We start from the raw sequence: 72,089 nt of genomic DNA on the forward strand, positions 1-72,089 counted from the left end.
ATTTAAGCCCAAAATGTTGGAAATGTAACCAACATCAAGGTACCTTCTTTCATGCTTGGTGGCTATGTCCTGAAGCAAAAAAGTACTGGACTAAGATACAAGGTTGGCTACAAGAGATAATAAAATGTCAAATAGAACTAAACCCGGAAACATTTATTCTGGGAATACTTAAAAGAACATTTGATAGAAAGATAAGATATTTGATTCTACACATATTAACAGGGGCAGAATTGCGTTCGCACAATACTGGAAGGAATGCAATACACCATCAAAGGGATTGATCATTCAGAAGATATATGAATGTGCCAAAATGGATAAATTTACCCTAGAACTAAAAGAAAAAGCTGATTCAGAATTTTATGCGGTTTGGGAAAAATGGTACACTTGGATAGATAATAGAAATAAAAATTGGAAATATACATAAGGCTATTGAGGATTAGATATTGAATGTATATAATGTATATATTGTATGGAATGTTGATCCAAAGTATACAAAAATGACACAGTCTGTTGATTATGTACTAGAGTTGTGTAAAGGAAAATTGTAATAAAAATTATTTCAAAAAAAAAATATCAAAATCTTATTTATTTGAATAACTTTTTATCAAAATATATTTTACTCTTATCATGCACAATGAAAGCTGAAATATATTGCTGCTCTTATCACAGATAAATATTAAAATATATCTGCATGTATTTAAGATATGTTAAAAACAATATATATATATACAATATGTGTAAAAGACTTGCACACTTACTGATGGCATATACATATTTTTCTTAGGTACAATATGCAAACCCCAGCTAAAATATTTCCAACAAAATATAAAATATAGTCATTGAGCCTGTTGTCAATACTATGTATCATTTAACCTAATGCCAGAAAAGTTTGTTACAAAAATAGACTGTGGGTACATTAATGTTGCCACATATTGAGTTATTTGTAATAAAATGATACCTATCAATGGCACACATATATACAAAATATATATTTAAAAAAAGGAACAGTTTAAATAATTTCAATCCCAAACACAACAAAAAAGATCCAAAGAGTTCTAAAAAAGTTCATGGACACACATAGTTTCAATTCTCTGGTTGAGAAGAATATTCTGAAGAGGTGTTACGTGAAATCTTCAACAATTCTGAAGTTTCCTCAACCCTTAAAACATAAAATACATAAACAGTTAAATGACTCTTCCAAAATGTAAAAACAGTAGCAATTTTGTATCTACATTAAAATTGGTAAATTTATAGAAATATGATTGAACAGTTGTATTCTATTATGTTAAATGACTTTTTAATTTTCCATATCAATAAATATTTCTCACTAGAAACTTAAAAATTATGAGTTTTTTTAAAAAAAGACTTTCCAACAAAAAATCACTGCTTTTTCAAACCAGATTACTACTTAATTGAAGATTACTTTTTTCAGCAAAGCACTGCTAATAAAAAAAAAGTTTAGCAAATAAATACTTTAAACTTTATTATTAAAGCATCTCCTATGTCTTCCAAAAATAAAAAAAATATGTCTCATTGCTTTAATAATAAAGAACTTTAGTTTGATTTATTGTCTAATACAATTTAAAGAAAATACTACCTCATGGGAGTATGGGAAACACATGTACAGTATACTCATAATTTGATGAGGGAGGAGTTTCAGTTAAAATGGAATGTCCACTAAGTCTGAGTGGTGTGCACAATTGAAATTGAGCATTTCTTTGAGCATTTTTATTTATTTATGCATATGTAAAATAGTAAATAGAAGGTTTTGCCTGCACATAATGAAAGATTCTGTTCACTTCATCTGATTGTCAGCCCCTGGGTCACCAGCCGGTTGCTAGCAAAACTGTTCATTGTGCACATTTATCGCCTGCCAAGGAGGATTGTCTCTGATTGGGGGATACAGTTTACTGCTAGGTTTTGGTAAGAATTCTTGAAAATGGTGGGATCCTCCCAGGGCCTCAGTTCTGCTTTTTACCCCGCCACCAATGGAACATCTGAGAGAGCCAATGCGATGCTGGAACAGTATGTCCGCTGCTATGTGCGGTACCAATAGACTGACTGGCCCAAGTTACTACCATTCGCCAAGGTGGCCTATAACAACACGGTGCATAGCAGCACCGGGTTCACTCCTTTCTGGATAGCGAATGGGATTGACTTTGTCCAGATACCAGAGTGCCCTCGGGAAATCTCTGCTGAAGTGAGCCTGAACGAGTGGATTGCTGGCATGCAATGTGTGTGGGAAAATGTCAGGAGGGGCCTTACGGACAGCCACAGAGGCCTACAAAGTGCAAGTGGATAAAAAGCGTAGTCCACAAACCCAATTTCACATCAAGGAGCAAATGTATCCTCCACAAAGTACCTCAAGCTCAAGGTACCTTGCCGAAAACTAGCACCAAAGTTCTTAGAGCTATTCCCCATTGTGAGGGTCATCAATCCAGTCACAGTGGAACTCAAACTCACTCAACTATTAGGTAAAACGTGGAAAAATAAAGAGAAGTATTAGCTAAAATATTAACTTGTGCGGAAATGGAACATTATCTCACCTGAATGTTCATTTGATGATCATTGCGACGACATTCTTTACTCTTGGGACATCTTCACTTCGATTGGATTTTACTGAGTGCTCATCAAACTTTTTCTCCCTCTGCAGCCTAGTTCCGCCTCCTCCCTCTGCACATGATCAGTTCTTTTCACGATGTCACTTCTTGACTTCTTTTCATGCTTTTCGCAGAATATCAACTGCAGAAGGAGTAATGAAAAACACCCCCCACGACCACCATACCAATACCCTAAGGGTGGGTCAGAATGTTGTCGCAACGATCATAAAATGAACATTCAGGTGAGACAATGTTCCATTTTCATGCATCGTTGCTCCGACATTCTTTACTCTTGGGATATACCCAAGCTTTGTCTATTAGGGTGGGTTTCTAAGTCTTTTTCCTGTTGTCGTGGGGAAATTATTGATTGTAATACTCTTCTCCCAAATGCTGCATCAGCTGACGCAAAGGAGTCTATTTTATAATGTTTTACAAATTATGAAATAGAAGACCCGTGTACCTGCCTTACATATTTCTTCTATTGATGCCTGGGTGGCCCATGCAGCTGATGTCGCTACACTACGTGTTGAATGAGGTAACACTCTACTAGGTACTTTTACCCCTTGTGAAGCATATGCTGCTGATATACATGCCTTAATCCATCTTCCTACTGTATTGGAAGATACTTTTTTTCCCATCGAGGAAGGTAAAAAGGATACAAATAATGCTTCCGTTTTACGGAATGTTGCAGTTCTTTTTATATATCTTATTAAAGACCTACGTACGTCTAGAGTATGCCACATTTTTTCCAATGTATGTTTTGGATCTGGGCAGAAATTTGGTAGAACTATTTCTTGAGCTCTATGGAAATAAGAATTTATTTTCGGTATGAATGTTGTATCTAGTCTTAGTACTACTCTATCTGGGTAAAAAGTGCACAAATCATTCCTAATAGATAAAGCTGCAATTTCTGATACTCTACGTGCCGATGTTATTGCTATTAAGAATGCTAATTTTATTGTTAGCCATCTTATACTTATTGAAGCTACTGGCTTAAATGGCGACTTTGTAAGCGCCTGTAATACTAAATTGATATCCCATGAAGGATATCTGTGAATCTTAAGTGGTCTTAAATTCATTGCACCCCTTAGGAATGATTTAATTCTCTTGTCTTGACTAAGAGATTTTTTATTGCATCCTTCTAAAACTGTAGCTAGTGCTGCTACTTGTCTTTTCAACGTAGAGGGTGCAAGACCTCTCTCTAACCCAGCCTGAAGAAACAACAATACTTCAATTTCATTAGCCGATGTAGGATCAACATGATGTTCTATACACCACTTTACAAACGTATTCCAAGTAGCATTATAAATACGTGTTGTTGATGGTCTCCTGGCTGCTTGAATGGTATAAATTACTTCCTTAGGAAGATTATCTTTTGCTAATTTGATCCTTTCAATCGCCAAACGGTCAATTTTAACCAATTTGGCTTTGGATGTTGAACCTTTCCTTGAATGAGAATCATCTTTGCTGGTGGTATTCTCCATGGATTTTGTATCAATAGTTGTAGTATTTCTGCAAACCATGGCCTGCGTGGCCAATATGGCGCTACCAATATCATCTCTGCTCTTTCTTCCAGAAGTTTCTGAATTACTTTCTGAATAATTGGGATTGGAGGAAATGCATACATAAGCCCTACTGGCCAATGAGATCTTAGAGCATCGTGGCCTTCTGCTCCTGCCACTGGAAACCTCGCAAAGAATCTTGGGAGCTGTGCATTCTGTAGTGTCGCAAACAGATCTACTACTGGTTTTCCAAACCTCTGAACTATCTCCCTGAATACATTGGGATGAAGCATCCACTCTGACTGATCTATTTTTCCACGACTGAGCCAGTCTGCCTGTTGGTTTTTTTCTCCTGATATATGTTCTGCCTTTATTGACATTAAATGTGTCTCTGCCCAAGACATCAGTTGTGCTGTCTCTTCCATGAGATCTTTTGATTTTGTTCCTCCCTGACGGTTCACATGCGCCTTCGTGGCCATGTTGTCGGTTAGAATTAATACATGCTTGTTTACTAGAAGATGATGAAAATGGTTTAATGCCATTCTTACTGCTCTTAATTCCAACCAATTGATTGGTTGTTTCTTCTCTAAGGGAGACCAAATTCCCTGTGCTAATAGACCCTTCAGATGGGCCCCCCATCCGTACAAGCTGGCATCTGTTGTCAATATTACTGGTTCTGATTGAAGAAAAAATGATCCCTGCTGAATTGCAGAAGGTAACCACCATTGAAGAGACATTTTGACTTTTTTTGGTACTAACACTTTGTATAGAGTGTGCGCTGTTTGTCTTTTTTGAAATGGCAGTAGAAACCACTGTAGATTGCGAGAGTGGTATCGAGCCCAGGGTACTATTGCAATTGCTGATATTAGCTTGCCTAGAAGTTGAGACAGTGTTAGTAATGTAGTTTTCTTTTGAGATAGTATTTGAGTAATCAGATCTTTGATACTGTTCTGTCTGTCTTGAGATAGGTATACCATACCCTTTGTTGAGTCTATTATAGCTCCCAAGTGCTGAATTCTTGTTGTTGGGACTAAGTGACTTTTTTCCATATTGATTGTGAACCCATGAGCTTGTAAAGATTTTATTACTAACTGTCTGTCTCGACATGCCTGAGTCTCTGATGTCGACAGTATTAAAATATCGTCTAGGTAACATACTAGACGAATTGGAATTAATCTGAAAGAAGCCGCTACCGCTGCCAGAAGTTTCGTAAATGTTCTCGGTGCGGAGGAAAGGCCAAAAGGCATTGCCTTGTATTGAAAATGCCTGCCCGCATATTCGATTCTGAGATATTGTCTGTACATTGGGTGAATTGGTATGTGTAGGTATGCTTCTTTGAGATCTATTGATTGCATTATGTCGCCTTGTCTGATGCATCCCAGTAATGACTTTAGTGAATGCATTTTGAATCTTCTGTATAATATTTTCTTGTTCAATTGTCTCAGATTCAGAATTCCCCTCCATCCCCCTGAGCTTTTTGGTACCAGAAAGAAACTGGAATAAAAATCTGTTCGAATTTGATGTTTTGGAACCGGTTCGATTGCATTGATCTGGATTAGATGTTGAATTTCTGTATTCATCAGCTCTCTTTGAGATGGATGGTTGTGCCATGTACATTGTAGGAACCTTTGTGGTGGGGGGGAGGTAAATTCCAAAGTGAGACCGCTTGTCACTGTATGTAATATCCATGCGTCTGTCGTAGATAGTTCCCATTGGTGAAAGAAATGTTGAAGTTTGCCCCCAGTGGGAAGGGCATCTTTCGAGTCACTTGCCTCTACGTGATTGTCGTGACATGGTACCTCTAAAAGGTCTCTTGAAAAAATTTTGACGTCCTCCTCTTCCACGAAAGGAGTTCCTATCATTTGAATATCCATATGAATAGAGTTGTGGGTTACTACGCTGTGTGAAGGCATTTGTAGATCCTTGATCATAACGAAAGGATTGACGTTGATAAGGCGAGAATCTGCGGTCCGGTCTTCTATATAATGAAGGTAATACCTTCTTCTTATCTCTTCCTTCTATGAGAATTGGATCTAGTGAAGTTCCAAATAAAGAACGACCTTTATAAGGTGCTGATGTAAGCCTCTACTTAGATTTTGAATCTGCTCTCCAATGTCTCAGCCAAAGGAGTCGGCGTGATGAAATTGATGAAGCAAGAGCCCTAGATGTGAATTTTGCTGCATCTAATGATGCATCAGCAGAATATTCTGCTACTGCTATAAGTTTTGATATGTCTTGTTGAATTCTAGATTCTCCTGGTGGTAATCTTTCCCTCAGTTGACGCAGCCATATAAGAGAGGCACGGTTAAAGAATGAAGAAGAAATTGCTGCTCTAATTGCCCATGCAGCAGCTTGATGAGTCTTACGACATGTCATGTCAGCTCTTTTATCTTCTACTTTAAGGCCTTCCCCAACCTCGCTAACTAAGACAGAAGATGAAGTTAATGTTGCTACAGGTTCATCTATCAACGGTAATTGTAGTAATTCATCCAATTCAGGAGCAACACAATATAATTTTTTATCAAAACTGTTCAGTCCCGATGTAGAACTAGGGTGTTCCCATGGTTTTTGTATAATTTGTGAGAAAAGATCTGGACATGGTACAAAATCTAAATCCGAATTGGGTAAGTTAAATAAAGTATTATTATGGTCAAGTTGGCCACCTGACTCAGATGTTTTTTCTATGTTGACACCCAAATTGGTAGCTAATTTTGCCTTACGCAACAATGACTTAAATAAGGCTGGATTAAAAATACCTTGGAATGCTGGCTTTTCTGAAACCATTTCCTCTTCATCATCTGACATATCAAATTCTTCTAGACAATCAAGTTCATCTCCTTGATTAAAGTAATTAACAGATTGTTGCTGTTGTTGGGGATGTATCTGATGTCGACAGTTAGTGCTGGTGGATGCACCAGACTGACAAGGATAGCCGGTTTGTTGCAGACCAGCTTGAAATATGCGAGAAATTGTCTGCGAAACTAATGTTTGAAAATCCATGGCATTACTACCATTTGGGCCTTCTTCTCCCCTCAGGCTGTTGGCGTGAAAGTAGCCTCAGGTGGACCATGAATCATATGTTCAGCTATATGTAAATGACCTGAGCACATAGGCCCTTGAGGTGCGAGCCTCCTTGACTCATCAATTAAACAATGACTTTGTGGTTCTATAGATATACTATCTTGACCCCACACATTTGAATCTTCCTCATTTAATTGAGGCATTGTATTTTCAGATTGCTGAAGATTAACTGCTTCAGACTGAGATGTAATAGGCACCAATTGCGCTGCGCGCTGGGCCTTTTCAAATTGGCGTTCTAATTGATTATGCCTACGTTTTTCCATCATATTAGAACTTTTAAGACTATTAGTTTGTGTGCCATTATTATCCTGACAAGGAATAGACACATGTTTGGTTTTGCCTCGTTTTTTTCTTAGAGGCTGGGGCAAAGGTACTCTAGGAGGAGTAGTGACTTGTTCTAATTCAGAAGTTAATTCATCCTCTGCCATATTTGTTAATCAGGAGAATTAATGTAAATAGGTAAGCAATTAATTAATTTTTATATATATATATATATATATAAAATTATATATGTATATATATAACAATCAATTTAATTAATAATATATTTTTTTTAAATTATAATGAATTGTAAAAAAACTTCCCTGAGGTGAACTTCCTCTTCAGTCTGCAGTTGATAATTGCGCAGTATATAGAGATAAACGGCCAACGGAATTTCTTGTACTTTAAAATGGCGGCGCTTTCAAATTTCTATTCAGCCAATGTTAAACTGCTGAGTGCTCGAGCTCACTGATTTTTCTCATGCAGATATAAAGAAAATAGCGCTTACAAGCGTCTTATTTTTTTCTCAAATAATTACTTTTGTAATGCGATCTCGCCTTTGATAGCTTTGCCTGACAGGCAGACTTCAATATTTATTCATCATAAATAGCCGGCTATCACAAGCGGCAGTTTGTTTTCTCGCCAATTTTAGTTATTTTCTTTCCTGGAGCCTGACTTTCTGTTGCAGGAACTCCAATGCCGCAAACAGAGGCTGCAATGGTATAGGCGGTTATCCCAGCACGCCAGTTAACCAGCTCTCACACCGCGGCAATTTGCTTTTGAAAGAACAGCGTCCACTTCAAAGCGGATCGCTGCTGAGCAATTAGTGAGGCAAACGGCTTTCTATTTAGAAGTGGCAGCAGACTCAATATCAATAGAAAAAAACTGCCGATATTGTAACAATCGCCTCCAGCAGCCCCCTTAATTTAAATAAAGGTATATTATTTCTTTGAAAATTCCAATTAAATGAATTAATTAATGTTAATCTACCAGACTAATTAGCACTCCAGTCCTACCATATCGACTAAGTGAAAAGAACTGATCATGCGCAGAGGGAGGAGGCGGAACTAGGCTGCAGAGGGAGAAAAAGTTTGATGAGCACTCAGTGAAATCCAATCGAAGTGAAGATGTCCCAAGAGTAAAGAATGTCGGAGCAACGATGCATGAAAATGGACACGTTGACTCTGAAACTTAAAAGATAAGAACGAAACAGGTATTACAAAATTTGGAACAAATTTTATTATTGGCTGGATAGGAGGAGGAATGCTGGGATAAAGGAATATGACGAGTTGAATGTTTAGACGTTTTTAATGTTAGTTTTCTGTGATAAAAAGGAACGAACTTGGTATTGATATAACCTTCATAGATGAAAGAATCTACATGTTTGAAATGTGATAAATAGTGTAAAACTTGTATAGAGATAAGGAATTGTATTGATTGCAAGGTAAAACTTGACAAAAATGTTTAAACCGGAGACATCATACTATGTTCAATGTTTTTAATTTGTATTATTAATAAAAAAAACTTTTTAAAAACCTATTAGGTAAAACCCACCCAGTATTCCATAGCAGCCTACTACACCCAGTGAAAAGAGCAACCATACGGGGGCCCCCAAGCCAGGTGCCCCCACCCATACAAGTGGGAGGGGAGCTCCACTACGAGGTGGAATGGATCCTGGACTCCTGTAGGCACAGGGGCCTACTACAGTATTTAGTGCAATGTCAGAAGCCTCGTGGGTGAAAAGCGACGATATAAGACCATCCTGGTTGGTGAAATGGTTTCATCAACAAAACCCAAGGAAACCAGGAGGAGGTGGAGGGGGGCTAGTATCCAGGAGACGTCTCATGGTGTCCTTTGCCTTCCAGGTGTCATCCCTGTGGTAGGAGGGCCGCATGTCAGCCCCTGGGTCGCCAGCCAGCCTGGGACTGCTATTTGGGCAGGAAAGGAGAGCCGCCAGCTGGGACATGCGTCAAAGCCTGCCGACCACACCCACCAAACACCCGCATACCACCCAACTGAGCCATGCAGGGTGCATAAACAGGCCCCCTGCCGAGCGGCAGAGAGGGCAGGCACATCTACGAGCAGCCTGCCACATCTATGGAGTCCTCAGACAGCCACCTCAGCTGCGGGCTTCACAAACAGCTGATGCATGGAAGAACATATGGGTGGCAGAGCGTGCACAGGTGCAGGGAGCCTGACATGCCAGAAAAGAGCATGGCATGCCAGATAAGAAGCTCAGATACTGCAAAGACATGGGCAAATTGGCAATGCATGAGGGGTGGGAAGTATACGGTGCGGGCCTAGAGGTGGAACCGTGGGGGCAAGGTAGAGAGCATTTAAGGGTGGAGGGTTAAACCACAGTAGAACTGACTTTGTTTTCTTCATTGTTTGTTACTCTGTGTCGGGTTTCCAGCTTGCAAGATAAAAAGTGCCCAATTAACTTTGTTGTCTGCATTTCTTGGCTGCTAAACACTGGAACGTGACACCGATATTGCTTTAATCAAGGTCCATTAAATTGTTTTCTGTATTCTGTATCTACATTTGAAATCTTATTTGCTAAAAAATAATACTGGATCATCTTACTTACATTTTTCTTATTCTTTCCATTTTTTGAATTGTTGTTTCCTACAATTTAAAAGCAAGAGTTTTAACTTTGTACACTTGCATTACCAAAGACAAATAAAATCACAAACTTTCTATAGCTCTGCCAATATATATACGTGTGTGTGTGTGTGTGTGTGTGTGTGTGTGTGTGTGTGTGTCAGTTTTAACTTACCTTTGAAACCTCTGACACAACATCATCATTAACAGCCAGGGCTTTGGGAGATGGATCTGCAGATACAGATGAACTATATCCAGATGACTGATGAGGACTGTCTGGCAATTCTACTTTCTTTTTATCTGTGAAAAACTCAGATTTTAAAGATCAGCTTTACCTTTACACATTTTAATCATATAGTCTGATTTACAAAATATATTCATAAAAGAAACTGATAAGAACTTGTAAAGCAATATTCTCAGGTGAATTCAGAGGTGACTATTATAATGTAAATTATTACAGTATTATAATCAATGCAACATGATAAATTACTTTACTCCCAACAGAATCCTTTTCTACAGAGTTCAAAGAATTACAATTTACAAGATGTGAATCTGTAATTTTTCTGCCTATGTTTTTGAGGTAGCTACAAGTTGTTTTTAAAAATCAACCAACCCCTATATGGAAATGCCAATCTTTTTATATTGAGAAAATAATAGTTAATTCTGTCTAAAGGAAGAAAGCATATGAAATTGTCGGATTGATCTCAGATCTTAGAAACAGCATCTGTATTTTATTATACTTCAAAACTTTTTCAACTGTCATACACTAAAATTAATTTATAGGTTGATACTTCTACAGAAGTACTGTAGCTTAGTACCAAAATATAATGCTTTAGAGAAAATAAAAATTCAATTTTCAATTAAAATACTAAACAATACAGTTGAAACCACAGAGACAGATTAAATTTGTTCCTGATTCAGACTCTTTATCTGAAAGAATACCACAGAACATATTTGTCAGAAATTTTTATTTTTGTTCTCTGAAAATCTTGTTAAAAACATTGAAATAACTAAAATCTAAATAGCTAGTTAAGTTGCTAAATAGCAATAATATTTAAAGTATTTAAAAAATGACTACACTATATGCCATAGTAACTAAAATTCAGTTTGACTAAATTTCCATGCAATATAACATATTCAATTAGATAGCATTTTAGGGAAAAAAAAAAAAAGCAGACTGATAGCAAGAAGTACTTACCAGAAGATGGAGTCATGTTTCTGCTAGAAGAATCTTCTTCACTCACATTATTTAATGCTGTAGATAAATCAGCCTGAAATTGAAAAATATTTTACTGTTAATAACGCATGAATTATTCTGTAAAACAACTAGTTATTTTGAAGTTTTCAGTCCTACTTCTGCAATAACTAAGTTATTTTATAATCATTTTATAACATATTAGTAGCATACTCAATAGTCTTAACTTTCAAAAATTATAATTAATTCAGGAATCAAATTCTTAGATATATAAATCCAATCTTCCTATTTTACTGCAGTTACAGTATCACAATCCGTGAATTGGTATTATGTGATTAACATAACCTTCAAACGCTGAATTGAAACACTATCCAACCTGAGTTAAAGTGATATTTTTGTAGATTATGTTTCAAATTGTAGTTCATTAAATATGGTTAAGAACTGCATAGTTTACTGCTTATATCATCAAAAATTCTAGTACTATACTATTGACATTTGATAGTATAACATTCATGGATTAGATCTACTACTTTTTTTCTATGATACAAAAGAGTTACTGGGATATTTTTAGTATGAATTCAAAACCCTTGCATTAAAAAACAAAGTAATTAAATCCCCAATGTATTTTCAAACACTAAGAGAGCCAGAAGGGTATAATGGTTAAAGTGGTAGGCTATGAGCAGGGAGAAACAGCTTCTAATTCTCCCTCAGGCACAGAACCCAGCTGAGAGTCACTCTCTTTTAATGGTATAAGACTCTGTGACCAGCCAACTGATAAACAAACTATCTCTTGCAAAACCAATCACTCCTGAAACCATGTAGGACAAACACTAAGAAAAGCAACAATGATCCTATCTTGAACACAAAAATAATGCCTCTTTGTTATACATTCTCTGATTCAAATTTACAATTTTAAAATAATGCTTTGAGAAGCAGAAACCTGTATATCATTTTAGCATAGCACTAGAAATGTATTAAAAATAAAATAAATTACTTAAAATAGAGAATTTTCAAATAATACAGAAAAGTGATGAATAGCCAACACAGCAATATTCCACACATTAACAATTATGTTCATTAATATGAAGTAATAGTAAATGTATTACTAAGAGCAGCAATTGGAATAGAGTTACTATTTTCAGTAGTTTCTATAGGCTTTCCATTATAACTGAAAAAAATAATATTTTAGAAGGTTGTCTTTGGAAAAGAACATTCTTTAGTTTTGATAACCTCGTGCAGTATAAAATATGGAGAGTTTATGCTATCTGAATTAATAGTTAAGCCAGATAATCCTTAAAAGTAAAATTAAATATTAGATTACTGTATTTCTAATTTTTAACACAGAGGAAAGTACATAATAAAACATACTGTTTTCGAATGAAGCAACAGTTGTGTTTCAAGGAGGAGGACACGGCTCAAAAGATTATTCCACTCATTCTCTTCTATAACAATTTTCCCTTGCAATTTCTTCTCTAAAGTCTGTAACTTTTCGTCCACACTGCTCAATGAATGAAACTTTTGCTGCAGTTCAGCAAGTTGACTCTTCAAGTCTTCTAATTCATTGTCCTTCTTTACAACCTGAAAATAACATAATTTTCATTCACTATAGTCATAGCACAAGTTTAGATTTTTACTAATTACATGAAACATGTAAAGACCTCCATATGAAGTCAAAAAGCATATCCACAGTGCTGGTTCATTCACTAGAACCCTGTGCACTAGCACTCATACCACACAACCTATAAGTAAAAAAAGACTGGTGAAAGTTCTAATAATTCACATATAACCTGTTGCCAGTTCAGATTTGATTTTAGATCTGCTCTGTAGAAGAAAGGATAGTTAGCAAAACATTCATTACCTGACATGCATTGCCTGAAATACATAAACGATAGAAAATATTGTATTTTCATTGATCCCATGGCTGAGTTCCATTTGAGTGCAGCTGGACTTCCACAGGACAAAAGTGGCGAGGGGGAAAAGGTGATTATTTTTGTCATATTTCATGCTTTCCTGCACCATATGATTGCCTTGTCAAAGCGACAAAACTTATAGAACTCTAGAACCAATTCTTTATATTTATTCATTAGACATAATCAATTTATTCAGTTCAATATAGTAATGCAAAAGCTTTTTATCTAAATAGCTTTAGTCATATTAATGTTTATTCAATTATGATTTGTCTCCTAGTACTACTACAAACATTGGTTTTCAAATGTCGTTTTAACAAGCAGAATTGGCCTAAGAAAATAAGAATGGGCTTACCTGTACATCTATATTATCCAAGACATCAGTGTCATAATCCAAAACTTCAACCTTATTTACAACGTAATCTTTCACTTCCTGCAGCGTTTCACTGATGAAATCTTCAGGGATGATTTCATCAGGCATGTTAGTTACACTTTTATGACGTTCTATTTGAGGTTTCTGTCCATGTAAAAGACCCCACCCAAAGTAATAGTAAAGGATGAATTAAACAAAATTGATTCAATTAAAAAGCATTTTGATTTAATGTATCGGTGGAATATATTTGCACTGATATTTACTACAAATACTTGCTTTCCTTAATATTACACAGACAGGTAATCTCAAGCCTCAAGGGCAAGGTAGGCCCTCTTTTTGAACATCAGTTCCATTTGTATAATTGTGAGAATCAGTTTAAGTGTCAAGTTCATAAATTCATAAATTTCACAGAGTATGTGGTTAGTGATGGATATGATTTCTTAATATGCTTTCTTAAGAAAATTTATTTTTATTTTAAAAAATTCATTCATAATTGAGAAATCCACTATAACCAAATATCTTATCCTGCTCAAATTAGGGATTGAAAAACAGCCAACAAATGATACGCTAATAAAAGAGAGCCCATTTTTAAAATATCCATTGTAATTGTTCCTTTTAATCTCTATCTCTGCTGTATATTAATCAGAGTAAAGTGGAATAGAAATGTCAATTTTCCTAGGCAGCAATCTTTGTATGACTGTCCTCATTCAGTGAAAAATAATCCATTAGCAGACTGTTAATTTAAGATAAGAGATGACAGAATTGCCAGATTCAGCGGTTTAAGGGGGAAAAATAGATCAATAGATCTTCATTCTATCACCTCAATCATTGATTGATATACTGAAGTCTTTACACAGCCTTCTTAAACTGATTAAGATGAAACGTAGAACAGTTGTATCTAAATTATGAACAGCCACTGATAATCCACCACTAATCATAATATATTATTTTGTCTGTTTTTTGAGCCATGGTGGCACAGTGGTTAGAGTGCAGTATTGCAGGCTACTTCTGCTGACTGCCAGCTGCCTGTAATTTGGCAGTTCAAATCTCACCAGGCTCAAGTTTGACTCAGCCTTCCATCCTTCCGAGGTGAGTAAAATGAGGACCCAAATTGTTGGGGCAATATGCTGACTCTGTAAACAGCTTAGAAAGGGCTGTAAAGCACTGTGAAGCAGTACTGTATAGAAATCTAAGTGCTATTGCTATATTTGTTTTTATCATTATTGTTTTTAATGCTTTTATTTGTAATGCTGGCCTGTGACTGTAATAAAAATTGATTGATTGATTATACTATGACCATTTGAAAGTCATTTTACAGTACAAGGATGCAAAGTTAAGAAAAGAAATTATATAATCAGTTCGGTAAGATAGCATAAAGCAGTTAACATCCTCCCTGAACATTATTATTAACAACAAAGCTACTTATGCTGAAAACAGATAAAACATAAAAATAGTATCTGGGAACACCAAAATATCCATTAGGATAAATATTTTAAAATAACATGAAAAATATTTAACTCTTATATTAAAATATATTGAATATTCCTACCTGCTGCAAATCCACAGTACTGATAGCTACAGTAACAGACTGATTAGAAAAACTTGTGTGGGATAGAGATTTAACCAAATGGGTTCTCTTTTCTGTTTGGATTTTTATCTATAAGATATAGAAAGTCAATATCCAGAGTTATGCTAAGAACTGCATTTTATGCAAACCAGAGTATGTTTATTACATCAGTCTCCTGAAATTCAGGATCTTAAAAGTACATGATGGATGATACATAATTCATACCAATCATATCAATACACTAATGGAATAGCACTGGTCAGCAGATAATATGGGAGGAAGGACAACTATCTCTCCAAAAACTGTTCTGAGAAAAATGAGATATTCTGACAATTTATGGATAGGGAAATTTTTGGAAACCTATATATACATGTGGAAACTTTCATACACAAAGCTATTAGTGCAATAAACTTTTCTCATAAATTTGAATAAATTTACAACTAATTTAGTAATTATTAAAACCATTGCAACTTTAACTGCAAGACAGATGTAGGAAAAAAATTTAAATGAAAGAATGAAATAAATAAAATTGTAATGTTCCAAACATCAGAAAGAAAAAAACTCTAAATTATAGTGTGTTTAGTAAGTGGCATATAAATTAAAAGGCAATGATTTAATTAATAAAAACATTAATAAATGAAAATGTGAGTTATTACATTTTTCTGAGTTTAGAAAACTAGCTTTTTCTTTAAAATGCTAAGAATTTTTTATATTAACTAGTTTTTTTCTTTAAAAATTAACAAAATTAATTTTCAATACCTTATTCATGTTACTGAATTCTTTGTGCCTTTTATAAATGTAACTAATAATATCACAAACAATCTGTATTTTTCTTTCTGCAAAGCCATATTGAAGGAACTGCTGTTTTGACAGGACTGGTTTGTACTGAAATTGATCACGAAGAAGCTGCAGAGGATAGATTTAAAAAAGGAATTTATTTTCATAATACCGGTACTTACCGTATTTTCCGGCGTATAAGACGACTGGGCGTATAAGACGACCCCCTACTTTTCCTGTTAAAATATAGGGTTTGGGCTATACTCGCCGTATAAGACTACCCCTCTTCCAACGCACACCAAATAAAAATTAAAAAACATCAGATTTGATTTCAATATGGTAATTTTAATTCAAATGCTTATGCCTTTCCAAGAATCTAGTACACCAGGATACAGTGGCCTTAAATCTGTTGCTGTGATCTGGGTTAGATTTGGCCCACTGAAGTGCAAACAAACGTATTTTATTTCGTGTCACTACATAACCGTTTTGGCGGTGCTCATTCACCATGTCTGCTACATGTTTTTCGAGTTCTGGCCAATGTGGGGTGCCTCTTCTTAATGCACACTTACCCCTTGGCATACTCTTTAACGCTTTTACATTTGCTTTCCAGTCCCGAACCATCTTTTCTGTTACTCCATATTGTCTTGCAGCAGCACAGTTATTATGTTCCATGGCAAAGTTTACAACTTTAAGTTTAAAACTGGCTTCATATTTCTTTCTTCTTGCTGGTGGAGCCATGATGGGGTCTTGACTGTTATATTTGTATACTATACTGTATGTACTGTTGCTGTACTGTATGTATTGTTGCTGTACTGTAGAGAAAGGTAATGGGCTACGCTACGTGTAGTGGCAAGAGGGCTATTTTGTACCAGGTTTTTTTCCTTCACCCATGCAGCCTTGTTGAGATCCGCACACTTCATGAATCTGAGTTGCTGGCACTGACTGATGACACTGACAGAAAGCTGTGCCGATCTAGTCAAGGCTGCATGCTGCTGAATGCTGGAACCAGCTGGCTGCTGAGTGGAGCTTCTCCCAGGCATCTAGGGGGGTATTACCGACACTCCGACTTACCCAGCTGACCCCCACTGATGGCGAGCTCCACCGGTCTGGGGAAGTCAGAGCGTCGGTAATATCTCCCTGGATGCCTGGGGGAAGCTCCGCGCAGCAACCAGCTGGTTCCAGCATTCCAAGGAGGTCCACGGTGAAAGCGGCGCCACGGTCGACCTGGGCCAGCACCTTGCACACCTGGCTCTGCGTCTCCATTATGAGAAGCTCCATGCGACTTCGCATGTCTCCGCCCCAGTTGCGCAGCTCTCGCAATCCGCTCACCGGAGGAGCCATGAAGTGCTCGCACCGCCTTGCCAGATCTTCCTCGTCCTCCTTTCCCCATGGCTTTTCCGCTTGTAATTGCTGCTGCTGCCGAGGCTGCTCCTTCATCTCCGCCCACCGCACCAGACCCAGCCCGGCCAGCACCGCTGTGGCTCCCGCAGTCCAAACGGATCGGCACCCGGGCTCGCAGGCGAAGGGTGGGAGTGCGCAGCGCACTTTCCTGGCTTGGCGCCAATCTGGACGGCTGCAGTAATGGTGAGAGCGGGCAACCTCGGGAGAGCCATTTCGGGACTCCGTTTTGCACGTGTAGCGGATCCCAGTTACCAAGAAACCCGGAGAAGAGGCACAAGGGGGGTTTATCAAAAAGGAGCTTTAAAAGAGGTCTCGATACAGAGGACGTGGCGAGCATGTACACCGTCCACACAAACAGGCACCAAAGTCTCATTGCGGCAACGTTAAGCCGCGACTTTACACGCCTCCTAGTTTTAGGCTGCTTGTTCCAATGCCTTCGCGATAAGCCGGCAGAATCAAAATTCTTTTTTTCTTTCTTTCCCTCTCTCTCTCTCTCTCTCTCTTGGCGGCTTTGAACCCGTGGAATTGGGGGGGGGAGAGAGGGGGAATGTTATCAGCAACAAACAACAACGAAAAGTGTGTGTTTGTGGAGAGGGGAGGTAGTGGTAAAGGCGGCAGACCGTTTTTTTTTTCCCCAAGCCGATCTCTTTCGCGGCGTATCCAGCCCGACCCCATTCAGAAGAAAGGCTGCAGCCGGAAAGAAACAGGGGGGAAAGACATCTGTACCTTTTGTTACATACACACACACGAAACCCACAGTTTTCTGGCCTCTCGCGCAGATCTGTTGTGGGGTGGGGTGGGTGGGAGCCACATAATTCCGGGAGGCGAAAAGGGGCGCAGGAATATTTCCAGAAATGAGCGAAATAATGCAATCCACGCAGCGACGCCCATATTCTCCCGTTCAGATTCTACCTCTGGCTGAGAGAAAACTGCCTTGAAAGTTTCTCTGCCCCCCCCACCCTTTAAACCCAAGGCCCTGCCTCATTTGCAGACTAGAGCACTTCTTTCCCCCGCCCGATTAGCCCAGGTTAAAATCTTAAAAGCTCGGGCGCCCCTCAAGCCGCTTCTCCCGACATCGGGATGAACGAGAAAGCCGTTTTAGCTTCACCTATTCTTCCACACACACCCCTCCACCCCGGAAGGTAACTTAGCGCTGCTCCTCCTTTCCCCATGGCTTTTCTGGTTGTAATTGTTGCTGCTGCTGCCACCGAGGCTGCTCCTTCATCTCCGCCCGCCGCACCAGACCCAGCCCGGCCAGCACCGCTGTGGCTCCCGCAGTCCAAACGGATCGGCACCCAGGCTCGCAGGCGAAGGGTGGGAGTGCACAGCGCACTTTCCTGGCTTGGCGCCGATCCGGACGGCTGCAGAAGGAACTGGGCACCGGCTGTCATGTCTTTTCTGCTGTGCGGGATTCGGCACCTGGGCTCCCAGGGTTTAAGCCTCCGGGCCGGCCCGCGCTGCTCCAGGATGTTCGCTTCGGGCTCCTTGGAATCGCTGCCAGGCGGTTCTTCCCGTTGGGACGATGGTGGGTGGCTGCGAGCCTGGAAGAGGTGGTGAAATGCAGAGCAATACCTCGTGGGGAAGGAGTTCGCCGTGGCTCCCGCAGTCCAAGCGACGCCGATCGCTGCCACCCACCATCGCCCCAACGGGAAGAACTGCCTGGCAGCGATTCCAAGGAGCCCGAAGCGAACATCCTGGAGCAGCGCGGGCCGGCCCGGAGGCTTAAACCCTGGGAGCCCAGGTGCCGAATCCCGCACAGCAGAAAAGACATGACAGCCGGTGCCCAGTTCCTTCTGCAGCCGTCCGGATCGGCGCCAAGCCAGGAAAGTGCGCTGTGCACTCCCACCCTTCGCCTGCGAGCCTGGGTGCCGATCCGTTTGGACTGCGGGAGCCACAGCGGTGCTGGCCGGGCTGGGTCTGGTGCGGCGGGCGGAGATGAAGGAGCAGCCTCGGTGGCAGCAGCAGCAACAATTACAACTGGAAAAGCCATGGGGAAAGGAGGACAAGGAAGATCTGGCAAGGCGGTGCGAGTACTTCATGGCTCCTCCGGTGAGCGGATTGCGAGAGCTGCGCGACTGGGGCGGAGACATGCGAAGTCGCATGGAGCTTCTCATAATGGAGACGCAGAGCCAGGTGTGCAAGGCGCTGGCCCAGGTCGACCGCGGCGCCGCTTTCACCGTGGACTGCTGGGAAAGAAAGGAAGGTGACCCGAATTCTGGGGTAGAGTGGGGACGCGTTCCTTTCTCGTGGGCCGCGCACTGCCTGGTACCTCTTGTAGGTTGGAACTAATTTGGAGTACAGCTTCCCCTCAATGTTGCCGGCGCTCCCAAAGTGTCATCGGTCAGCGCCAGCAACTCAGATTCAGGTACCCGGCGTATAAGACGACCCCCGACTTTTGAGATGATTTTCCTGGGTTAAAAAGTCATCTTATACGCCGGAAAATATGGTATATGTCTGCTCAGCTACAGTAGGTATGGGGAAGCGCCTTTTCATAAAATTCCAGAGGCCTGCTTCTTTCCATGACCCTTTCTCTGGGTACTGAGAAATTGCTCTAATTCTCACTTTCTCTGAACAAAAAAAATGAGCACTTTTCTTTAAGCATAAAGAATAAATAACCAAATATTCTAGGTCACACTTTGGGGAAGAAAGCATCCTCTGCATAGAGATGTTAGCTAGAGGCCAACATATAGATGTTAGCTAGAAGACAGCATTTAGAAATTCAAGTCTTATAACACTATGCCATAATGCAGTAAAATTTAAACTGTTTAAATTTAAGGTATAATGACACTTTTACTTCTTCATTACTATTAATGGTAACATTGCCTCATTAGCATTTTAAGATATATACCTTATACATAGCATCAACAAAACGTGAATCATTCTTTGCTGTAAGTTCCATCCCTGATTCCATTACAAGTTCTGCAATATATGTTGAGAATGATGTGAAACAGTAGCTAATGATTGGTAAAAATACAGATGGATCACCCTTTGCCAACCTGTAATGGAGGGAAAAGAAATAAGAAATTACTGATAATTCGAAACCTTTATATCCCACTTTATCACAATAGTTTTATTTCTATATTTCTGAAACACTATCAGGAGACCATGGCTACATTTATTTAAGACTATTTTATATTCTGTTTTCAGAATCATTAATCTGCATTTTTTGGAATGAGTGCATCATTACTTTTTAACATGTAAAAACAACAAAAATTGAAACGGTAGTTTCTTAAGCCTTTCCCAAAGAGGACTGGGTTTATTTTTTAACTTTAGACAAAACATTCACTGCCTAGGTAAAATATACTGAGTTTTATTAAAGAGATTCAAAAAGTAATTTTTATATGGAGAGAGATGTTGCAACAACAAATCACTATGCACTTGATATGTGCTATTTTAAATACTGTATTCTGAATTTCATTGAAGTTTAGTATCTTATATAAAATGGTAGGAATCTGTTTAAACAACAATAATAATCGCCAGTTTAAAATCATCTAACAGTTAATGTAATCTTAGCTAAATACTTATTGAAAAATAAATGCTATGGCATGGAAACAAATTATTTATTTTATTATGATTCATTTATAAATGAATAGGATGACAAATCTGTTAGAACAATTTTTTTCACTTTACGACAACACAGAGATCAAACAAAAGGACAAAGCCCAACTCTCTTTAGACACTTATCAACTTTACATATAGCTTTTATTTTTCAATTATTGTTTATTTCTTATTTAATTTTCTAATTATAAGCCACCAGAGCAGACAGAAAAATTGCCTAATGGTAAAATTATTTTTGTTAAAAAAAATACAGACTTTCTTCTGTATCGGAATGGAACAACTCGGCACAGCCAACTTGGCATAGCCAGCTTGCCACCAAGTCTCTTCTGCCAACTCATTGGCTCTAAGTCATCGTAGGATAACTCAACACAGCCAATTCACTGTGGGGACAACTCACCAGGGAGAACCAGGTGAGTGAACAAACAGGTGGGCAGAATGCAGAGTAGCAGCAGCTGGGGGCTTCCATTTTTCATACACCACCACCACCACTGCACCAAGCTCCAAGCTGTTCAAAGTTTGGCCTATTCAGGGGCAGCAGGGAGGTGGCAGAAACTGTATCCATCCCATTTTCACATCCCTGCCACCACTGTGGGACATCTGGCAGCGGTAGCAGTGTTTGGGCTGTTTGGGGGGGATGGTAATGGACAGGGCGGGCAATTTTTCTTGCACAAAGTTTCCATTAAATCAGATTCTCTGGAAACCAACTAAAACAAAAAGTAATACAGAAGATATAATAATTTATCATTAACAATGAATGTATCCAAAAACTCATTTTCTTGTCCATAGAATGATACAACAAAACATCTTTCCATCATTTAGTTTTCATCAATGTCACATAAATAATGTTACTTCTTTCATCCAGAAAATTCCAGAGAGGAAACTCTTAAACAAATCATATGTTCCCATTCTAGTTTGTTTTGATCACAAGAGACTGCTTTGCTACATTCAGATAATACTGTACATTATTTAAAAACAAAGAATGGTTGTTTGCTGAGCAGAAAAATTCAATAGGTGAGTCACCAACAAGCCATGTTTATACCAAAAATTGACTACTAATATGCTTCCACTTACCCCATATAATCCACATCACTAGGATAATTTATAACCCGAAGTTTTTGTTCTATCTTATGCAAGTTTCCTTTTAGGTCTCCTGTAGCCATGGTATAATTATTCTTTTAATTATAATACATGCTCACTGTTGCCTAGAAAGCAGAGTAATTCTGTTTTACAACCTTTATTTACTCATTCTTTCATCTATCATCTATCCTGTTCAACTAACTCTAAGTACAAGACATTGATAAAATCAACACAATTAAAATAACAATACAATACAGAATTCTGGAAAACACTGTTCCATGACATGTGGGACATTACAGAAAATAATTCTTTCTGATTCCCATTTCTTTCATTTTACAACTTTACTTCACAAACTTTCGCTTAAGGGTGAATCAAACCAGACAGGATAGTTCTATCTAGAGAAGGTAGTTCTGAAGTTAAGCCATGTAGGGGTTTAAAAATTAAAAGCATCACTTTTAATTGCACCCAGAAGTCTACTGAGAATCACTTCAGTGTCTCCAACACTGGCATTGTACAATTTTAGCTGTTCTCACTTCCAATATGAAGGCTATTTAATAGGGTATTAAATGGGCTTTGAGTTGTCTTCAAAGGCATCTTCTTGTAAAGTGAATACTCCCAGTAATTGACAAGGCAAGCCACTAATAAATAAACAGAGAGCAAACCCCACTCCCTTTTGACACTGATGATGTTACCTAGTTTGGTAATGAAATGTCTGCAAAGTTCAGAGAGCATTAAGGACCCCACAAAATGAAAGTGTTTTAACTAGGGCTTCCACTTGTGCATCTTTCACAATCATGACTCCAAGAGTATTCCAAGTCACAGATCTGGTTCTTCTTCTGCTTATTTTAAAAGGGGGGAAGCTTTGCATTCAGTCGTTGGTAGGAAAAAAAGACCAAAGCTGGATAACCAAATTCCAGATAGTTTGGTTCCCACAAAATTTCATGGAAGAGATCCCACACTAGGCAGAAAGAGGAAAGAAAGAGTGTGAGAAGTTAAGACCAGGGGTCTCCAACCTCTGGACTTCAACTCCCAGAATTCTCAGCCAGCAAAGCAAAGCTGGCTGAGGGAGTTGAAGTCCACCAGTCTTAAAGTTGCCAAGGTTGGAGACCCCTGGTTAAGACTATATCGGTTTCTTTCCATTTATTTGACTGGGGAAAGCAACCTACCGTTAACCACTTTTCATTCTCCCAACACTTGGTGTTCCCTGAATTCGATTGTTTTCTTGCAGACATTTCATTACCCAAACTAGGTAACATCGTCAGCGCTAATAGGGAAAAATCCTACTTCCTACTAACACTGACGATGTAACCTAGTTTGGGTAATGAAACGTCTAAAAGAAAACAGTCAAGCTTAGGATCCTCATTTCAACTCTTTATCGGTACTTACATTTCCACTTAGGATGCGAAGCTGGCGACCTTCTGAAGAACTGGCCAAGGAGGGCGCTTGAAAGGGGCCAGGCAGGGTAACTTCTCCCCGTTGGCGCTCAGTCCGGCCGCTTCGATCTAAAGAAGGCTTTGACCCGCTTTGCCCTGGCGCTGTGCTTTCACCTCCGCGCTGAGCGGCAGTTTAAGCGCTCCCGCGGGCAAACTCGTTTTTGTTTCAGGTCCACAGATTCCTGACTCCTTTATTACACCCCTTTTTTAAAAAAATGCTCGCCCCAGTAGAGGCTCCTCCAGGGGCGTCTCAAAAGGGGGAAAACAATGTCGCTTTCGTGGTTTTGCTTCAATTCCACCGATCGAAAGTGTCGAGGCGGATCTACAGACAACTTCCTCCGCGCATCAAGATACGGTGCGTCATTTCCGGTGAAAACAGATGCGGCGGCCGTTGCTCTAGTAGCCGCCAGGAGATCGAAAGTGAGTCTGCGGGAGCGAGCGTGCGTGGACGAGGTGACGGCTCATGTTTGTGCGCATGGAACCGGAAGCCCGCCGGGAAGCTGGTTTGTTCCAACGGCTGCCAGAAGCTGCGTGACGCCGCGCTCCCTCACTTCGAAGGCTCGCACCCGACTGGAAGCCGAGTCGTCGCGGCGGCGGTTGGGACCTCAGTTCGTACAGGTAATGTGGGTCAATATCCAGGCGAGAAGTGGCCCTGGGGGCTTTTTTGTAACCGCCGACCTCGGCTAGATGGTATTTGAGACCAATCCTCAACTAAAGGTGGCACTGTCTGTTCTTTTTTCTTCACTCCTGTAGGAAATGAAAGAGCATTTGGAAACAGGTGCAGGATGCTGTTAGTGTCTCAGCGCTAGTATGAGTGTGTCAGTACTCGGGCAGGGTACATTTCCTAATCGTGAGATGTTATTGGCTTTTAAAGTAGTTTCCACATTACAGTTTTCACCTGCGATGTATGTCGCTCAACTATGTGGACCATGGCAATTGCAGCTTGGAATGTAAGAGGCATAAAGGATGGGAAGTAAAATGGGTGAAGTGAAAGAAAAACAGATGCATGTTTGGAAAGAATGATTTAAAAGAAAAAAAATTATGAATCAGTGTATGAATATCTTCAAAGCAAGACTGGCTTGCAAGGATAGAAAGGAATGGCAATAGAGACAACGAAGTTGGTATAAGCAATGTTTAGTTAAATTTTCCTTTTATTTCATGCTGCTAATTTGCTTTGCTTTTTTATTTTAGTTATAATGCCATTTTATCAATTATTTCCAGACATTTTATTTTTAAAAAATTGCTTTTGGAGGCCATTTTTTAAAAGCAAAATGCTTCAAAACTATCTGAAGGGGCACTCTAGCACAGGGGTGTCAAACTCAAGGCCCGGGGGGCTGGATCCAGCCCGGGGGGGGGGAGCTGCTTAGATCTAAGTTGCAGAGCCACCCTGAAAACAGCGAAGGACCGGCCCACAGTGCCTTTGCCAGCAAAAACGGAGCTTGGGAGCGCCACACGTGGCCCTCACGAGTTTTGTTTTTGCTGGCAGAGGGTTGTCAGGACGTTGTTGCAGCCAAAAATGGAACTCGGGAGCCCGTTTTCACTGGCAGAGCGCTCAGGCCACCACAGGCACCCTCGACACAAGTGACATTGAGCTGGCCACGCCCTCCCAGGCCACAGCCACCCCAGCACCCTGCGGTCAAACACAACGCTGATGCAGCCTTCAATGAAAACGAGTTTGACACCCCTGCTCTAGCAGAAGTTTTTGAAAGAATTCTAAGAGTGCAAACAAAAGACAATATCCTTTTATTACAAATTGAATTTCTAGTTTTTTAATACTGTGTATCAAGATTATGGGACGTGGTGGCTCAGTGGCTAAGACGCTGAGCTTGTCGATCAAAAAGTCGGCAGTTCAGCTATTCGAATCCCTAGTGCCGTGTAACGGGGTGAGCTCCCATTAATTGTCCCAGCTTCTGCCAACCTAGTAGTTCAAAAGCACGTAAAAAATGCAAGTAGAAAAATAAGGATCACCTTTGGTGGGGAAGGTAACAGCATTCCGTGCACCTTTGGCATTTAGTCATGCCGGTCACATGATCATGGAGACGTCTTCAGACAGCGCTGGCTCTTCAGCTTTGAAATGGAGATGAGCACCACCCCCTAGAGTCGGGAACGACAAGCACATATGTTTGAGGGGAACCTTTACCTTTTATCAAGATTACTTTGAGATTCATACACTTCTGTAATGATGTATTTTTGTGATTCCCATAAATAATTTCATCACCACAAATTTAAGACCACATAGTGATCTTTTTCTGGTGTTACTGATAATTCATAAAATTTGAACAGTTCTTCATTCTTGGAAAATTAAATACTGCAATTTAAAATGCGCACAATATAAAGATTTTTAAAATAACAACTCTGTATGAAAAATATATGAGAAAACTGATGAAAAATTTCTACCAGTATTGTTTTCTCATGGTACCTAGCTGACATAATACACACATAAAATATACTGCTCAAAAAAATAAAGGGAACACAAGCAGAAGACATCCGAGATCTGAATGAATGAAATAGCCTTATTAAATACTTTGTTTGTTACATACAGTAGTTTTGTGTTCCCTTTAGTTGTTTGAGCAGTGTATAAACTACTGTATGTAAAGAACAAAGTATTTAATAAGGCTATTTCATTTATTCAGATCTCGGATGTCTTCTGCTTGTGTTCCCTTTATTTTTTTGAGCAGTGTATTTCTCATGGTTTTTGTGCACTGCATTTATTCTCTGAAATCGTGCATTTAAGAATAAGAGACATATGAACTTAAATAGTTAGAAAAATGTTTGGTTAAGGTATTGGACTGGGTTCATGAAGATCACTTGATGACTTTAGGCCAGACAGGACAGGGTTGTTTTTAGAAACAAGTATTGTGAATCTTTTGATGAGTCTGAATAACAGGCAGGATATAAATTTAATTATTAAATGAAATATAATTCCCTTCTTCTTTCCAATAGGAAGAACTTGCATGTTCTTTAATCATTTTTATGGCTTGATTTAAAAATAGTTTATGTACTCATACAGTTGCAAGAAAAAGTATGTGAACCCCTTGGGATTGTGTGGAGTTTTGCATGAATTCGTCATAAAATGTGCTCTGAACCTCATCTAAGTCATAACAATAGAAAAACACAGTCTGCTTAAAATAATACTACACAAGCATTAGATGTTGCCATGGTTTAATTGAACATAACATGTAAACATTCACAGTGCAGGGAGGAAAAAGTATGTGAACCTTTGGACTTAATAACTGGTTGACCCTCCTTTGGCAGCAATAACCTCAACCAAACGTTTCCTGTAGTTGCAGATCAGACCTGCACAACGATCTGGAGTAATTTTGGACCACTCCTCTTCACAAAACTGTTTCAGTGTAGCAATATTCTTGGGATGGCTGGTGTGAATCGCTCTCTTAAGGTCATGCCACAGCATTTCAATCAGGTTGAGGTCAGGACTCTGACTGGGCCACTCCAGAAGGCGTATTCTGTGCTGTTGAAGCCATTTTTTTGTTGAATTACTTGTATGCTTTGGGTCATTGTCCTGTTGCATCACCCATCCTCTGTGGAGCTTCAGTTGGCGGACAGATGGTCGTACGTTTTCCTGCAAAATGTCTTGATAAACTCTGGAATTCATTTTCCCATCAATGACAACAATCCGTCCAGGCCCTGAGGCAGCAAAGCAGCCCCAAACCATGATGTTCCCTTCGCCATGTTTTACAGTGGGGATGAGGTTTTGATGTTGGTGTGCTGTGCCTTTTTTTCTCCACACATAGTGTTGTGTGTTCTTCCCAAACAACTCAATTTTGGTTTCATCTGTCCACAGTATATTTTGCCAGTAGTGCTGTGGAACATCCAGGTGCTCTTTTGCAAACTTCAAATGTGCTGCAATATTTTTTTGGGATAGCAATGGCTTCCTCCATGGCGTCGTCCCATGTACTCCATTCTTGTTTAATGTTTTCCTTATTGTAGATGTGTCAACAAAAACGTTAGCATGTGCCAGAGATTTCTGTAGGTCTTTAGCTGACACTCTAGGATTCTTGTTTACCTCATGAAGCATTCTGCGCTGTTCTCTTGCAGTCATTTTTACAGGACGACCACGCCTAGGGAGAGTAGCAACAGTGCTAAACTTTCTCCATTTGTAGACAGTCTGTCTTACCGTGGACACATGAACATCAAGGCTTTTGGAGATACTTTTGTAACCCTTTCCAGCTTCATGCAAGTCAACAATTCTTGATCGTAGGTCTTCTGAGAGCTCTTTTCTGCGAGGCATGGTTCACATCAGACAGTGCTCCTTGAAACCAGTAAACCCAAAACAGGTGTGTGTTTTTAAAGGGCAGGACAGCTGTCAGCAACACATCCACTATCATCACACTGATTGGAGTCAAGATTGGCTCACTCCTGGCTCCAATTAGCTCTTGGAGAAGTCATTAGGCTAGGGGCTCACATACTTTTTCCTCCCTGCACTGTGAATGTTTACATGTTATGTTCAATTACACGATGGCAACATCTAATGTTTGTGTAGTATTATTTTAAGCAGACTGTGTTTTTCTATTGTTGTGACTTAGATGAAGTTCAGAGCACATTTTATGACCAATTCATGCAAAACTCCACGTAATCCCAAGGGGTTCCCATACTTTTTTTTCTTGCAACTGTATCTGTAGCTGCTTAGCTTATTATTTCTGGCAATTATCTGATCTCACTTCCATTATTATGGGTGTTCAGAGAAAGTTCAGTTTATGATTAGAACATATGTCATTGGGGCTTCAAGTCTTAAATATAACTGTTAGCAACACCCTCTCAAACCAATGAACTATTTTGCATATGATGATCTTGCAGATAGAATAAAAAAGACAAGGGTATTTTGTGTTGTACTTTCAAACCTGCATAATCTTATATGTACTTTTGGCATCTTCAACTGGAGGAAAGATAAACTATGTTCATTTCAATATTGCTTCCCTTTCAATGTAGACAGTAAACTAATGTACTGATGACTTTAATTTCAATAGTATAGTTCAGGACCAATTTTGCAAGGTGTGGCTGCCACTAGTACTCATGAATGTGTTTATACAAAGTAAAGCTGTATAGTAACTATGCGAGTATTAAATTAATATAAATTAATTTATTAAATTTATTAAAATAAAATGCTGTTGATGCTACTGTGGAATTTGTTTCTTTTTAGATATGTAATATAATCCAGCTACACTTTGCTTGTTAGTTAGCTGTTGAAGTCAGATTCCTCTTGCTGTTTCTCAATTATTTTGGTAATGACTGGACTGCTGATCTTCTGGTACTAGAAGTGCTTGTAAGTAAAGAATATCTTATAAATTATCCTGGATGCTGACATTCATAGTGTTTCAGCTTCGAATTTCCTTTTATCTCCTTTGAGTTGATTACTATCTGTGTAATGGTTACTTTAGCATACCAATTCAAGGTTAAACCTCTTTCTGAATTCAGAGATTGTTTGAAAGATGTTCCTTGCTTTTCCATGTCTGTTTTCATGTTCAATTTCTTCACAGATGTTTTTGTAATACTGTTTCTTGTCTCTTCTAATAGCCTTTAAACCAATTTGCTAAATTCTTTTCTCAGAGTTTTGCCTTTCTTGGTCTTGGCTTGTGTCCTCCTCTGTAGTTTGCTTTCTACTTCTCCTTCTTCTCCTCCTCCTTCTCCTCACCCCTTGCTCCTCCTCCTCCTCTTCATTCTTACTCTTCTTTTCTCTCTTTTCATTTTTGGCAATCTCTTTTCACATTTATCCTCCTTTAAATCCATTCCTTAATTCCATGTTTCTTCTGTCAATAAAGTTTAGGATTTCCGAGGGATTTCTGATGTTTTCTTTGAAACCAGTTGCTATATAGTATGTACAAAATGATATGAAACTGACTTGTTTTCTTTTTCTTCTTGAGCTTAACTTGAAGGTTGCTCACAAGCAGTTTGTGATTGGCTCCACAGTCAGCACCTGGCTATGTTTTTGATACTATAATTGAACTCCTCTACCTCCTTTAGCAAAAATATAGTCAGTTTGATTTTTGTATGCCCCATCTATAAGCAATATAGAGATACCACTTCAGTTGTTTGACCATATTAGAAAAATGAGTCAGAAGAATAGATGAAAGTATGATGAAATGGACTAAAAATTTTGCCTATAATATAATATACTGAGGGACCAATGGGAAAATGTGGAAAAGGATTTAAATTTTTATTATGTTCTAGCTGTCAACATTCTTACTGATGAACTCAACGAAAGGAAGCACGGCTAAGACGGTCCAATCTCTCTATGCAAAACTTTATTGAGTACATCATATCGGCAAAGATGAGGGCAAAACCAAATTAACCATTTCCTGCGCAAACCCATATGATTAAAGTTTAGGTCTTTCGTCCCCTCCTATTAGACTAGGCCACATTGTCCAATGGAGACTTCTGGTATTGTTGTGAGAAAGTTTTTTGACTCTGGTAACACCTGCCGAAATGACCTCCGTTCTCACGGCTGGCATCTTGATGTCTGGAGCTTGATGTCTGCCACGGCTGGCATCTTGATGTCTGGAGCTTAAGTTCTATCTCTGCCTTCCCTCCATTGGCAAGCTGAAAAGTGATAATAGTTGCAATAGCAAAAGTGCCTTGTGAAGCTTGACACTACCACTATAATTGGTATTTGTATCCAGAGAAATTGTCTAGAATGCATAAAGTACTTAGAATCTTTGCTGGAAATGTGAACAACATGCGAACAACTTTTTTATGATTTTGATGGATATGGGAAAAAAGCCAAAACATTTTGAATACAAATACATGCATTAATGCATAAGATTTTAAAGGTAAAAGTACAACTCAAACTACATACTTTTCTTTTGGGATTAATGGACAAGCAACTAGAAAATAAGTCATGGAACTTTATTTTCTATATAATGACTGCAATAAGACTATTAAGAGCCGCAGTGGCGCAGTGGTTAGAGTGCAGTACTGCAGGCTACTGCTGATCACTGACTGCCAGCAGTTTGACAGATCGAATCTCACCAGGCTCAAGGCTGACTCAGCCTTCCATTCTTCTTAGGTCGGTAAAATGAGGACCTAGATTGTTGGGGGCAAGATGTTGACTCTGTAAACGGCTTAGAAAGGGCTGTAAAACACTATGAAGCGGTCTATAAGTCTAAGTGCTCTTGCTATTATATATTCCACAGTGAAATTGTTCGACATTATCCATAGGACTTTAGTTATATCCTCTGATTAGAGAAAAACAATATTTTTATGGTTGAGTGGATACTCAACAAACTTTTTGGATAAAACAGAAAAAATGCACTTATGATTTTTGGTGTTGATGAATAGAAAAAACTGGAGAAAGTGAGATGTTTTTGTACTCAGAATTTTAACAGTAACAGAATTTTGTAATTGTATTTATATTTGCTACAAAAGAAATTAGAAATTTATTTCTACTTTTTTGTTCTTTCTGCGCTTTTTCTTTTTTCTTTACGGCTCTTTTTTGTTCGTTTGCATTAGTTTTTATGTGGTTTGTAAAACTTTTAATAAAATTATTTTTTTTAAAAAAAATCAATTATTGGAGTGCAGAAATTTATAAGTCAGTTTCCTGATCCATTTCAATTTCCTAAGCAATACAGTGCAACTATATTTTAGTCTTTCATGTTTCCAACTTCAACATTTCAGTCTTCAATCACAAGCAGCACTTGCTTGCATGTTCTGTCATTTTCAAATTGGACTAAAACTCGTCAACCTCCTCTTCTTCTGCATCAGTGTTTCCAACATAATCTTTAATGTCTAATCAGTATTATTTGGTTATTGACTATATTGTAGCCAAGTATTGTTCTTGCTATGCCATTATAAATGCAACACTTTTTTTTGTTTTTCATGTCCTGAGTAATAAACAGTATGATATTCTGAATGAAAATGTCCCATCCCAGGCCATCTCAATTCACTGACTGCTATGATAGTAATTTGTAGTCATTTCATTTCATCTTTCATTGTACTGAGCTTTTGTGTGTACATGCTTCTTATGTTCTATGTTCCTTTTGGAATTCTATTTTTGCAGCTTTGGATTTTCCTGATGGCAACATCAGCTATTAGACATCCCAAAGGCTTAAATCTGGCCATGTCATAAACACCGTTAGTACTCAGCTTTTCAGTAGTAAATTGAATGCCATCTGACCTGAAGGACGATCATCTGGCACTATATCATCAATCATTTTGAATTTTTAATCATATGGTTTTCTTTGTAAAAACATAAAGAGTTGTTTAACATTGCATTCTTTCATGCAATATGAATTGATGTCTTTATGATGAAAGTGGTCATCTGCCTCTGACATCTTCCTATATCTCAGCTGCCCACCCTGTATAGGGGTCTGTTTGCTTTAGCTGGGATCTGAGATGACCTTCACACTCTGGATATCCCTGCTAGGAATATATAGTCTTGGCATATACTCTTAAACTATTATATATCCCGTAATATAATATTTTTATAATAAGGAACTGCATATGACTTTTTCTTTTTAAAAAATTAAAAGAAAAAATGACATGAAATTGATAATATTTTACATTTAATATGTTAATGTATTTATTAATGAAATCCAAGTGGCTGCCCACCTTACAGAAAGTGACTATATAGATGCAGATTTATAGATATATAATTGTTTCTGAAATAAGGTTTATAAAGTTATGTCAGGACTAAACAAGATGTATTGAAGGAAAAGGTAAGTAAAATAACTAGAGTAATTTCATTTGTTTGGCCCAATACAAAGACTTTAATAGAAAAATAAAAAAGCAGCAAAAAAGCAATAACATAATTTTATCAAAGATAAAATTCAAGATCAGTGTTCACAACTTTCATCAGGGATGAAGGTTCATTGGAATAAAACTACTTTTAAGAAATTTGAAACATTAGACATGAGATCCACCTGTACTTCTTGGAGGGATACTTTTCTACACTATAAGGGCTATATATGGCTCATACCCTATTTACCTGCCACTTTTAGCCGGTAAATAGGTCTTCAGTAGATGTTCAAACAAAAAAAAAATCTGTCAAGGTTTTGCCTGATATATTTATTGATTGATTGATTGATTGATTGATTGATTGATTGATTGCGATTTATATGCCACCTTTCTCCCTAGGGACTCAAGGCGGCTTACAAAATGACAACTTCAATACAAATCACAATACAATACCAAATTAAAATTAGTAACCAATACCAAATTAAAATCAGTAACCCAATTAAAAAACGATTTAAAATTATACCAGTGTACCCCAAAATGGATCAGTTTAATTGGCGGAAGAGCCACGTCTTCAGCTCGCGACGGAAGGAAAGAAGGTCGGGGGCTGTCCTGAGCTCAGTGGGCAATCCATTCCAGAGGGTCGGGGCCCCTAGTGCTATGCTATGTAGGTCTTTAACAGTAACGACCAGTATGTTGAATTGGGCTCAGAAACCTACAGGTAGCCAATATAATGATTTTAACATAGCTGTAATTCTGTCCAGGTGAGATTATTCTTCCAAAAGTCTTGCTACTCTTGATTTCTAAATAGTTTAAAATAAAAGCCCCACATAGAGCTAATCCATTTCGGTGGAAACTAGGGCATAGGTTACAGACATCAGGGCATTCATGGGTCATGAACTGACATGTTGGTTAAAGCTGGGCAAAAACAACAATGAGAGCCGATCCACAAATCATAGATGCCCACCTTTGTACTGTTTAACTACTGGGACTGCTATTATTGAAGTCCCCAAATATTTGCTAATGATTAACAATTCCATCTTGATAGAAATTTATCTGATTTTGTTTTGCCTCATCCAGATTCCCATAGTTTCATGGGATCGTTTCACTCAGAAGCTCATATTCTTTATGAACCTTTAACCTAACGATTTCTCTGAATTTTTTAATAGCTATATCTGTACTGGAGAGAAACCTGGCAACATTTCCTCCTAGTTCATGGATAGAAGAATTGATTTATTAAGGAAATTGATGGAATCCAAAATGCACTTCTAGTGGATTTTGATGATAGCTTATGAATCACTTCAAGTTGTTTAGGAAACTCATGTTTTTAAACACTAGTTTACATTTAATTAATACTATGAAATATTTTGTTTTTCTTTATCTTTAATGATATTTGCAGTTGACAATAGCTATAGACAATATATTAAATTTTTTAACCTCATATTTCTCTAGCTTTATAATACTTTGCATAGAATCCTGTCTATTAATATATGTTTAATAAAATTAAGTATAATTAAATGTATATCTGCAAACTATTTTACAGTTATAATTAAGAAATCCTGTTCTTTTTAATGAAGTAATTTGTATGTTTCTTTCCCTTTTGTTTACAACCTACAGGCTTGCAGATGGGTCAAGGGTTGTGGAGAGTGGCAAGGAACCAGCAGTTACAACAACAGGAATACGGAGGACAAAGCTGTCTTTCCAGGGAGAATGGTAGAAGGATGACTGTTAATAATGTTTCAAATAATAATCACCGGAAACATGCCCAAGGAGGAATTGACATTTACCACCTGTTGAAAACTCGCAAGTCAAAAGAACAAGAAGGATTCATCAACCTAGAAATGTTACCTCCTGAACTTAGTTTTACCATTTTGTCATACCTGAATGCAACGGACCTCTGTCTGGCTTCATGCGTATGGCAGGATCTTGCTAATGATGAGCTGCTGTGGCAGGGGTAAGGTAACAAAGAAAAGGCAATTAAAATCAAAATTTCTTGTGTGTGCTTTTTTAAAAAAAAAATACCAGATGAAAAATTACTATATATAGTCATGTGAAAAAGAAAGGATACCTTCTTTGAGTTCTATCGTGTAATGATGACTGATATGTCTTGTGTTGCTGTTTATCTAAGGTAGTATTTACCTACACTTAAGAACTGCAAAGGACCAGGTCTTGATATATAAAACCATAGAACTCAAAGAGGCTGTACTTTTTCACATGATTGTAGTTCATTAATTATGCCAATATTTTGGCTTTGAAAATGTCAAAATGTAATGAAAAAGACTAAAAATTATGGGATTCAGTAACTATTAATAAAATTTGAATCATAAAGCAAATTGTCTTATAATTTAGGGGCTTTCCAAATACAATTTCTTGCAGATCTTTTCCAGTATTAGAAAGTTTTGTTTCCACTACTAAAAGTTTCATTTCAAATAATGTATGTAGTAGTTTGCGAATGACAAAAAGATGTTTGTTCAAGACCTTAATACTTTCATCAGTATCCAATTGTGGTTTCTTTCAAAACAGTTCAGTATAATAGTAACAAGTATCATTCAATTACTCAACAAAACAAGGAATAATCTTACTGACTTTTAAGTAGTAAAAATATTGTGTAAATCAGCATTTCAGGGGGAAAAATGAAGAAAAATCTAATTCTAGTTAGAATGATACTGATTGATTATATAAATCAGTGACTGTGAAATTTTTGTTTTTGTTTGATATTATTAGGAAGAAACAGTAATTTCTCTAAATTCTTATTTTTCAATTTGACAGTAAATTAGGTTTCTTTGCATCGCTCAGTGTAAGATGTTTTAAAAAGCACTTTTTAAATCTATATACCATGATGTAGGAACTACTTGTACTTTCGTTCTATTGAATATATAGTACAGGTATATAATGTACTTTGCATTTATTTATTTTATCCCACTTTTATTATTTTTATAAATAACTTCAGGTGGAAAACATACTAATAATCCTTCTTCACAACAACAACAACCCTGTCAAGGTGGGTTGAGCTGAAAAAGAGCAGCCAAAAGTCATCCAGCCAGCTTCTATGCCTAAGGCAAGACTAGAGCTTACATTCTCCTGGTTTCTAGGCAAACACCTTAGTTTAATGAAACATTAAATTTAGTTTCCCCTAATCAGAATTTGCTGAAAATGAAACATGTTATAATAATTTTAAAAAAATATAAAAATAACAAACTTTGGACAATTTATCAGCCTGTAAAAACCCATGTTTGAATAAAAAGCACAGATCCAGATAAAAATATGTATCTTGTAAAGTCCCTTTTAAGTTCAGTTGGGTTAGTGCCAATAACTGGTAGTTATTAAAAACAGTAAATATATAGAATTCAATGCCTAATATAATAAATAAATCAAAATCATTTATAGTCACTAACGTATTCCTGCACATATCCACTATATGTAATACAATAATTTATTGACTTCATTGATTGTTATTACTAGGTAAATGTATGTTACGCTTGTACCCTAAAACATTATATTCCATATCTTTGTACTAATTTAGCTATAGAGTAAATGGTTCTTTTATTTGTAACCCTGTATTTCCATCCCATGCAACACTTACTCAGAAAGACACACTGGATCACATTCTTTCTCTGTGCAATGATTGATTTCCTGAAATAAAAGCTGCTTTCTAATGCCTGGTAGGTTTATTATTTTTGCAAGTCAGATAGGGTGAACTGATCTTTAGATTTATTTACTTAGTTAATCTGAAATATTAATGTAATTGTTATATAAATACAAGCACTAGATAGCACCATTCATTTGACTTTATCCAGTTTATCTGGATAATGCTTATCTTGAATGCTTATCTTCATATTTAAACTTCTGTATGTGAATTTAGGGTTATTGCATATTTGTGAGGCTTTTTTTAGCCAATGCAGCATTTTTTGCTGTCTAAAGTTTAGTACAATTTTGGAGGATTACAACAGCATTGTGCTAATCTGAATTTCAACTTTTATTGTTCTGATTAGGGAAACTCCTTCTCTAAAGAAGTAAGACAGGAATAATAAAATCCTCTTAATTTTTTTAATCTTTTTTATGTTTTATATCTTCTGAGAAATGTCTAAACTGCTTTGTTTCATTTTTAGAAAAGCAGCAAAATGTGATAGCTATATTGCTACAGTATTTATGAGGTGGGGATATGGGAGATATATAATAGTAATTACATATTGCTAGTATATTATGTGATAGTCACATTTCATTTTAAAAATGTATATAACTTACCTTTTCTGACAATGGCACTAATAAAATTAAAACAGTGAAACAACATAAAAGAACAGGTGATGGTGGTGATACATAAATGTATCCGTACTACAGAAGCATTATATGAGGGAGGGTTTCCCGTAACATTTATATTACAGGTTTTCCTTCAGTAGCATCTTATCCCCATTACTTTTTGATATCTGTATGAAGCTTATGTATAGGAGGGCCAAGTACAGTATTATAAGGAAATCTGATTGAAGTGTTCCATATCTGTATTTCTGTTGCATCAGAATCAGATGAGGCTATTTGTGCCTCAGTGATTTACATTCTATCTGCATGTTCTGATAAACTAAATGAGAATAAATTAATTAAAATTGAAAGTAGATAGGTTTCAAGTTTAGATAATTGCTACTTTTTTGTGTGGTGGTTGACCCTCTAATGCATTCTCTTAATAGTACTTAATAAGCCTAACTAAGAATGTGTCTCCACCCACAACTGTTGACATTGGCTTTCTCTGAGAGGCACAAGAAAGGATAGTATCTTGCCCAGTTTGTACAAAGTATCCAGAAAATCTCTTCTCGAAAACATGCAAAAATTGAGTGCTTGGTAATTAGGGTGAAACATGATCCTGAATGATAAGCATGGGTTACCTGAGATTTATTTGTTCCATGCCTTTAGACTGGTAGGAAGGAGGTCAATAAGGAAATACCTCATATGGACTCTATTTTTAGAATCACATACTCTTGATTATTAAGATATTAATATTATTAAGTAAAACCTTTGGAAGGAAGCATAGTCTTAGTTCTCTGTGGAATCAATGTTGGACTTAGGGGAGGCTGATTTCACAAAACAGAAAAGTACAGTGGTACCTCAGTATTCATCTTAATTGGTTCCTGGAGGTGCAATGAGTACCAAAAACAATGGGCACCAAACTAATTTTTCCCAAAAGGAATGATGTTGTGAGTCACAAGGCAGCCGACACAGACAAGTTCTAGCTTGTGTGTCAAATACTAAACAAACAAGTACCTGGACAAAGTTTTCACATCAAAATGCTTTGAACACCAAATTCAATGAGTTTCAAAACAGTTGAGTACCAAGATACCACTGTCTCCCCCCTCCCCCCTTTCCAGATACAAGTGCCAAAATTTGCACTGACTAGAGCTCTAAATATTATACTAACTATGAAGAAGCTTGTGGTTTTATTTCTGCTTCTGTTCCCACTTTGTGCTGTGTGGTCAAGCTTTACAACAGGGTTCTGCATTAAATCACAACTCTGTGGGCACTTAACCCCATATAAGCTCTTTGCCTGACTTGGCAGAAGACTCTTAGACACAACTCAGATACTTTATAAAACTTATGGCAGAAGCCTGAAGATAACTGGTTGATTTTTCCATTGCCCCAGCTTTGTTTCTGTATATCTGTCCATCCATCCCACACAGTTTAAACTCTAGTCCTTTTCTTTGTAATTTAAAGAATACTTGAAGACCCCGACAATAAAAAGAAATACTTTATGGAATATGTTAGTAATGAAATGAATTTGGCATATATAATGAAACTTACAACTTCCTTATTCATTCAGGCATTTTATTTTGCAATGCATTTCTTAATTCTTGCATATTGAGCTGTTGGTTGTTTTTTTTTCTATAATTATAAATCTGAAATCTGAAAAAGATACTTGAAATAAAACATAGTTTTATACTTGTACAAATATAAGGTGTTGAAAAACTTGGTTTGTGTAAATCTTAATATTTGTGTGCAGTAGCATTCCTGTCTTTCTGTGTCATATAATCTGCTGTAGAGACTTCCTTTTTTGGCTCATGGCGGAGTCATTATATATAATCCCATTGCTTGCCAGGGAAAAGAACTCGAACACGTTCCTCAGATTACTACCTTAGAAAAGTACTATTAAAATCTATTGGTTACATTGTTTGAGAATTTTGCATACTTCATTTTACAGTGTTTTGTAAGACAATTACTTGATAGTAATATTCAGGAAATGGATTGAATCCTAAAATCTTACATTACATTTTTATAGCTAACAGACTTTTTTTTACATTGTAGACTGTGTAAATCCACTTGGGGTCACTGTTCCATATACAATAAGAATCCACCTCTTGGATTTTCTTTTAGAAAACTGTATATGCAACTAGATGAAGGCAGCCTCACTTTTAATGCCAATCCTGAAGAGGTAAGTAGAATTCATATATCATTAATAGTATTAGCTGTGGTTATGATGCTGTTATATATTTTTCAACTGTTTTACAAACCCGAAATTATCCCAGAAGCAATAACCTAAGGAAAATACGTCTCTTGAAAAACAAAAATGGCGTATAACTTTTTAAATACATTTTGTTAACATCCAAACAAATACTTATAACTGAAATTTAGTTGGTTTATACCATGTGTGCATAATGTATATATCTATATATTTTTCTGGCATAAATAAGTAACAGAATTTAAAACAGAATAGTTAGTTTATGCTTATGCTGAAAAAAGCATAGCTCCATATCTCTGTTAATAGTAATAAAGAGCAACATTGATGCTTATATCTTTGAAATATAGGAGAAATATAAATAAAATATTTACATAAATATAAATATATCCAAAAGATATGTGTGTGTGTGTGTGTGTGTGTGTGTGTGTGTGTGTGTATTAAAATATCCCATGTTTTTTGTTTGTTATATTGACTAATTTTTTAATCTTATATCATACATTTCTCATGTAATTCTCTCCCTCCCTTCCTCCCCCTCTCTCTCCCCCTCCCTCTCTCCCTCCCCATGTGTGTGTGTGTGTGTGTATTCTAGAATTCGTTTAAGAAATTGTGAAATCTAAAATGTTAATTTACTAAACTGAATGTTTCTTGATCAATATGGAAGATTACCTCTTTTCCTAGGGACAGATTGTCATCTTTATGTTTGTGCCAGTTGAGACCTTGAATTAATTAAAGTTATATTGAAAGACCTGCAGTGCATAAAATGCAAAGTCTGAGAATTTCTTGGTGGTTATGTTGCTAGAAAAAGAAAAAGAACACCTAAAAATCAAAAGGAAGTGAAACAAAACCTCAAAATAATGCTTGAAGAGTTTAATTTATATTATATGACATAAAGAATAAATATGGTTGAATTATACACACACACACACAAACACGAGTCATATAATTTCCATATGGAACATAGCCAATAGGTTGTAAATCATTTGAAATGTGAATCCCTTACTCTAGCTCAGGGACAGGAGTCATACAGAACAATCTTAATCTCTTAAATGATTACTTGGATAATACAGTACTCTTATCAACATCACACAGTTATAATTATCTTGAATGTTAGAGGGAAAAGAAGCTTTGTTGTAACAGTACCAGTTACTCTTGAATTGAAGATTTATTCCAGTATATGAATATAAGATCTCTCTTTTAAGGCTCAACAGATTGTAGAGATTATAAAATGCATATGGTACATATAAAAACATACAATAAAGTAATGCAACAGTTACAAAAATTGAAAACAACAATAGAAAAATATAAGCATTTATTTGTATGGTATTTATATTTCAAAAATATTTTTAAAAAATCTAATTTTTATCAGAAAAATTACATAGCCATGCCTTTTTAATGGAAGTATGAAGTTCATGAAAATTTAAAGAGTTTTTTTTTTGTTAATTGAAATAAATTAACAAAAAAAATGAATGTTTATAGAAAGTAAATATTTCTGTAATAAGGAAATGATAAAAGAACTAGACAAATAACATTGTATGACATGTTCTAATGTGTGATTTCTGTGCCCATAGGTTTTACATTGGGAATAGGTTTTGTAGTTTCAAGATATGTACATGTAATAACAGAATTTGAACATATGCATGCAAAATCACCCATTTATTAGAGAATGACTTTACACAACAAAACATTAAAATGGCTATCTTAAATTACATTGAAAAGATAAATATTCTGGTAATTTCTTTTCCAGAAGGCCAAATTAGGAAATTATATATGGAACCATAGGCATCATAAATACATCATAAAAAGTTGTGTCACAATTTAAAAGACTAGAATTATTTGTGGAAAGAGTCTTTTCCCCTGCTGCTTTAATATATATATAAATCTTAACTATAACTATACTAACACATGTTTTATTTACATGTGAATTATATTCAACATGTTGAAATGTACCTCATAAGATAGAATTACTCTGTAATTGTTAAGATGTGTTCCATATGAAATACTCTGGGTGTTTAAAAATCTAATGTGCCATATAAAATGTCTCTTTCTCCCAGGGAGTTAACTACTTTATGTCCAAGGGAATATTGGATGATTCACCAAAGGAAATAGCTAAATTTATCTTCTGTACAAGAACTTTAAATTGGAAGAAACTGAGAATATATCTTGATGAAAGGTAACTTCATTATAAAATGACAAACATCACATTCTCTTGTATTTATGGGGATTTCTTATTAAAACATTATGAAATAATGGGATACAGTTACTTATTTCTGTATTACTTCATCAGCACCTTTTCTAGCATTCATTAATCAAGAATTATCATACTCTCTGCATTGTGGATAAAATCTATAGTCTGTTGAATCCCCAAAAGGAAGTGAAATGGGAGACATCTGATTTTAGAATTAGACAAGGACTATAGTACTTGAACTATAGTTGTTCATATGCTCATATTGTTGTATTAAATTAATGACTGGTTACCGTACATACAATTTGTCTAGTTGAATAATTTCTTTCATATATAACAATGTAAGCAAATATTTTGAGAAGCAAAGCCAGAGAAGACTGAATATTTTACAATGTATCTAAAATATGTGTACATTAGCAGCTTAAAGTATTTTTCTCTTTTAAATTAGGCGAGATGTTTTAGATGATCTTGTAACACTACACAACTTCAGAAATCAGTTCTTGCCAAATGCACTGAGAGAATTTTTCAAACACATTCATGCCCCTGAGGAACGTGGTGAATATCTTGAAACTCTCATTACAAAGTTTTCACACCGATTTTGTGCTTGTAACCCTGACCTGATGAGAGAGCTTGGCCTTAGCCCAGGTAAGGAGGAGGAGCATGTATCTATTTTAACTGATGGGTTGACATATCATGTGGTATTGTAAAATTTAAAAGCTAACAAGTTTAGCATATGTGATATTCATCTTTAAATCTGATCTTGTTTAATAGCACTGAATTGAGCAAAAGCCTTAGGCATCTACATTGTACATTCTTGTTATAAAGCTTGAAAGAATTATTAATTGACTTATGTGTCTTATAGATACTTATTAAAAACCAGAGAAAATTGATTCAAAAAAGGGAAGATAGATAGATAGACAGACAGACAGTATTTTAATATAATATACACATGACTTTCCCAAGGAAATATGGCTAAAATTTATATACAGTTTAACCTTATCTTGTAATGCAGTTATTTTGCTCTTATACAGTATTCTTTTTTTTTTTATTTTACAAATAAAGAACATGGATTCCTGGAGTCTTGTCCTAAAGAATTTAAATCCTTTTAATCTAAAATGTTGTGCAGGTTTCTTAAATTGTAAGCAGGCTTCACAAAATATTTTCTCATTTTTTTTACGCTTAGATGCTGTTTATGTATTATGTTACTCTTTGATCCTGCTTTCCATTGATCTTACTAGCCCTCATGTGAAGAATAAAATGTCAAAGAGAGAATTTATCCGAAACACGCGTCGTGCTGCTCAGAACATTAGTGAAGATTTTGTTGGGCACCTATATGACAATATCTACCTTATAGGCCACGTGGCTGCCTAAAAAGCCCAGTTTGTTAAGACTTACCATCTGTTGTTAGAAGAAGTCAGCAAATGAAGGAATTTTATCTGTTGTAGATACTGTATGGGGTTAAATTAGTGCTGGTTATTCTAACCTCTTTCTGCAATCAAGCAACTTTTTTAGCAATTTACTATGGAAGCTGAAGAATTTTTTGCAATTTTTTTTAAACTTTGCTTACAGTTTGCACAGAACTTTGCAATTAGTCTGACATATTACCATTTCTGAATGTTAAACTGACATTATAGTTTTAAACTGACAAGTTGGTGGACTTGTGCAGTTGATTTGCTTGAACACTTTAACCAGTTCATTTTTTAAAAAAAAAAATGTGATATGTACATACTGTATTTGACTAAAGAGATTTATAACCATAATTATTTTATTGTAAAATATTTTAAATAAAGTTTTTTCCCTTTTTTTTCTTCCTACTAGAAGATATATTGGATAATTTATTTCTTCACATAGTGAGACTGTGCATGTTCTTTAAAAGTTTACTTCACAGATGCATAACCAGTTATAAACTATATAATATTCTATGGGTTTGGACGCCTATGGTTCTTTGATATTGTTGAACTATGATTCCCACAGTCTTCACCATTGGTCGAGTGGGGCTGTCAGGCATTATAGTACAGCAGCAGTTAGAGAGTTACAGGTTCCCCACCCCGATTCATAACCACCAAACTGGAAGACAGGGTATCAGTCTATCCTTGTGCCTCAATATCTAGTGCCTAAAAATATTTAAAAATCAAGGTTGGATGCTTTTATTATTGTTGCTGTCTAGGTATGCTTTCTAACAATCAAGGTTTTGCAAGAAGATTTATTTACTTGCATTAGTCATACTCATTTTGTCATATCTAGATCAGAAAACATTCTTTGTGAATTAGATTAAGAGACTGGGATCCAAAGGATCTATCTGCACAACCTCTTCCCACCTCTTTCAGCCCTTTCTTCCTGCTCCCATGATATCCCCAATGTGCACTGTAGGTATAGTTTTCCTTCCCCTCCCCCACTAGAATTTTCTCCTGCCAATCCTGTAATTTTTTGTCTAATAGGCAGTGAAACTTGGCTATGCTCTAATTCAGCACTTGCAATACAAGAAGTGACCTGAGCAGACATGGCCAAAGCTGAGCCTTTTGAATGAATAGTGGGAGAAATGTAGCACTGAACCCAACATTGTTCTCACTATCAGGTATATTTGGGTCTGTTTCTATATACCCACAGGAGTGGTAATTTATAAGACCATGGAATGCCTTCTGATATTTTTTTCTATATAAATGAAATAAATATTGTCCTTGTTTAAATTTGCTGAATTGGTATATGATTGGATTAAGGCACCTTTTATTTGAGGGAGGGAGTATCATTTAAAAGCTGGTAGGAGTAAAGTAATTGTGGACTGTAGAATTTCTGCATTGGCTTCAACTACCTGTCAAAAAAATCTTGCAATCCAGATGCAAAAAGATATATAATATAGCCATTGTCCAAAGTCAAACAAAGTAAAGGTAGTGATAGAATCCGGTGTTGGGCACCAGGATTTTTCTGTCTCTTCTGCACCTCCTCTCATAATATCAGGGGACCAAGTAAAATTTTGTATAACCGTGAATCAAAGTTGAAGTGCACAATTGGATTCCAGCCATAGTTCCTAAGTCCAAATCTACTATATATATTTTTCCAAGCAAGTTGGATTTAATTATCAATAACAGTTTTGAAGGAGGTTGACTAGGACATTTTCCAAAGTTTAAGAAATACTTAAGAAAATCTGATAACTGTAATATTTTGACTTGAAAGTGGTTAAGAACTTGTGCTCTAAATGATGGATTTGAAATGCTATGTAATAATAACAATGTTAACAGTGCTTGATAATGTTACTTAATTATCACAATTATTTTTCCAATTACTAGAATGTCTATATTTTGTTTCCCATTTTGAATTCTGCTTATTTGTTGACTGTTAACTTGACAAATCTGAAATTGGTATTACTCTTCAGCTGACATAATTATACTTTAAAAAAAATCAAAATTGCACTGCAAATACTGGTTGGGGGATTGGGGGTTTCTTTGGTTAACTTTCTTGTGAAATGCAAATGAAGGTTAAAATGCAGATTAGTGAATTATAATCCCCCATTTCTTATATATTATTGTTACTTTAAATAAATATTTCACTCAATAAAATTTAGAGTCAGTTATCATTTTTTTGTTTTTATATTGTCTTTTTAAATTGTTTTTTAAAAACCTGTTCTGAACCGTTATTAATATGCATAGTAACTTGCTTTAGTCTCATATTATTGGTTTCATATTTAATTAAAATAATGAGGTGCTTGTTCTAAAATATTTATACATATTTGTGTTCTTGTATTTAAAGGATTTAATAAAATACAGTGTTCCTCCTGCCCAAACTTCTCCCAACTTCTGAAATACGTTTGGGGCTATATTTCTGGGAGACAGCATTATTCTTTCTAAATATCATTAAGAAAGGCTGTAGCATTAGTACTTGTAAATAATCAACTACCACCAATTATAACCCTAATTTTATAAATATGTACTTAAAAGTTAGTTTTTCCTAACCTTTCCTTCTAGGTAAATATGCATAAAATTTCTTCTTAAATGGATAGTTTTCAATATGAAAATAAAGAGATTATTTTTCAAATTTGCAAGGCAAACAGTACCTATGTTATGCATGTGACATAAAGCAAAGTCTCAACTGCTTGATTTTTTTTTTCTGAAGCTGTAGAGCATGGATTGGTCATTCTGTAGAGTTGAGTGAACCAGATTCTCAACACATGATTGTGAAATTTGCCTGTATCCTTGTACAATTTATAATGAACCATTATATTTAAGTGGACATTATGACAACTGGAAAGAGCCACATTCATTTGAGCCCATCAGCTTTGTAGATGTAGATGTGGCCCAGGTGAGAGCAGGGTGGCTGGGCAGTAGAAATAGGGTGCAGTGTGATTTGGTGGTGGATGAAAGGACCTTGCATCACCATACCTGATTGGGCGCATGACAAAGAAGTTCAGGTGCAACTTCAGAACAGAAGTGTGGGAGCGGCTATTGTCATCTAGGAATCTTGGTGTCTTTTGAGGCTCTGCTCCAATATGACAATATGCTCCAATGTGAAGTTGGACTGCAGGATCAGCTCGATCTGCTGCTTACCTACCTTCCTCCGTGAAGTGTAGTAGCATTCCTACACAAGTTACTGAACTCTGTAGCAACTTAGCAGTGGAGTTCCACAGATTTAAGGTTCTTCAATCTGCCTTTGGACTCAAAATCAGTGGTGGCTTGGGTGCCCATGGTCACTATGGCAACGATGGCCTGGTCCAAGTGCCCCACTCATAATAGAAGTTGCACATTAGATCTAATTTTTGTTTTGGATTGGTGGTATTGTGATTCGGATTGGAGGAAGTTAACAGTTCCTTCCCATGGACAGAACATGCTTTCTTAGCTGCTCTCCATGATTTCTTTCAACTATGGGGAGGTGGAGCCTGTTCCTTCACCCCATATCATGTAACTTATGGACCCAAATGGATTTCAAATGGAACTCTTTTTTTCTGAAGCTGTGGCACATGGTTCAGCCAACGCCTTGGAATGAACATACTGCAAGGTCCTGGATATGGTTATGTCTATGTGAATGTTCTGTCATTGTGGATTCCTTAGTGCAGGGCTATCAAACTCGTGGCCCCGCGGGCTGGATGCATCATGTGCTGGCCATGCCCACGCCTGGTTTAGTGAAGGGGAAAAAGTCCCAATACATAACATGACGATGCGAGTTTGACACCCCTGCCTTAGAACATTGGCTTAATTCTCTATTCTTACTGCAACTGGCAATCCTGATTGAGTGATTAAAACTCCACTAGATCTGAGTAGCATACAAAAGTAAGGAAAATATAGAAACAGGAGGTAAGTTTTATCAAATAAACTTTCTTGTCATTTTTATCTTAAAAATACTGTCAGTCTTGGAAAGAGCAACTTTCCCTTGGCCCGTATTATATTCAAAATTCATGAAATAAGAATACATATAGTAAGTTCTTACAACTATGAAATTCTTTCCCACTGGGTATCAGAATAATTTAAATTTGAAGATTTGCAGCAGAATTATAATCTTGTTCAATTAGCTCAGATTAAGCAAACGTGATTAATATAAAGACAGTGTAGTTAATATTTTCCTGTTATTTTTAGTTTGGTTTTTTTCCCCTTCCTGAACACTTTGGGTAGAATATATTAAGGACACAAAATAATTAAATAAAATTTGAAAGAGAATTCTAACTGGTGCAGCTAGAAATAACTATTTCCTCTCTATATGTGCTTTTCAGATCTGTTTATTTGGAAAGCCACAAGACTCACGTTGAATCTTTTTGCAAAAGAATTTTCATTTATAAAAGTTAATCTCCCTTTGGCCTACTGAGTGAAGAATGTTGGGTTAATTTAAAATGATTAATGAGATTTTTGTCAGACTCCTGCCCTCTACTGCCACTGCAGTATGTCAGCCCAATAACCTGGGAAACCCGGACGCCATTCGGTCGCCCCAGACAGCTTTTTCAAAAAGGAAAAGAGAGAGAGAAAGAGTTGAATAGCTATTGCCAGGTATTTGTCAAGGGTTGTGGACAGAGGCTCAGTCACAATACTTATATGGTCAGAACAAGTAGACATACAATAGCGACTTAATTCATGTTTGGACTGATGATCAATGCTGAGTAATTTTTAAAGTGTAATAAAGTAGTATTTTATATCTGTTTAGTTCAACAAATTTTATATTTCTGAAAAAATAAGATGCTTGTGGTTCACAGCTTTAAATTAATGATGCAGAAGAAGATAACAACCAGTGGTTGAGGTGAGCTTTGTACAACTTTTCAGGTGAGCCTGTTATCTAGTTTTAGGCTAGAATATAAATCTAAGTATGAGACCTTGATTGTCTCTGTTTGTATCATTCAGAAGTGATATTCTGATCAAAGGAATGGTCTATAGAAGCAATGGCATCTTCAGCAGCAGAGCACCAGGTTGGGAAGGCATATTTTATATTTATAGATAATCCTCCCTCAAATTCTTTCCAGTTTCCCCCATTTCATTTGCTTGTTGAACACTTGCAAGGAGAAAGTCAGTGGGTAACCAGAAAGAAGTTACAGATCCAAGGCAACCAGGCAAGTAAGTATCTGCTGCTGAATGGGGAAGGAAATGAGGGGGTATACTGGGGCGTGGGTCAGGAATTGTGCATGGTAATATGCAAAATGTGTTGCATGGATTAGGAAGAGTGCATGGATGTGCATAAGAAATGCCATTGTGGGTTGAGTATGCCTGTGGGCAGCATAGCTCAAGACAAGTCAATGAGGACATATGGGGGTACCATGGATCAGATAAGGTGCATGGCTCAGGGAAGACATGGGAGAAATGCATGGGGTGCACAAAGAGTGTCGTGTGAGCTATGGAAGGAGCATGAGGTGCTGCATATCAAGGGTGTGTGGAGTATGCAAGAATTGTCATGTGAGTTGGAAAGTTTGCAGAGGATAGCATGACTCAGGAAGTGAGGGAGAGGACAGCATGTGCCAGGAAATATGCAGGGGTTCCTTTCTCTGTTCTTCCTTCAGTTTGTTCCTTTCTTCCCTCACTTCTCTTTCCTTTCCAGCAGGCAGATAAGTGGCTGCTGCTGGATATAGGAGGGAGTGGCAGATTGCAAGATTGGCTGGGAAACTGTCACAGAATGTTGAAAATGAACTTAAAGTGACTGCAGCAGCAACCAGTAGCACTGAAGAACTACATCTTGAAATCTTATTCCCTTGGGAATCATGTGTCCCAGATTTTGCACGCATTCTGAAAGTTAGCCCTTGGTTCAAACATTGTTGCCCTATGATGCACCATTTCACCCAGTTAATGATTGTGACAATCAGATTTAGCAGTCTAAAGATGGAATTTTTAGTTGCACTCAGCTGGTCAGTAAGAATTTTAAACATACTATATCATTAAATGTTATGATTTAAGTGCAAAGCCATTGGAATTATTAACAGCACTTGGACTGACTGTCATGAAAGTAAAAAAAAAAAAAAAGAAGTGCACTTTGAAACTTGTTAATTGTATTATTTAATCTCAATCAACATTTAAGCTGTATTTGAAAAAGAACTTGGTCTCATTCAGTGATCAGGAAGCAAACAGCTACTAGGATAGTAGCTTCTTCCATTTTAGTTGGCAACTCCTTCAATTGGGGACTTTTGGCAGATACCTGACACTTATTGTGGCTTTTCTGGGACACATTCCAGGAAGACTGTAGAACAAATAGGAAGCAAAGATAATAATTCCGGGAGAAATGAAATATGATTTCCCATAATGCGGTCATATGTCACAGAATTGTTGCATACATACTGGATTATACTTTACTATTCTGTTTTTACAATGTCTATCCCAATTTTTTATAATTACAGATAATTGTAATTTAAATCTTTTTTTTCTCCTCAAACACTAGTTCATTTTTTAAAAAATTCACTAGATAACTATAGCTGCAGTTTCCATACAAACAGAAATCAGCAGGCCATGATTTTATTGATGGTATTTACTGTAGAAATATAAGTGCTGGAAGAATATAACTAAGGAAATAGTGGCGTGCATTTATTGGATTAAGAGTTGAAAACATAATCCTTGTTTAAACATGCATTCATACATGGGCATAAGGCCAAAACAATGTCTTTAATAATTCTTCAAGGCATTTGGATAGTATTTTATCCCAGGTTCATGCTCTGTTCTGATGTTAATCTTGCTGTCTTTTCTGAAAAGAACAGACATAACTTCTTTTAAATTGAAAGGCCAGTTCTTACTTCACTACTCCATGTATTCAGCCTGAATTTGTGCAGTCATAGCCATATACCTCCTAATATATTTTGATTCAATGAAAAACAAAAAAAGCCTTGGAAATTTGAGGCGAGTGACTTAAAGGTCTAGCTATTAGACTAAGAAGTAGACAAATTGGGGGTTCTGTTGTTATTTATTCTGCCTTAAAGAATATGTTGGATTTAGTTGTAGCTCATTGTGGCTCCAAACAAGCCCTTGAGCATGCATTTTTTGTAGTAGGAAAAAACTTTCCATTTGCTCCAATGAGAAGCTAGAGTCTCTTCTCCATGCTGCCCCCCCCATCCCCAGAAAATATCACCTGTAGGGACCTGACCTAGAGCACAAAGAAATTAACTCTTTTGTCCTGCAGTGTGTTGTTCTAGCTAAGGAGGAAGATCTTTTTTTCCCAGTCAATACAGAAATTGAGAAATGGAAGCATTTCAAGGAAGAGAAGATAAAAAGATATCCTGCAACATAGTTGCAAATCCCTGCAATCTATTTCCAGCCAGCAACCTGGACAGCCTGTATTTTTTGTGTTCAATGAAATAAATGAATACAGGTAGTCCTCGATTTACAATCATTTGTTCAGTGGCTGTTCAAAGTAACAATGGCACTGTAAAAACTGACTTACTCTTTTTCATTTATGACCACCACAGCTTCCCCATGGTCATATGATTAAAATTTGGATGCTTTGCAACCAGCATGTATTTATGACAGTTGTAGTGTCCTAGGATCATGTGATCGACATTTGCGACCTTTCCTGCCTTGCTTTTGACAAGCAAAGTCAATGGGGGAAGCCAAATTCACTTAATGACTCAATGGTTCACTTAATAATTGCATAAAATTGGGCATGACTCACTTAATAACTGCCTTGCTTAGTGATAGACATTTTGGGCTCAATTGTGGTTGTAAACTGAGAACTATCTGTACTTTACAACAGTGAACTAATATAATCACATATATAATTTCCCCCCAGAATTTCAAAATAATTTAGACTAACAATATGCCTACCGTAAATGCATTAATTTTCCTCTTTCATGGTCTCCCTCAGCCCTTTTTGAAAATGGATTAATTTCATAACTTCCAGATTGGCCATGTTCCTTCCAAATTGCTCCCTAAAGCACTATAAATCTTTAATTTGCTTCATTTTATTCTTCTGAAACAACACATGTAAACAAATGTAAATTTTAACATACAATTACATTGAACTTTGTAAAATTAATTTCCTCAGAGTTCTATTACACTATCCTTTCGTACGCAATTTGATCATAAGCTCTCGGAGAAAGAATTGTCAAATCGGTCTCTTTTCTCATAATATTAATGTTAATATTAATGAAAATGTTTTACTGCTTAGCTGGGTATACTTAAGGCCCATAAACAGAAAAAACAAGCTGTGGGAAGCTTGGTTTGAATCAGGATCCAGCACAGGCTTACTCTATTTCACAATTTAGCATCTTACATCTTAAGCACCCCTATGCTTAAGAATGTAGACATTCTTGCCTTTAACAAAGACCTATACTGTGCAATGCTCCGTTGCACAGAACATATAGTTGGTATTATCCATTAATGAACTTAATGACTTCAAAATCAGCCAGTCTCTTAATATATGACATAATAAGCAAATGAACAAGCAGCAGGCAGAACAGTACATGTGTATTTTTTAAACATAATCTCTAAGACATATCATGAAATATAGATTCATATGGATACCTAAATATAAATGCACTGCATTGCTAATTTTCACACATTGTTCAGTATCTGCAACATTACAGTATTCTTTATTATTATTTAAATTATTTTTAAAAGAGCCCAACTTGCAACATACAATGGAGAAAGTGATTCAGCCCACAAACATGATGTGAGATAAAAAGGTGGGGCTACAATGTATTTTATACTAAGGCTAAAATCAAGTGTACATTTCATAAGAACAACATATTTGAACTAAGTAAAAATGTACAGATTGTAAGACAGTCTTATGATAAATGTCAAAAATGAAACTTGTATTTCATAATATCAGTTTACATGTCTTTATATATTCCAATAGAGTAAAATTAATTATGTACTAGAGTCTAAGAAATTTGTTTATCAAACTTACGTAGCCATTCATCTCTATATTGGGTGCATAAGCTATATTGAGTGGTTTACAGGAATCAAATAAAAATAACACATTTATAAATAATCATAAAAATGTAAAAATAGTATTAAAGGTTAAATATTTATAAAAAATAAAATATACAAACCCCAGACAGAGAATGAGTATATCCACTTCCATAAGGGAGCCATCTACATGTATCTCTGTTTCCCTGGGATCTCCTGGTGACAGCCAGATCTTAAGGAACTTCCAAACTTGTCCCATCCTAAATAAGTTAGCCTTTATTAGATGCAAGACTTTGTTGCATGACTGTTGGCTTTTTCAAGTCCTTGTACACCTGCAATTTCAAGGTGGAGAGACTCCAACATAGAGCTAGTGCTGGAATAGATGAGGCATTGCCTGTGGCATGTCATCCTGAAATTCAAAATCTCTGGTTCCACAGGAATCAATGCCATTTTCTTAAGCCTTATGAGTCTGCCAAGTTGTGAAGAGTAACAGCTGGATTTATTCATTTATAATTATTAAATTATTTATCCAGTTTTCCTTATCTTGCCCACCTCCTTCACATGTGGTTTAAATGCTTGGTCTTCAGACTGATCTTTTGCCCTGAAGTCTCCATTAAAAATAAAAGAAGTGGTAAGGAGCATTTGACTGCTTCCCTTTCTCAGAGTGCTGCCAGTTATCTCTAGAAGCATCAGGGGCATGACTTACTGCCATAAACAGAGTTAAGCAATGCAGCCTCTAGGGATTGCAACTCTGCCCCAAGAAAAATTAATCATTCTGTCTGTTCGACAGACTCTAAGCCTGGGAAGGGCCTTCTGAGTTAAGAAGCTTCCTAGTGAAGAAAGGAAAACTCCTTATCTGGAGACCAGTGGGAAGGAGCAGATACTTTAAAGCTTTGATCAATCCAACATGCAGAGGAAGCCTTTGGCCCCCAGCACAATTAGGAATGATTCATACAACCATCAACCATGCATTGGCCATAGGAAATCTAATCCAAAATAGATTAGATTTAGTTAGTTCCCTACCTGTGGTATGTACAATTTAGGGTCAGGGTGTGTATGTGCTGTATGCCAACATAGTTATTATGTCAGAGGAAAATGGCCACAAATGAACCAGTTGTCTGAGTTTTCTAGAAAGAAATTTTTTTTTTACTTTTCTTTCTCTTCCAGTAGTTACTCAGAATTCTAAATCATCCAATTGTTTTAGAATTCCCCACAAGTACATCTATAACATTTGAAGTGGTTCTGAACATGCCAATCTTTTTCTCTTATATCAGGGGTGAAATGCTACTGGTTCGCTCTGGTTCGGGCAAACCGGTAGTGACAAAAACTACTGGTTCAGGTGAACCGGTAGTAAAAAAAATGCTTTAAAAAGTAAAAGAAAAGGTTCCGATGATCACAGCTGTGCCGTGCAATCATCAGAACCTTTTTTTTACTTTTTAAAAGCATTTTTTACTACCGGTTTGGGTGAATAAGTAGTTAAAAAATGCTTTAAAAAGTAAAAAAAAAAATTGGCCATGCCCACCCAGTCACATGACACTCCCCGCCCCCCAAACCATGCCCATGAAGCAGGCCCACAGAACCGGTAGCCAAAAAAATTGTATTTCACCACTGTTTTATATAGTTGTGAAATTTTTAATTACATACAGAAAATTTATGTAACTACTTAAAAGTTGACCAACTTTAAGTAGTATATTCATATTTCGGAAACCTTTCTAATTGTGTCCAATTGTGTGCCACAGTTGTGTGGCCTTGATTATTGTAAATTGTACTATAACATATATTACATTTTCTATCTTGTTAGAGGAAATGTTAAAATTAAGTCAATTAATATTTTATGTCTAATTAATCCAATTGTATAGCTGTGGCCCTTGCATAAACTCAGCTCACAAATTATTTATGTGATATCACTAGCACATACATATTCATATGAGAACTGGTTTGGTGTGCACATAATCTTTGACTTATAACCACAATTGAGTCCAAAATTTCTGTTGCTAAGTGAGACCTTTGTTTAGTGAGTTTTGCCCCATTTTATGATCTTTCTTGCCACAGTTGTTAAGGGAATCACTGCAGTTGTTAATTTAGTAACACGGTTATTATGTGAATCTGGCTTCCTCATTCACTTTGCTTGTCTGAAGGTCGCAAAAGGTGGTCATATGACTCTAAGGACAGTGCAACTATCATAAACATGAGTCAGCTGGCAAGTGCCTGAATTTGAATCATGGGTGTGCTGAAACAGTGTTAAGTGTGAAAAACATAAATCACTTTTTTCCAGTGCCATTGTAACTTTAAATGGTCACCAAATAAATTATTGTAAGCTGAGGACTACTTGTAGTGGTTATGGCCTGAGAGACTGGAAGTTCTAGTCCTTCCTTAGGTACAAAGCCAGCTGGGTCATTCTCTCTTTCAGAGAGTGCAAACAACTTCTGAAATGTTGCCAAGAAAACTGGAGGGACTAATCCAGTTGTGTGGAATTAACACTGATTTGAAGGGAGGGGGAGGAGGGAGGGAGGGGGGGAGAGAGAGAGAATCATGTTTCATGGAATAAGTTATACAAAATTCCTACTCCCAGAAGTTTACAGTTTCATAGGCAGCCAAGAAAAGTTTTTATGTGTGCAATTTATATTATCCATACTCTGTGTATGTTCTAAAAACCATTTCTTATTTAATCTTTCAAGTACTATTTGTATGTGAATTATAAATATGTTTGCCCAATTTGAATAATAAATGTGATTTGGTTATCTAGAATCCTGTGTACCAGACAAATAGAATACATGGGTTTGCAGTCTCTCTCTGTCTCACTGTGTGTGTGGGTGTGTTTGTGTGTATTATCTTGTAATTCAAATATGAGTCATACATTAACTTTGTTAAATTATATCAGGATTATAATGGCCTTTTTTCTACCCTGCATTAAGCTTTTCTGGAAATAATGATTTATCATCTCTGGAAGCAGAATTATTATTTCCATTATATTTCTAAACATTTTTCAAATTTTGTCTGAGTAAAGAGCATAATTTTATGAGAACTGAACATTTCTCATATTTTGTTTCAGTAAAGAACATAATTTTACAAGGCTGCCTCTGAATAAACTCCCAACAATTGAGCGCTCATGTTAATGATTTTAAGTGACAGTTATACTAAAGTATGCTATTAGCAAGAAAAAAAAAAGATTCTACATTACTTCTCCTACTCCAAATCTTCTTTCCGCTAGATAGCAATGAAGCTTAAGTCTTGGGCAATCTTGCAGAAAGGCCTAATGCCATCGACCTATACTTAGATATACATTAGAGAAATGGCTAAACACAGTTTAAATTGAATTAAAACCAGAAGGAAGGACAGCAGGCAGCTCCCTATGGATTTAAAATCAACCTATCCTAAAACACCCCATGTATTCTTTAGAATAGCTATGGGTTATGAAATTTATTCTTCAAACACAGCAGATGGGGAATAATGTTGTAAATTATTGCTGGCTAAAACAAAAGTCTGTTTAGCAATATTTTTCAACAATCCACAATAAATGTTTAAAGACAGTCTTTCTATATTGTTTGTCTCTAGTATCTGGTGAGATATTTCAGTCATCCATCAGATTTACGTTGTTAAAACCTGTCATCATGTCATCAACTTGCAATATAAAATTGACAGTATGAAAATGTCACCTGTCCTATGATATGACTGGTATGTTTTAATCTATGCTCTAAAACTGTTCCTTAATATTAATTAGCCTTTTGGATTTTAAATGCACTAATATTGATAAGTGAGAGTGGATTCCTGAGGCAATGAGCAGAGATTGGATTAAATTATATCTCAGATGTCATATCCAACCTTTACAGTGTGTTACAAATATAAATTTGTAATAAATCCTACACTTTATTACCATATGTTACTTAAAAAGAGCCTTAATAGTACAGTGGTCTACTCACCCTGTTATTAACACAGCTGCCTGCAATTTACTGCTGGTTCAAATCTCTCCAAGGCTCAAGGTTGACTCAGTCTTCCATCCTTTCTAAGGTAGGTGAAATGAGGACCCAGTTTGTGGGGGCAATAAGCTGACTTTGTATAAATATACAGAAGTATGAAGGCTATTGCTTAACGCATTGTAAGCCGCCCTGAGTCTCCGGAGAAGGGCGGCATATAAATCAAATTTAAAAAATAAAAAATAAAAAAATAAAGGTTAGTGTAGCACATAAGTTGTGTACTAAAGCCCATTTCTTCACTTACTGGGAGCACAAAGCCTAGTCATACAAAGACTGGGACCATGAAACACAGGGGATGCTAAACAGGCCAGTGCAAAGAAAGAACTATCTATTTGTAGCAGAAGCTATTATCTAGATAATATTTGCAATAATAACAAATATATTTTCTTAAAGAACTGAATTTGCCCGATTACCATGGCTAATGTTCAGAATTAGATTGGCTACTAGTGACTCTCAAAGAAGGAAAGAAGGATTGCTGAAATAGACCAGAGCAGAACCCTCTTAAATTCCCCAGGTGGATATCTATGCAAATAATGTTCCTTTTTGTCTTTAGGTATTTATGGCCACCATTTCAAAGTCTTTGTTTTTTCTAGCAAGCTTGATCATTTAGAGTAGTCAGAACTATTAGAGCTTTGCCTGACCCATACTAGTTATTTGAATCAGGTTGGGGTCTGACACAATCATATCCAGTTTGATTCAATAGCAAAGTTCTCAAGGTGCCCAACAGCTTCTTGGTAAGCAGAATCTGGGTATAGTTGGAAAAGAGGAAAAAGGGAAAAGAGCAGAGCTCTGGTCTTTAAAAGCTTATGTCAAGTCTACATTATTCAGTATCTGATCTTTGGTGAGAGTCTTGAAATAAGGGACTTGTAATATTCTTTATTTGTTTAAACGGGGGAATATTCAGCTCTTTATAACCTTCCCTCAATAAACTGAACTGCTGTTCTAATTTTAAAAACAAATATCCTAAAGACTCAGTGTAGTCTCTCCAATAGGAATTCAAGATTTTTGGATGGTTTGAAAGCCCAAAGCGATTTTTAAGACATGAGTAATTGTCCAGTACTTCACATATGAACGTATGTAATAAGTATATTCAATATTTGAAATTATCAGACAAATATTCAATAATTAAAGCAGCAAACTAATCCTAGTGTATAATATCACATATTTCATCTCTCCCTACATATCTTGCACAGGATTTCAATAATCTTTCAATAAAATAGAGTAAAATGAATCAAAATGATTTGATTTAAAATGTGGCTCAAAAACAATAAAAATAAATAAATAAAAGAGGACAGGTGACAGTATTCAAATAAGCCTTGATGCTTCTGGGCCTTTCAACATTTTAAAATAAACTTCGTTTGACTTTGTAACCAATTAAACAGATAGCTTGATTAATTTCCAGCTCAGCGGCATTTTCAAACAATCCAGAATCTCATTTTCGCGTTCTCAGGAGTGCTTGGTTAGCTTTAAATGGCGCAAGAAGAGCCTTGGGGTGGGGGATGTGGTGGCGAGGTTGAACGGCAAGTTTTCTTAGCAGTTTATTTCTATTCAATCAGAAAATTTTGGTTTCTTTCTTGCCAAATTTTAGATTGGAATCTCGACCTGTGTTCAGTCCGAACACAGGTTTGTCCGGGAATAAGACTCGTATTTCCTGGGATTTCTTTCGCTGTTTCGCTTGGAAGTCATAAATCTTTCGTACCAGCCTCAGGGCCAGGCCCATTGAAAAGAGCCCGCCGCGAACCCCACCCCACCGTCCCAAACTGAAGAAGCGTTGCCCGGGATCGCCCAAATTGTAGAAGCAGATCTGCCGACTCCCTCGGAGGTTGCCCCCCTTTTGCTTCCAGGGCTGCCTTCGCTTGTGCGCTCAGGAGCGGGTCGGCTGCTATTTAGGCTACGGGTGTAAAGATGCCGACTAAGCATCTTGAAGGGAATGAATTTAATAGCTGGAAACAAACCGCGGCGGGCAGGCCTCTCAGTTTAATTTAATAATAATAATTAAAAAAGCGACGGAGCGGGAACAGGGAGGCGAAGGAACAGTCGAGCTCTCCTATGACGCCCTAACTAACCTACTGCTTCGTTTTTGTGAAAACGGCGAAACAGACGAATGACACATAAATAGCATCCTTGGGCCCGGGAGATCCCGATTCTTCCCCCTTTTGACATCCGGCGTTGTGCTAGGAGAGCTTGGAGGCGGCGGCTTTGCCTGAAAAGAGTCGGCTCAGATTACAGTACTCTGGGCAGCATTCACGGCTGGACGAGGATTGACAGCCGATGTGTGGGCGTTTGCGTGGGTGTTCACGGGTGGGGGGGGAGTGGGCAGAAGAGCTTCAGCACACACGTGGAAGGCATCCTTCCAGTTTTTAATACACCGCGCCGAGGCCAGAAGGGAATCTGTGAAATCAAGCTGCTTCTCCCGGGATCTCTTTCATAATTAAATTCCCAGAGCTGAGAGGGGGACAGCTATAACTTGAAAGGAGCCAGCCCACCGCTGCCAGATTAAAAACTTGCCGTGACTGGCACCGGTCTTCCATATTCACTGGAGGAAAGCAGAATCTCCGGAAGTCAGTCAATTTGACTGAGAGACTCAATTCCATCTCCAAGACGCCTTACAGTTTGCAGGCGCAAGCGGCAGGGCAACAGCAGCAGACTTGACCTGCTGGACGGAACTCGGGCTGCAGTAAGCTCCTGAGCGCCCTTTGATTTGAGGGGGGAAGGAGCTGGGGGAGGGAAGCGATTTCTTTCAGTGTTTTGAATCCTTTCCGAATAAAACACGGCTGAACATTCTGGCTGAATGCAGGGATTTATAGCAAGGTATTTGTATTCCTTTTGGCCTTAATGATCTTTGAGGGAAGGGAGAACTTGTTATTTAGATGGCCACTTATTTGTAGATAAATGTGATTTGTCTGTAAAAAAGAAGAGGAGAAGGACGTAGATAGACCTTTAGACCACTGTACTACCAAGAGCCTTGATAGTACAGTGGTCTAAAGCACCCTGTTATTAAGAACAGCTGCTTGCAATTACTGCAGGTTCGAATCTCGCCAAGGTTCAAGGTTGACTCAGCCTTCCATCCTTTCTAAGGTAGGTAAATTGAGGACCCAGTTGTGGGGACAATAAGCTGACTTTGTATAAATATACAAAAGAATGAAGGCTATTGCTTAATGCATTGTAAACCACCCTGAGTCTCCGGAGAAGGGCGGCATATAAATCAAATTAAAAAAAAAAAAAGATGCGGTAGTAGGTAGTGTCACTTTTAAGTTTTAATGGCTCCTGTCATGCATGCTAGCTCAGGTGTTCATGATGAGTCAGAGTATCTTATCTGTTGCTGCTCTGTGGAAAGTCACTTTTATCAACCAGATTGCCATTTCTTGATTATATACGGGATTTTCTCCCCCCCCCCATCAAATTGCAAAGCCTCATTTCTTAAAATCCAGAGGTCTTTTAATTCATATGAGCAACTGATATTGTATTTCAGTCAAAACTCTGGCTCCCCCCACCACATCACTAGGTACTTTATATTCAAATGTCCATACAACCAAGTCAGCAAAGTTTATTGTGGTTACAAGCACACAATCTTTCTAGAATTTCAGTTTTTATTTATTGTCTTACTTAGAGGGAAAGCTAAGAAATTTGGTTTGGACCATGATATAGTGAATTATAGCTTACAAATATGCATGTTTTTTTAAAATTAAAATTTGTCCTGAAAGGTGCTTCAAGATTCCTTCTGATTGGGGGGTACATGGATTAACATAACTCTTCTACAGTTTTGTTTCACTAAGATTCCCTTTGTTGCATGTAGAGTTCAGAGCTGAGCCTGAACTTTGTTGCAGATGTGGGTGGGGTATGTGCCGAAAAATCAAAGATATGGCATGCAGGGATCAACCAAAGCTTCAGAATAATCTACAGGGCTCTTCAAAACCCAGCCAATGGGTTTTGGCTGGAAATAAGTACAATCTTTACTGTTGCTTGTAAGACACCTGCATTTGCACGTTACCATTATTAAACAGAATTAAACAATAGAATCCAGTTATTTCTAAGTACATTGTTTGCAGCAAGACTGACTTTAATGACTCAGCCTAGACTACCTCTAGAGTTTTCAGAATTTAGATCTGTCTCCACTTGTACTTATTCATGGCACAGTTATGCCCTGACAATGATTATCTTTCCCCTTGATTCAATGATTTTGCATTTCTCTAGTCCCTAAAATGGGTTTAAAACATTAAAACGTGGAAATATAAAAGAAGGACTAATGTTGTAAGCAAGGTTTGTTAAAATGGATAAGCAATTATTGTTGTTGTTGTTGTTATTATTATTATTACTACTACTATTACTATTATTATTATATGACTAATACCAATGTAATGAACATTATTGTAAACCTTATGATTACTTCCTAAAATTATTTGTACCCAGACAACACACTGTTTATTTAGAAATGGAATTTTTATATGTAATTAAAAAAACATTATTGTATGTAAAAGCTCTCCCATTTACCCCAACCCCATCCAATGATAGCCTCAATGTTATAAAATATGTTAAGCTATGCCATGCCACTCATGACTTTGACAGCAAGTTAGATGGCTCAGCAGAGATCAGGAAGAGAAATGATAGGAATTAGCAATAAGGAAGCAAATATCATGCCATTGTGGATGGGTTTGTTTGTTTTTTGTTAAATAAATATGGGTAGATACCACTTTAAATCACTAATATGGAAGTGCTCAAATTTAATGGCAGCTATTTCTATGGAAATGAACATTCCTTGAAGATTTTATGATGGAATAGTTTAGCAGAGAATAATGATAGATTCATGAGACTATATAAATTAAGAGCTGTTAATTAACCTTTGATTTATTATTATTATTATTGTCTATTTTTTTCAAGTGGGCATATTTTTACTTCCTTCTCCCTCCTTTGTTTTACAGAAGCAAGCTCATGATAATTTTGTATACATTTTTATCATGTTTAATATTGTTAGCTATCTAGAAGCATACATTGGAGGTGGGCAGCCTTATAAATCGATCAATCAATAAAATTTAAAATGGAATACCTTGAGAGAAAGTAACCAACTCAAAGTCAACCATTGCTGATGCTTAGTGGGGATGTGCATGTTCAACTCTGAAAGATTAAGGCCAATATTATAAACTAACCACAGGTTTATTTGTCTCATGTATTTTGGAAGCTGAGAAATTATTAGCTTGGAACTTGATTAAAAATGCTTATCATGATTAAACTATCAGAATAAGATGGGGGAGGAACTGAATTTATCTTTCCCACTCAGTTTTGGGCACACAGCGTATAACTCAGTTATTGTATCTCAGTTAGAACAACTGTGCTAGAGTTGTATGACAATAAAAAAAGATGTAACAGAGTCCCTTTTGCTATGTTTCAGCTATGGAGAGGGCATAACTGTAATAAATAAATAAATATCTTTGCTGTTTAATTTGCAATATACTGCATTTGTCTGAAGAAAAGGCTAGTTTTTCATCAAATAAACACCTACTGTCTGGCAATATTGAAAGCAGGAATTCTTTTCCTGATTAATCTTCCTCGCTATTATTATTATTATTTTACATCCAGAGATATTCCTTTTGCACGTATAACATGCATTGCTGTGACTCTAGGTTGTTTAAGACCCATGCAGACAACATTCGCAGAGATGCCATGGCGCCGAAGAATAATTCTGTACTAATGCTACCCTCCCCTTTCCGACTTCAAATGCCAATATACGTGATCTCATTTTCTTCAAATATATGAAGCCAGTCCTACTAAAACGGCAGAGATAGCCGTTTCCCATGAGGTGAGGTGATGAGCCTTAACGGGTCTAGCAGACGATTTAGTCTTCTTTCAGAACGGGAGAAACAACCAACAGACTACGCCGCGGAGCTTCCTTTCCTCGTCGCCCTGTTGCCAAGACTTCCAGAGCAAGAGACGAAGGGGTTTCTTCAAAAAACCCGCTTCTGCTTCTCCCTCCCGCCCCTGCTCCTTGTAGCAGGAAGTCCATACTGGGATTTTTTTTACCCAGGGAACGTCTTTCCTCGATTTTCCCGACTGTATTTCTGCACAAAATAGAATAGATATGAATTACAGTACCAGCATCGCGATCTGGGGATCGTGCATGTCTTTATTTGAAAAATCAATCCATCATGCAATACATTAATGCCCCATAGGGCGAGATTTTGGATGGTCCTGGGAAAAAAGGCTATCCTGTGTTTCCCACATGCATTCCTTGCTGCTCTCTGAAAGCCAGGGATCGATCCAAGGAACAGAAAATGCTTCATCTGAAGAGGGAGGCTGAGAGGGCTGGATGGAGGAGAAGCACATACTGCGGCCCTTAGCTTGCAAACAATACAAAATTACTTCAACCATCCATTATATAATAAATTCCAGACCTACAGCTCCCTTCCTTCCTTCCTTCCTTCCTTCCTTCCTTCCTTCCTTCCTTCCTTCCTTCCTTCCTTCCTTCCTTCCTTGTATTGTTTTTACAAATAACTCAAGGCAGCAAAAATATCCAATACACCTTTCTTCTCTCCCATCCCAAAACAACAACTCTGTGAAGTGGGCTGGGCTTAGAGAGAGTGACTGGCCAAAGCCCCCTACTTGGCTTTTGGAAGATTAGCCTTCTCTCTAACCCTTATAAAATACTACTATTGTTAAAGCTGCACATCTAGTAAAATTTAAGGATACTGTTTTAAAATATTTATTTTGCTGCTCTCTGTACTCTAGCTCTTTCAGATGACACATGCATTATGGTTTAGATCACTTTTGTGAATAGTGATTTCTGCAAAAGGGTCTGCAATACAAAAAAAGAGGGAGATTTATATTCTGGATTCTTTAATTACATTTTTATTTCATTTCCTCCTTCTGCTACCTATCTTGACATCAAGAATTTGCATCTATTTTGTTTATTACAATCCAGATTAAATAATTGTGGCTAATAGATTAAAGTGATGTACACATAATCAAAATAAAATCCCATTGAGTTGATTCCCTGATATAGAATGGTTATAGAATCATCACACCTCATTTAACACATGGGAGGTAAAATAAATCTTCCTTCAAGTCAACCTTATTCACACATTTGTATAGGCTTCTCAGCAAGGACTAGGAAATGGCTTGCCAATATCATTTCCCCCCTCCAGCCTAGATTACAATTCTGAGATTTCCTTGTAATCTTCTATCCATATTCAACTTGTACTAATCAGATCTACTTACTTACTTACTTATTTATTTATTTATTTATTTATTTATTTATTTATTTATTTATTTATTTTCAATTTATATACCGCCCTTCTCCCTGAGGACTCAGGGCGGTGCACAGCCAGAATTAAAAACATGAAATACAAATATTAAAAACAATTAAAATCTATATAAATTTGGCCCAAAATTTAAAAAACCACAAACCAATTAAACATTTAAAAATTTAAAAAAATTTCTTCCTAAGCCAGCCCGGCTTGCTGGAAAAAGTGGGTTTTAAGGGCACGGCGGAAGGCACTGAGGTCTTGGACTCTCCTTATCTCTGGGGGCAGCTGATTCCAGAGGGTAGGTGCCCCCACAGAGAAAGCTCTCCCCCTGGGGGTCACCAGCCTACATTGTTTGGCTGATGGCACCCTGAGGAGGCCCTCTCTGTGGGAGCGCATGGGTCGCTGGGAGGTCGTCGGTAGCAGCAGGCGGTCTCGAAGATAGCTAGGCCCTATGCCATGGAGCACTTTAAAGGTGATAACCAACACCTTGAAGCGCACCCGGAAGACCACCAGGAGCCAGTGTAGCTTGTGCAGGAGCGGTGTTACATGGGAGCGCCATGCTGCTCCCATCACTACCCGCGCTGCTGCATTCTGGACCAGCTGGAGCCTCCGGGTGCCCCTCAAGGGGAGCCCCATGTAGAGAGCATTGCAGTAGTCAAGGTGAGAGGTGACGAGGGCGTGAGTGACTGTGCACAGGGAATCCCGATCAAGAAAGGGCCGCAACTGGCGAATCAGGCGAACCTGATAAAAGGTCCCCCTAGTTACAGCCGTCAGATGTTCCTCCAAGGACAGATACATATCCAGGAGGACTCCCAGATTGCGAGCCCTTTCTGTGGGGGCCAAGGACTCGCCCCCAATAGTCAGTGATGGAGTCAACTGACTATATCGGGATGCCGGGAGCCACAGCCACTCAGTCTTGGAAGGGTTGAGCTTGAGCCTGTTCCTCCCCATGCAGATCCGCACAGCCTCCAGGCACTGGGACATCACTTCAAGGGCATCGTTGGGGGGGCCTGGGGTGGAGATGTACAGCTGGGTGTCATCAGCGTACTGATGGTATCTCACCCCGAAGCCACGGATGATCTCACCCAGCGGCTTCACATAAATGTTGAACAGAAGGGGCGAGAGGACCGATCCCTGCGGCACTCCACAGACGAGAGGCCTCGAGGTCGACCTCTGCCCCCCTGCCAACACAAACTGCGACCAGTCGGAGAGAAAGGAGGAGAACCACCGCAATACGGTGCCTCCCACCCCCAACTCTTCCAGCCGGTGCAGCATGATACCATGGTCGATGGTATCAAAAGCCGCTGAGAGGTCTAACAGGACCAGAACAGAGGAGCAACCCCTGTCTTGAGCCATCCAGAGATCATCAACCAACGCGACCAATGCCATTTCCGTGCTTTGCCCAGACCTGAAACCTGACTGGAACGGATCTAGATAAGATGTTTCCTCCAGGAATTGTGGAAACTGTCGTGCGACCACACTCTCAACAACCTTCGCCATGAAGCGAAGGTTGGAGACAGGACGATAGTTGGCCAATATTGCCGGATCCAGGGACGGCTTCTTGAGGAGAGGCCTCACCACCGCCTCTTTCAAGGCAGCGGGGAAGTAACCCTCACTCAACGAAGCGTTGATAACACCCTGGAGCCAGCCTCGTGTAACCTCCTGGGAAGCCAGTACCAACCAGGAGGGACACGGGTCCAGTAAACATGTGGCCGTACTAAGTCTCCCCAAAATCCTGTCCACATCATCGGGAGTCACAGCATCAAACTCCTCCCAGATAACATTCTGGGATATACTTATATTTTCAGGTTCAGTTAAAGTTGACTAGATGCTACCTACTTGGATTTAATATTACTTCTAGATTAATATATTTGGGATTGGATTTGACAATAAGTCTTTACTATATTAGACATATTCCTCTTTGGGTGCAAATGACAGCTAATCTTAGGTGGATAAACCAGTTTTAGCTTTCTATGCTAATGAAACCAAGTAGTAGCTTTTCTTTTTCCCCTTTTCTTTGCCCAGAAAGAGAGATTCTATGCTTTCACTGTAAGACTAAAAATAATGAATAATGTGGAATTAGGTTAATTTCCAGTTCTATAATAACAAGGTCTTCATTTGTTTGGTTTTTTTAGAAGCATCATTCAGATGCTTTAGGAACTGAATGCTTTTTCAGGCTGAACATTTTGGTTGGCAATTAATTCAATTCCTTCTTTTCAGGCTGCAAGTTTCATTTATGGTTTTTGTATAAATTTGAACAGTTGCAATCATGGACTGTGAATCCCCAAGTATGGTTTTCAAATGTTATTTTGGAAGAAATCATCTTAAGATAGGCTTTTTATTATGCTGACATCCTGCTTCGATTATAATTATCAAGATATGATAACCAGTTTCTCCCAGTGCATATGTATCTATATTTTTTCAGAATGTGTTAGATTTATTTGTCCCAATCACAACAAGATTTATTTTGTTTTGGATTAAGATGCTGTTTGAACCCAAACATTGTGTTTATAAAACTTAGTTCATGGCTTGGAGTCAGGATACTGTAGTTTGTCTGCTGAACCATGCTTAGAAGTAGTGGCTTTGCATCTTAATTGAATTCACCCCCTTTGATATTGGGAGTATCTTCAACACCAGTTGAGATAGAAAGCATGTATTCTTGGAGAGAAGTAACTCCATTTGAAATAAAGTATTTTTTATGCACTTCTGTATAACTTATTTTGGAGGGAGAATATGAAAAGAAAATTAATCTATTTCTTGCATTCTTTCATATTTATTTTATGGCCATTCTTTCATAAATAGAATGTAATAAAAGAGATACTATAACAATGTTCCTTTCTCACATTTATAATTTATATTCACCTTCCATCTTAAAACCCAGCTCACTTAACTCATTGTAAACCGCCCTGAGTCTCCGGAGAAGGGCGGCATATAAATCAAATTTTTTAAAAAAAACTTGAAAAGGTTAATTTAATCATTCCTACGAAATAGATAGGCAAGCTTCAACAGATCCAGAATGTGGTCACAGTAGCAGTGATGGCTTGCCCCAGTGTGCACACATAACACCTCATTTATATATTTTAAATACAACATTAAATTTAGAGAATAGTAAATTATGACATAACATCAAAACCTGAAGGTACAATACAGCTGCTTCAATTTATGTACAAGTAGCCTGATATTTGTGGGGTGCTGCTAGAGAAAAGTCCTTCTCCCAGGTATCTTCTCTTGTGGAACAGAATTACAATGATAGATTACACTTGGTCTCTAATGAAAAAAAGATGACCTTTCAGATAAACTAACCCAAACTTAAGGATCTCTTATTCTAAATATCTATATTTGGTCTTTAAGATGGTAGGATATCAAAACTGACAATTGTATTCAAAGACTATTTGAGCAGCTGCAGCCTTTAAAAGATAATCATACAAATTAATAAAATGATTTAAAAATAATTTGTAAATGCTCTTTGGTTATTCATGTACCATGCTGCATTGACATGCAGCAATTATTATTTACATCAGAGCTTTTCTGTGCAACTAGCAGTTATTTAGTGTGAAATAGAAGATCTCTATACTTCAGCAACATTTAATCAAACTCCATTTTGATGCTGCTGCTCTAGATTACATACAAGTTCTGTATGTTATCCTCCATCCTGATACTTAAAGCTTGCTCCATCAGAAATAAAAATAAATAGCAAACATGACCGCAGACTGACATGAGCTGCAGCTTAAAATGCTGTCTGTGGATGATAGAACCACAAAAGTAAATAAATCTTCAGTACCTAATTGAAAGGAAGAAGAAAGCTGTTTGTATAAATAGAGCTTCAGACGGAGGAAAAACAGAACCCAATGCCATGAGACAACCGGCGGTCCATAGGCACATGTGCAGCTACAGGATGTCTGGGTGCATCGGACCACTTGCTCAGCCAGCTGGGATGAGCTCGGCCTGTTCAAAGGGAGCAGAGCAGCCCTGCTTTTCCTCACATATTGAAAGCACTGTCATAAGAACCTACAATGGCTTTTCCATCAGGGACTGACGTTCTATGAATAATTAGCCCAATGCTGGCTTGCACTCATTCAAATGTTGGCATTGAGGGCATGTTTGGACAAAATTGCTATTCCCAGGCTTGATTTCTCAAGGTTCCCAACAAGCTGCAACAAAGATGTTTCTGGAAAAATGTCTATCAGAAAGTAAGATTTCAGCTCTTGCTGAAGTCCACTGGTCCAGGAATGAACTATTAATGTGTGGCTGTAATAAACCTTACTATTCAGGCAAATAAGCAAGAATCTGCCTCCACTCAGTTTGCTTTTGTTTTTAGGAGCAGGAGAAGGACATATCCTCATGCCAAGATTTTTCAAATAAAGGCCTTCATCATGTATAACACTAAATCATATTGGTCTTTTCATATATAAAATAAGCTACAAACAAATAAACCACATTTTTGCTTTATACAATCCTTCAAATTATATTTTCACAATATGAAAAACATTGTTTAGCTGCTTTGCAGATTGCAAAGCTTAATTTTTAAGTGTGAATTTCTTTACTCAGCTGTTCTAAAGATGTTCATATGTGCTGAATGTTTTCCCCTTTCAGTTTCATCAACATAGCAGGGGAGGAAACTAAAATTGTTTTGGAGGACTCAGGGAATATATAAGAGAACCAGCCTCATTGTCATGTCTTCCTCAATCTGGACATTCTCCAAATGTGGAGATTTCAACTCCCCAAGCGATATGCCTCTTAGTAGGAGTTCAAATATTTGTATGAGAAATCATGGAACCAATGAATTGAAAAGGATACAAAAATAATGTGCCCCAATCATAGAGACCAAATTTACAGGAAATTTTCTATTTTGTTACAATTATAATTAGATTCCTTTATACTTGACAAGCAAAAAGAAGAATAATGAAAAGCAGGAACTCAGCTCAATTTTAAAAGAGCTCAAGCTTATTTATTTATTTAATTATACTGAAGAATGATATTGAGTTGGTTTTGTTATAATAACATTTAATTTGTACAGATGCCATTTCTAATCTATTTATTTTGACTCAGGAATTGAATAATAGTATCTGAGTGATCATCAGATCTTCTCCGGCATTATGTCACTGCATTTTTATAGTTATGGCTATTTATATATTTTTTTCAATTTATATGGCCACCCATCTCAAATAAGGGAGAATATTCTAGACTGTGCCCCCAATCTTTTGGGCAACAGGGATTCATTCTGTGGAGAGAAGGTTTTCTGTGGATCAGAGGGGGCCTGGTTTCGTGTGCTGCCTGCATCCCGCAGATGGGGTTTCGCTTGTTTACGTGGTCTGGTTTCTGCCATGCTGTGGACTGGTGCTGATCCATGGACGGAGGGTTGGGGACCACTGTTCTAGATGGCACACATTGCATCAGAAAATGGCTGGTAGGCACAGTTCCTAGTCCCTACCAGCTGGCATTCCTTAGGAGATGGGACCTGGAGTATGACTGCCTGGATCAGAATGGAAGAAACAACTAGACAGTCCCAAGCCATGAAGGACTTTCATTGTGGATTAGATAATATTTATTTATTAAGCATATTTATATAGCTAAATATACAGGAGCTGCCCATCTTACAAAGATGGGACTCTGGGTGATATACAAACATAGCAATGATTAAAAATTACCCAAAAATAAAAAAAAACATACATATACATATAAAAAAGTAAAATTAGGTTCTAAGAAAGTGATATGGCAATTTAGAGACAAATTACACCTGCAATTTAATTACATCTAATAGATTTTCATTTAATATCAGCATCATGTAGTATACCTTTTATTCAATACGTCTTTTTAGATAGAGCCTTTGTGGCGCAGCAGACTAAAGTGCTGCTAAGTAGCACCAGCTGCCTGCAATTACTGCAAGTTCAAATCTCACCAGGTTCAAGGTTGACTCAGCCTTCCATCCTTTCGAGGTAGGTAAAATGAGGACCTGGATTGTGGGGGCAATAAGCTGACTTTGTATAAAAAAGAACACCGCTTAGGGGGGCCTGAAAGCCCTACTAAGCAGCTGTATACAAAAGTATGAAGGCTATTGCTTAACGCATTGTAAGCCGCCCTGAGTCTCCGGAGAAGGGCGGCATATAAATCGAACCAATAAATAAAAAAATAAATAGATGTATGCAATGCAGGTAAAAAAGGGGTGGACCTTTAATTGCACAAACATGAAATTATTTCCTGATATTGCCATCTTGTCATTGAAGTAAGTGCAAGAACTGAGAAGATCATTAATACTTTATTTCTCATTAAAAACAAAATCAAAAGCATTTTTCTCGAACATGAAGAAAAGCTAAAGTGATTTTTGTTACAGCATTAAATATAAACATTAAATAGACTTAGTGAGCCACAATGTATATGCTAAATAGTTGTGAATCTAGCAGTTCTGACTAGGTCTCTTACATGTAGGCAGATGTGGGCACTAATAAAGTCTTTTATTGCACCGCAATCCATGACTGTCCAAGGGTGTTGGTAAATTTCCACTCCACAAAACAACCACCCATAGTCAATGAAACACAGTCCCATTAACTGGGTCCATTAGTCCCCAGAACCAAGCTTCAAACAGGAAGAAAGTCTAAGCCCACAAACGAGGTGCAGAGTTTCCCAACAAGGACTGTAAGCCATAATTCAGAGATGGAGACTGCAAAGCAAAGTATGCAAATCCAAAGGCTGAAACATAAGTCAAAGTCCATGAATCAAGGTTTCCAAAAGTCACGGGAGAGCAGGCCAAGACAAATGACTGTCCCCAACAAATGCACCCTCTCCCCGACCTCTGATTAAATCATCCTGAACAAGGTGCTCCTTGTAAGCAGGGCAGCCTCCTTGCAAGCAGCCTGATTGACCTCCTTAGCTGCCCTTCGCTCCACACTCTGTGCCCATGGATCAGGTGGGGGAGGCAGCTATTCCTCGTCAGAGGGGAACTGTTGTCTCTCTCATCACCACTGTTCATCTGCAGCCAATTCTTCCATGCATTTATGAAGGTAGGTGTTTCCCTGTCTGGTCAACACTTCCCCCAATCCTGGAGGGCCCTGAGACAGCACCGTCCTCAGTCCCTGGACTCTTCATATATTCCAGGGGAGATGTGCCATCCCTTTCAGATGGTCCTGGTTCCTCCTCCTCCAAACTGGAATCTGACAGAGCCATGAAAATAGCATCCATTTTTTAAAATAAGTCTTCTAAGCCTTATTTTTTTACCTTGCCTCCCATATATAGAAACATACTTAATTTAATACAATAGTACATGTGTGAGGAGTCTGATTGTATTGATTGACCTGATATGGATAAATTGCTAGCCACTTATGAGGAGGTATGTGCTTTTCAGTAATGATTTGCATTGGTACCAACTGATGCAATGACAAATTCATTGTCTGCACATTTGATTCATATGAGAGCTAAAAGCATTGTGAGGGCTAAAAAGAGCTTCAAGATGGTTGTTATTGATCTCAGAATTAGCTGATGTCTGAGTACTGTATGTGTAAGCAAATCAATTTCCATTGTAGGACAGAATGATTCAGGTTTCTGAAAACAGCTGCAGAAACAATTAAAATTTGTAAACCTGAAGTGCAAGGCAGAATGCCAGATGGCAACCAACCAATCACAGATCAAATAAATGCTACAAAGGAACAAGGGAGAATCCTATAGAGAGAACCATATTTCATGCTTTGGTTGCCCAGATCCATTTTGATCCTCATAGAAGACTGCAGAATGGTTTGTACTTATATTCGACCAAGAAAAGCCATCAATCCAGTGCAAAGCCATTTTCAAGTCTAAGATGCTATTTAGTGACCTCTGTCATTTCTCTTGTCTCTTTTCATAATCTCTATGTAATCCAGAAACAGCAGTTAGAAAGAGACAAAATTCTGTTTGTTTAATTGCTTCCTTATAATTTGACAGTTACTATTTCAGTTTCAATGGTTAATCTATATTTAAGTAACCCTACTTGTTAAAGGTAGCATAATTGTTTGACTATTGATTTCCAAGCCATATATCATCCCTCTCAAAATGAAATGTTTCCAACAGATTCAAAAGTGGCAATTTACTTTCATTTACTATAGAACTACACAGACGAGGTGAGAACAACTATTTCAAATTTATCAATTTCAGTTTTATAAAATTGCTTTATTAATAATTGTATTATTAAATATTTTGATACCATTAACCATGGTATCATGCTGCACCGGCTGGAGGGATTGGGGGTGGGAGGCACCGTGTTGCAGTGGTTCTCCTCCTATCTCTCCGACCGGTCACAGTCTGTGTTGGCAGGGGGGCAGAGGTCGACCTCGAGGTGCCTTGTTTGTGGGGTGCCACAAGGGTCGGTCCTCTCGCCACTCCTGTTGAACATTTATGTGAAGCCACTGGGTGAGATCATCCATGGATTTGGGGTTCGATGCCATCTGTACGCTGATGACATTCAGCTGTACATCTCCACCCCAAACTACCCCAACGATGCCCTTGAAGTGATGTCCCAGTGTCTGCAGGCCGTGCGGGTCTGGATGGGGAGGAACAGGCTTTGGCTCAACCCTTCCAAGACCGAGTGGCTGTGGATGCCGGCATCCCGATATAGCCAGCTGGCGCCATCGCTGGCTATTGGGGGCGAGTCATTGACCCCCACAGAGGGGGCTCGCAACTTGGGCGTTCTCCTGGACACACGGCTGTCTTTCGAAGAGCATATGACGGCCGTGGCCAGGGGGGCTTTTTATCAGGTTCGCCTGATACGCCAGTTGCGCCCCTTTCTGAGTCGGGATTCCTTACGCACAGTCACTCATGCTCTCGTCACTTCTCGCCTGGACTACGCTAACGCTCTCTACATGGGGCTCCCCTTGAGGAGCACCAGGAGGCTCCAACTGGTCCAGAATACGGCCGCGGGGGTGATCACGGGAGCTCCCATATAACACCTCTCCTGCGCGAGCTGCACTGGCTCCCGGTGGTCTTCCGGGTGCGCTTCAAGGTGTTGGTTCTCACCTTTAAAGTGCTCCATGGCTTAGGGCCAGGGTATTTACGAGACCGTCTGCTGCTACCGATAACCTCCCACCGGCCAATACGCTCTCACAGTGAGGGCCTCCTCAGGGTGCCGTCGGTCAAGCAATGTCAGCTGGTGGCCCCCCAGGGGGAGAGCTTCTCTGTGGGAGCACCCACCTTCTGGAACGAGCTACCTCCCGGAATACGGCTGATTCCGGATCTCCGCACTTTCTGTAAGGCCCTGAAGACGTTTTTATTTCAGCAAGCCGGCCTGGCCGGCTGAATAGGTTTTAGGGGTTGTTTTAATTGTATTGCTAGGAGTTTTAAATTGGGGCGGCCGTTTAATTTAATTTATTTTTAATTATTTTAACTTTTATATTGTATGTTATTTTAATTCTCGGCTGTTCACTGCCTTGAGTCCCTTCGGGGAGAAGGGCGGGATATAAATTTAATAAATAATAATAATAAAAGAATGTGCCCTATTTATTTCATTTATTGTCCTTTTCTCAACATTTAATTTAATTCAATATTGCTAAAAAAAAGGTGGGTAGCTTTCCTTAAGGCTTGAAAAATATGTATATAAAACCATTATTTTAGCCATTGTCTATCCATTGTAGGATGAAAGCCTCTTCCGCATGTTTCCAATCAATATGGTTTCAAGAACAACCTGCCCCTATGCCTGAAGAGAAAAGTTTCTGATCAGTATGTGCTACCTGCTCTAACATATGCCAGTAATATAGGGACACTAACCTCACAATTGATACAAAAGCTAAGAGGAGTGCAAAGAGCCATGGAAAGATGCATGCTCTCCATTACAAGACAAGATCATTGTCTTGTCCGCATCATTTCAGTGAAGCAGTGGATGTGATGTGCCAGTGCCGAGAGGCTGTGAGAGTCTGGATGGGAGTCAACAGGCTCAGACTTAACCCAAGTCTGAGGGTATGGCTGTGGGTATTGCCTCCCAAGGACC

General features: G+C 37.7%; 2 protein-coding genes and 1 long non-coding RNA gene across 10 annotated transcripts; 2 read left to right on the forward strand and 1 right to left on the reverse strand.

Moving 5' to 3' along the window:
• Window positions 1–584: 584 nt before the first annotated feature.
• Window positions 585–23,690, reverse strand: CEP44 (centrosomal protein 44). Of its 6 annotated transcripts, none has more exons than XM_034401332.3 (11): window positions 23,287–23,643; window positions 21,895–22,025; window positions 20,114–20,261; window positions 15,847–15,993; window positions 15,070–15,177; window positions 13,503–13,664; window positions 12,609–12,818; window positions 11,244–11,316; window positions 10,221–10,345; window positions 10,032–10,069; window positions 585–1,159 (listed from the first exon to the last, which is right to left on the reverse strand). In XM_034401332.3, the coding sequence occupies exons 2-11, from the start codon at window positions 21,981–21,983 to the stop codon at window positions 1,084–1,086; spliced, it is 1,176 nt and encodes a 391-aa protein (XP_034257223.2). In that variant the 5' UTR covers window positions 21,984–22,025; window positions 23,287–23,643; the 3' UTR covers window positions 585–1,083. The 6 variants fall into 6 exon arrangements, 5 of the variants coding, with proteins under 5 accessions (XP_034257223.2, XP_087730979.1, XP_087730980.1 ...); XM_087874851.1 differs by lacking the exon at window positions 585–1,159 and adding an exon at window positions 8,510–8,634 and having other exon boundaries at window positions 23,287–23,637; XM_087874853.1 differs by lacking the exon at window positions 21,895–22,025 and having other exon boundaries at window positions 23,287–23,690.
• FBXO8 (F-box protein 8) lies at window positions 23,687–44,193 on the forward strand. Of its 3 annotated transcripts, XM_034401333.3 has the most exons (7): window positions 23,807–23,951; window positions 28,492–28,614; window positions 33,636–33,972; window positions 38,304–38,430; window positions 40,509–40,627; window positions 41,088–41,284; window positions 41,823–44,193. In XM_034401333.3, the coding sequence occupies exons 3-7, from the start codon at window positions 33,644–33,646 to the stop codon at window positions 42,008–42,010; spliced, it is 960 nt and encodes a 319-aa protein (XP_034257224.1). In that variant the 5' UTR covers window positions 23,807–23,951; window positions 28,492–28,614; window positions 33,636–33,643; the 3' UTR covers window positions 42,011–44,193. The 3 variants fall into 3 exon arrangements, with proteins under 3 accessions (XP_034257225.1, XP_087730981.1, XP_034257224.1); XM_034401334.3 differs by lacking the exon at window positions 28,492–28,614 and having other exon boundaries at window positions 23,687–23,951; XM_087874855.1 differs by lacking the exon at window positions 28,492–28,614 and having other exon boundaries at window positions 23,687–23,951; window positions 41,878–44,193.
• Window positions 44,194–44,979: 786 nt separating this feature from the next.
• LOC148112628 (uncharacterized) lies at window positions 44,980–48,036 on the forward strand. Its single transcript, XR_015729145.1, has 2 exons — window positions 44,980–47,163; window positions 47,642–48,036. It is a non-coding gene; the product is annotated as an uncharacterized LOC148112628 (long non-coding RNA).
• The last annotated feature ends 24,053 nt before the right edge of the window (window positions 48,037–72,089 follow it).

The sequence above is a fragment of the Pantherophis guttatus genome, chromosome 8 (assembly GCF_059756535.1).
Source record: "Pantherophis guttatus breed Tessera chromosome 8, ASM5975653v1, whole genome shotgun sequence".
In the NCBI taxonomy this organism is placed as follows: Eukaryota; Metazoa; Chordata; class Lepidosauria; order Squamata; family Colubridae; genus Pantherophis; species Pantherophis guttatus.

Bases quoted from the DNA above. Each gene is read 5' to 3' on its own strand.
- CEP44 (XM_087874851.1), bottom strand. From the start codon at position 21,983: ATGGCTACAGGAGACCTAAAAGGAAACTTGCATAAGATAGAACAAAAA. The intron at 20,262-21,894 runs GTAAGTGGAAGC...CCTCCATTACAG, and splicing joins AGTGATGTGGATTATATGGG to GTTGGCAAAGGGTGATCCAT. The intron at 10,346-11,243 runs GTAAGTACTTCT...AGTTTTTCACAG, and splicing joins AAACATGACTCCATCTTCTG to ATAAAAAGAAAGTAGAATTG.
- FBXO8 (XM_034401334.3), top strand. From the start codon at position 33,644: ATGGGTCAAGGGTTGTGGAGAGTGGCAAGGAACCAGCAGTTACAACAA. The intron at 40,628-41,087 runs GTAACTTCATTA...CTTTTAAATTAG, and splicing joins AGAATATATCTTGATGAAAG to GCGAGATGTTTTAGATGATC. The intron at 41,285-41,822 runs GTAAGGAGGAGG...TTTTACGCTTAG, and splicing joins AGAGCTTGGCCTTAGCCCAG to ATGCTGTTTATGTATTATGT.